Source organism: Taurulus bubalis (assembly GCF_910589615.1).
Source record: "Taurulus bubalis genome assembly, chromosome: 13".
Taxonomy (NCBI): Eukaryota; Metazoa; Chordata; class Actinopteri; order Perciformes; family Cottidae; genus Taurulus; species Taurulus bubalis.
Genome location: NC_136601.1, coordinates 2,401,612 through 2,472,651, shown reverse-complemented (window position 1 = coordinate 2,472,651; position 71,040 = coordinate 2,401,612). Strand labels below are relative to the sequence as shown.

The 71,040-nt window shown below is 42.5% G+C and overlaps 5 protein-coding genes across 8 annotated transcripts in view; 3 read left to right on the top strand and 2 right to left on the bottom strand.

Moving 5' to 3' along the window:
• Positions 1-11,792, bottom strand: part of slc36a1 (solute carrier family 36 member 1) — a gene marked incomplete at both ends in the record, with an annotated part of 24,940 nt that extends 13,148 nt beyond the window's left edge. The window contains 10 exons of the mRNA XM_079228443.1: positions 1,082-1,251; positions 3,152-3,318; positions 3,420-3,518; positions 4,880-5,107; positions 7,074-7,158; positions 7,726-7,815; positions 8,965-9,053; positions 9,952-10,042; positions 10,124-10,238; positions 11,756-11,792. Coding sequence (XP_079084569.1) covers positions 1,082-1,251; positions 3,152-3,318; positions 3,420-3,518; positions 4,880-5,107; positions 7,074-7,158; positions 7,726-7,815; positions 8,965-9,053; positions 9,952-10,042; positions 10,124-10,238; positions 11,756-11,792 — 1,171 coding nt within the window. The remainder of the gene's footprint in view (positions 1-1,081; positions 1,252-3,151; positions 3,319-3,419; positions 3,519-4,879; positions 5,108-7,073; positions 7,159-7,725; positions 7,816-8,964; positions 9,054-9,951; positions 10,043-10,123; positions 10,239-11,755) is intronic.
• Positions 11,793-14,906: 3,114 nt separating this feature from the next.
• atox1 (antioxidant 1 copper chaperone) lies at positions 14,907-17,319 on the top strand. 2 transcript variants are annotated; one of them, XM_079229023.1, is made up of 4 exons: positions 14,907-15,046; positions 15,835-15,910; positions 16,554-16,722; positions 17,222-17,319. In XM_079229023.1, exons 1-3 carry the CDS (start codon positions 15,041-15,043, stop codon positions 16,676-16,678), a joined length of 207 nt encoding a protein of 68 aa, XP_079085149.1. In that variant the 5' UTR covers positions 14,907-15,040; the 3' UTR covers positions 16,679-16,722; positions 17,222-17,319. The 2 variants fall into 2 exon arrangements, with proteins under 2 accessions (XP_079085149.1, XP_079085148.1); XM_079229022.1 differs by having other exon boundaries at positions 16,973-17,312.
• A 12,045-nt stretch (positions 17,320-29,364) lies between these two features.
• Positions 29,365-48,918, top strand: sparc (secreted protein, acidic, cysteine-rich (osteonectin)). The gene is made up of 10 exons (XM_079228585.1): positions 29,365-29,436; positions 38,242-38,307; positions 38,745-38,798; positions 40,570-40,666; positions 41,987-42,108; positions 42,226-42,346; positions 43,955-44,088; positions 44,380-44,528; positions 45,523-45,671; positions 48,522-48,918. Exons 2-10 carry the CDS (start codon positions 38,251-38,253, stop codon positions 48,548-48,550), a joined length of 912 nt encoding a protein of 303 aa, XP_079084711.1. The 5' UTR covers positions 29,365-29,436; positions 38,242-38,250; the 3' UTR covers positions 48,551-48,918.
• A 3,948-nt stretch (positions 48,919-52,866) lies between these two features.
• On the top strand, positions 52,867-60,654 carry g3bp1 (GTPase activating protein (SH3 domain) binding protein 1). Its single transcript, XM_079229088.1, has 12 exons — positions 52,867-52,900; positions 55,323-55,439; positions 55,519-55,600; positions 56,464-56,637; positions 56,717-56,807; positions 57,205-57,298; positions 57,708-57,957; positions 58,062-58,166; positions 58,412-58,529; positions 58,671-58,796; positions 59,247-59,356; positions 59,441-60,654. Exons 2-12 carry the CDS (start codon positions 55,345-55,347, stop codon positions 59,717-59,719), a joined length of 1,524 nt encoding a protein of 507 aa, XP_079085214.1. The 5' UTR covers positions 52,867-52,900; positions 55,323-55,344; the 3' UTR covers positions 59,720-60,654.
• Positions 60,655-68,619: 7,965 nt separating this feature from the next.
• The window catches only part of glra1 (glycine receptor, alpha 1), a gene marked incomplete at both ends in the record, with an annotated part of 112,720 nt that continues 110,299 nt past the window's right edge, over positions 68,620-71,040 (bottom strand). For all 3 annotated transcript variants that reach the window (XM_079228283.1, XM_079228284.1, XM_079228285.1), the window contains one exon: positions 68,620-68,907. In XM_079228283.1, the coding sequence (XP_079084409.1) occupies positions 68,620-68,907 (288 nt within the window). The remainder of the gene's footprint in view (positions 68,908-71,040) is intronic.

Genomic DNA, 71,040 nt, shown 5'->3' with positions numbered 1-71,040 from the left:
AGAAGAGATGAAGGGAAGAGAAGAAGAGAAGAGAAGAAGAGAAGAGAGGAAGAGAAGAGATGAAGGGAAGAGATGAAGGGAAGAGAAGAAGAGAAGAGAAGAAGAGAAGAGAGGAAGAGAAGAGAAGAAGGGAAGAGATGAAGGGAAGAGAAGAAGAGAAGAGAAGAAGAGAAGAGAGGAAGAGAAGAGAGGAAGGGAAGAGAGGAAGGGAAGAGATGAAGGGAAGAGAGGAAGGGAAGAGATGAAGGGAAGAGAGGAAGAGAAGAGAGGAAGAGGGTTAAGAGAGTGAAAGTAAAGGAACTGGCAGATTCTGGTGTCGCTCTTCAGGAAAAGATAAATAAAACAAAAAAGGCCTTCAGTCTCCTTTTCAGTCGGTCATCACAATGTTTATTTACAATCCGTTATGAGACTGATTCCCTAATCTCATAGACTTCTATACAACCAGAGGAGTCGCCCCCTGGTGGCCAGGAGAGAGAATGCAGCTTTAACACATGAAGCATAGACTTCTATACAACCAGAGGAGTCACCCCCTGGTGGTCAGGAGAGAGAATGCAGCTTTAACACATGAAGCATAGACTTCTATACAACCAGAGGAGTCGCCCCCTGGTGGCCAGGAGAGAGAATGCAGCTTTAACACATGAAGCATAGACTTCTATACAACCAGAGGAGTCACCCCCTGGTGGCCAGGAGAGAGAGTGCAGCTTTAACACATGAAGCATATACTTCTATACAACCAGAGGAGTCGCCCCCTGGTGGCCAGGAGAGAGTGCAGCTTTAACACATGAAGCATAGACTTCTATACAACCAGAGGAGTCGCCCCCTGGTGGCCAGGAGAGAGAGTGCAGCTTTAACACATGAAGCATAGACTTCTATACAACCAGAGGAGTCGCCCCCTGGTGGCCAGGAGAGAGAATGCAGCTTTAACACATGAAGCATAGACTTCTATACAACCAGAGGAGTCGCCCCCTGGTGGCCAGGAGAGAGAGTGCAGCTTTAACACATGAAGCATAGACTTCTATACAACCAGGGGAGTCGCCCCCTGGTGGCCAGGACAGAGGGTGCAGGTTGTGTGGTCACTCACAGGTGAAGACGACCAGCACGGTGCGCAGCAGCAGGTTGACCGGCGTCTCCCACCTCTGCGACACGCGGGCCAGAACCGGTGGGATGAGGATCTCTGCTGGAACGTAGAACTGCAGCGCGAAGGTGATGAAGATCCCGAAACAGTAGAGCAGCTTCACCGCCTGGTAGGTCCTGGAGGAGCAAACCGGACAAAATTAGTGCATAAAATAATAATAATATCTGTGCTAAAAAAAAATTAAACAAAATTGTGGCTAAAGGTAAATAAAAATATAAAGGGTTCAAATTCAGAAAACTAAATATTTGGTGAAAAGATATATTAACATAATTTTTCACTTTCACACAAGAGGTAAACATGTGAAATGTGACTAAATGAAGTGTTGTGTAGCAAAGTTACAGCTAAAAAAACTAAACATTAAAATCATACTTTTGCACTGAAAAGCAGGGAATCAAAAACCTTTCATGAAAAAACAAAACCAGCGTCAACACAAGGTTTCAATCTTCACGCTCAAGGTGCATCAATAAAAACATATTATATGAAAGGAGGAATCTATTGATCAGTTATTTATTTAGTGTTTAAGTGATTTGATTACAGCCTTTGAGGTTTCAACCCGAGTGAAAAGACAATCTACTCCACTAATTAGCAGCTTCAGTCGAGTCTGGTGTGTGTGTGTGTGTGTGTGTGTGTGTGTGTGTGTGTGTGTGTGTGTGTGTGTGTGTGTGTGTGTGTGTGTGTGTGTGTGTGTGTGTGTGTGTGTCATTAAACTTCCTCGTATTTTTGCCTACATTAAATATGTTTTTGTATTACAAGTATGCTTAAATATGCAGATGAGGCATTTTCTTATTAAATAAATACACATTTGCAAATATTTCCATTACATAAATCTTCAGATAACAGTGGGTAAAAAATAATAATTGGAAAAACCTTAGACTCCAATATGTCAACAAAATGAAACTGAGGGAATTCAGGATTTATCTTTGCGTCGCTCCATAAATCAGAAAATACTGAACAGAAAAAAAGCAATTTTCTCACATCTTTTTAGTACTAAAATGTTGCATAAATCAGACGGTGTAAAAGTTATGCAAAGTTCTCGTTTGTTGACATATTGAGGGGGGATTCTTTTATTTTTATATATATATATATATATATATATATATATATATATATATATCTTTGTATGACTGCAAAAACAACCATCAAAATAATCCATTTCCTCCATGTGTTTATGACTGAATGTTGCATAACTCAGGCTGTGAATGAACCCCTCAGTAGAAACCTTCAGAATATAGAGAGCAATGAAAGTGAGCCATAAATCTCCACTTCAGCAGCTCTGACATCCAAACCTTAGAGCCGGAGAACAAACGTCCTTTAAAGAGAAGTTCAGTTACTTTACACACATTGTGAAGTCAAAACATGAACTCATAGATGTCACCATCAAACTTCACTTCATTAAGAGGAGGATTTATTGTGTTACACGTTTTATGAAATGTTATGTTTAAATGAGGCTTTATGTAACGGTCACTTTTGGTGAATTTAGGAGAAATCTCAAGATGGCCACTAGATGGCGCCACTAGTCCACTTTTTTAAGTTTTTGTGTACGTGACGAGGAGCTTTCAGATCATCGACAAACTGGCCCCATTGCTTTAGTAAATATGTATATTATTCCATCATAAATGTGCTTCAGTTTCCACCAACTCTCTGAAGACTCATTTCCATAAAAAAAAAATATAAAAAAAAAGGGCTAATTTTGCACCAACGTCTGCATATTACATCATTTAAATAAGTGTGCAAACAGCCCAGGACATGGCAGCGCAGTCAAAAAGGTGCATTTCGCCCCTTGAGGCTGCTTTGAGAACTACACGATGCGTTTGTCTAATTTGTGCAGGTTTGTCGGTCGCAAAAGACACACAATCCTTTTTGTGAATTGAAAATCTAAAAGATGGCTTCTAGTCTCACATATAATGTAAATATATTGCCGCGCTCTAATGCCAACACCCAAGAAGCAGGTGCATTTCTGTAAACTATATATTTGCACCTTTATTAAATGTGCATGCATTTGAGGTGTTTGCTCACCAGCAGTTGGGCAGGTTGAGCGTGATGCTCCCTCCGATGTGCTCTCCAAAGCACATGTACCCGATGGTGCCCAGGCTGATGTAGAGGAAGGTGACGATGCTCATCCCCAAATACAGCACCGGGATGAACCTCTGAGGCCTCTGCATCTTGTTCTCCAGGGGGAGGACCTGCAGACACACACAAAACGGTCAATACGACAATAGACCAATGAACGGATCATTTATTATATATTAAATATACAGATATTAGCCCTAGCGTCATCACGTACCACTCCGATCCCTTCGAAGGCAAAGATGGCCGTCCCAAAGAAGAGCGGGTAGTCTTTAGCTCGGCCCACTTTGGGGAGGTCGATGGGGCTCTTGATGTTCTGCAGGGGAACGAGGAAGAGGAGAACGTCAACTCTACAAACTCATCTTATTCGAGTCCGAGGGTTTGTTGAACCGACTAAAACACATCTGATCCGCAGTCAAGAGGTCCGGTTGCGTTGCTTGCTGGTTAACATGCACATGACATCATCTTGTAAATAAAACAATCAGCATGTGATGAAGGTCTCTGATGAGCAGCGGAGACATAAACCGGCTGCGATAAACAAAAAGGGAACTGGTGTTACTGCGAAATAAAACTAAAGTGGGAGAATAAAAACTATAAACTTCCTCTCTTCTGCACACTGTGTGTGTGTGTGTGTGTGTGTGTGTGTGTGTGTGTAACCTCTTCATCGTAATTCAAACATATTTTATGTCGCTCTTGACGAAGGTCACAGCGATGAGCCTTAAAACCCAAAACCGTGACGAGTCGTGGGAAGAGAACCAATCTAACGCCAACGGAGTCTTTATTCTACGACCTCACATCATGACGGCTGATAGAAAAGAGTCATCCTCGTCTAGCGACACACACAAACACACACACACACACACACACACACACACACACACACACACACACCTAGAAGAAGAACATCTCACTTTGGATGACTGTCACATATTTTAGTCCCGTACATAATTACTTAAATAACTCTGCTTTCAAAAGTATAAAATAATCATCACTACTGTTGGTTGTGGAGTAAATAATAATAAATAATCTTCACAGGTGAGAAAAAAGAAAAACAAGTCTAATCTAAATTGTTTTCTCTCGTGTTGATGAACACATTTTGCTAGAATAATCTTTTTTCACCCGTGAAAAAAACAAACACAGAAAAAACACTTGTTTAAGAAACTTAGATTAATTAAAGATTATTCCCCCAGCTATTAAATCCCAAAAGAACACAATTAAACTTTCAGAGTTTGTTGATATAAGAAGCAGGGTTCACACACATTCTGACTTAATGATTTCATGACTTTAACCCAAATGTCCATGACAAACATTTAGTGAAGTCTGGGTGTAAACAGTAAAAAGTGAGTAAATGTAGTATTTAAACTAACAATGAGAACACAAAGCATACAGTAAACCTTAAATGACTCAAATGAATGAGACAATAGTTTGATTAAAATAATAAACATTTATATAGATGCCTGTATGTATGCCTGCTTATATTTTGAGTGTCTTTCTTTTAAAAGCATATTAATTATTTCAAACTCAGCGTAAATGAACGACATGAACACATGAATATAACACATTTACATGACTTTTACTAAACCTTTGGGATTTTATTTTTTTAAGGACTTTTCCAGGCCTGGAAATAACCATTTTAGAATTCCATGACTTTTCCAGAGGTGAAGAAACGTGGCTCACCGTCAGCGAGTAGAAGTAGATGAGCATCAGGCTGGCCGTCATCATCAGGTTGGCCACCAGGGACAGCGGCGCCAGGTAGCGCAGGTCGGGGGTGAACACCAGCAGCACGATGGCCGGCAGGAAGCACAGCATGTAGAGCCGAGAGTCGAAGCTCGGCACCAGAACCTGCGTCTGGTTGGTGTAGTTCATCTGGCAGCTGAAGGTCGTGGCGTTGGCGGCTTCGACCACCTGGGGAGAGAGGAAGAAAGAAGAGGAGGGAAGAGACGAGGAAGAAAGAAAGAGACGAGGAAGGAACATTATTCTGCTGAAATCTGGTGCCTGAAAATATTTTCATGAGGGACTTTCACATTTCTGTCAGTGTGAAGATGAAATAATAAGATTATGGGAACTGTCTCAAGTTAATGTTCCAAAATATAAATGTAATATCTCAAAACACAAACTTAGTATCTCAATATAATGAGCCGGTGTCTAGAAACACAAAGGCAGTGTTTTGAGACACTGATTTAGTCAATATAATGACTCATATAACGACTTGATATCTCAATATAATATCTCAATATAATGACTTGATATCTCAATATAATGACTTAATATAATGACTTGATAAGATATTCCTTTATTAGTCCTAGTGGGTAAATTGCAGGATTACAGCAGCAGTGCACACAAGAGACAAAGGAAATTAAAAAAATCAAGTAATATAAACAGTAATAAAAACAGTAATAAGAACGGTAAAGAAGAATACAGAAGCAAATATACAGACGGAATAAAAAGTATAAAAAGTACTTAAATGCATTATGTATTGCACCAGATGAATGTCGTCTCAATATAATGACTTAATATCTCAGAAAAAAAGAGAACATTTCCCAAAATAATGACTTTCTCTAAACAACGACTTGGTATCTAAAATAATTAGACGTTTTCAGATGTGAATATTTTCTAAATTATTTTATTAAAAAGAAAAAGATTATGAGAACTTTCAAGTTAATAATCCAAAATACGAATTTAATATCTCAATAAAATGAGCCAGTATCTCAAAACACCCCAAACTTCCCCAACATAATGACTTATCTTACTTAATGAGTATCCTAAAAGCCTTCATACGTCAATATCTTCAATCAATTATTTTGAGACAAACTCAATATTTCAAGATACGTCATTATTTTTAAAAGGTTTCTCATTATATTGACACAGGATCTTTCTTTTTTTTCATGCAAAGGGCAAAGTTCCTTTTTGTTCCCTTTTATGGGCAGAAAATAGTCTTCCATACTTACTCGCAATACTGTTGTGAGTACAAGTACATAAGTGGAATAGTATTCTTTGTATATGTATATTCCAAGTATTCTTTGGAAGGACACAAACTCTCCAAAAAAGTGTTGATGTTGCATTCCTGTACCAGAGGGAGGAAGGAGACCAACAGACAGCAGACAGACGTCACCACCTAGTGGTCAGGAACGGTACTACACCGATAACGTCTATCCAGGAACAGACGTCGCTTCAATGCTCAATTTTAAAGCCGAACCAAATACAAAGCACCAGATCTACTCAGACGGTACTTATCTCACACACACACACACACACACACACACACACACACACACACACACACACAGTCAGTGTGGGTAAACAGTAAAGTTCACGGCTCTCCAGCCACAACACGGGGTCAACGGCTGGCAATGAGCTCCAGATTCTCTACATTTTAAGTTTATAAAATTAGGATCCTCTGAATAGTTTGAGTCACAGAAGCACTAAAGTGCATAAAATGCATCTCATATTTAAAGACGTCGAAGATAAAGAGGTTTAAAAACTATTATAATGCATATTTTCTCATGCAAGTTCCTTTAATGTATTCTCTTAAAGCTGGTGCGCGTACATCCTGTTTGCTGTGGTGGACATCAGTCAACACTGAGAACATGCACAAGCAGCACATGCATGAGCGCTTACATAACTATGGGACCTGACACGCAACCTAGAAAATACCCTTCACGTGAGCGCAACAGTTTTTGTTCTTGGCTCATGTCAATAACTCAGATTTGTTCGGACGTTTAACAGCTGTGAAGGTCAAAGGTCAAGAGACAGTAGCCTGCAAGTTACGTCACACAACGCACTTCAAAAACAATCCAAACCATCCCTTTAGCTGTGTGTGTGTGTGTGTGTGTGTGTGTGTGTGTGTGTGTGTGTGTGTGTGTGTCAGGACCTGCTTGATGTTGTCACTGAGGAAGACAAAGTAGACGCAGCAGAAGCCGAGCTGTGTGATGATGAGAAACAAGTTCACAATCTGTCTGAGAGAAAGGAGAGAGAGAGAAGGCATGAACGCCAACACAGTAAATATTGAGCTACAAAGCTCTCATACGTGCATTTATCAGATGTTTTTAACGTCTCAATCGGCCGCACAATGACAATAAGTTACAGCAACGACTTTTCACTGTTTCAGGAGGAAGAGCCTCATCATCCCGTTAAAAGTTCAGTTTCTATTTTAAATGTGTTCCCTTGTTTGATGAGAGTACACAGAAAAGGAACAACACATTGAGTATGTAATCATGTGTAACTTCATGCTATTGATATGAAAAGTCATATTTTAAAAAATTGAGGTGTTCTCCCAAGTCACTGTCGAGTCATACTTATGGTTTATGTTCATATTTATTGTGGAATAGTGTCACGAACATGAAAAAAATGACTCATTGACTTTCAATAAAATGACTCTTATTGAAAGAGCCTTTGAGTCTGCATGGAAATCCCCATGAGGCCTTTAAAAAAAAGAAACTAGATCATTTACTAAAACATGGACATTACTGAACACAGTTTCATAGAAATAAACATGGTATTCTTTAAAAAATAAAAACACTTACTTTCCCCACTGCGAGTGTCTCCTGAGCCACGACACGTTCTCCATCCCGTACTGCATCGCCTCGCCGTAGCTCAGCGACGGCCGGTCCACCCTGGAGAACAAAAACAATAAATAAAAACAAACAAACAAACAAACAAACAAACCACATCTTTTAATTGACACCAACAACCTCTCCAACACAGATGTCATACGTTAATATTCAGATATCACGTGCATGCTCTGCAGTAACGACGTTCCCAACGATGCAGAACAAGCTACGTGTGTGTGTGTGTGTGTGTGTACAGTTACTGCCCATAGACTGTAAAAAGGAGGCTGACCAGTAAAACCGTGAGATAAGCTCGTCATTATGAAACGATATACTGATAAAAAGCCTTTACAGCTGATTTGCTGAACTCTGGGACTAAAGAGTAACGTAGCAAAGACGAGAGGTGAGAGCAAACACATATTTGAATGCTCAGTAAAAGCGCCCCGTGGCTCCTTCATGCTCATGAGAACCAGAGGAAGCGATGACTGACTCTGCAGAAGAGGAACGGGAAGAGCAGCGTCTCAGATCCATATCCGACTTTCACTTCTGTAAACGCTGCGTCTGGAGGCGCTTCATTCACGCGCCCCATCAGCTTAATCCCTCTGTGGGCGTGCATACCCCCGCATCAACAGGGCAAAGGACACACACACACACACGATCTGATAACGAGCGTGTTTAGTCACCTCACACACACACACACACACACACACACACACACACACACACACACACACACACACACACACCAGCTGTCAAACAGACTGGATCATAGACTTGAGGTTTATTGCCTCATTGCTTCTGTTAGATGATCTGATGGGTTTAAAAATTGGACCGGTGACATTTACTGCACCGCCGCTGACGGATGTGTGGGTGGAGGACTGGGAGCCCGCATGCTGTTGATTAAACAGTAGGAAAGGGTGGCGAGAGAGAGAGAGAGAGAGAGAGAGATAGACCTGTCAACCAAACGAGTCACTGTTGGCACAGCGGGCGGCCGAGCAAACAAAACGAAAACAAACGCAGAGAAAAGATCTCTGTAAACAAACGGATGCGTCTGCAGTTCACAGTAGAATATTAAGGCAACGTTGCATTTCACCTCTTCATCCATTACTAGAAGAACTACATCAATATATCCAGGAGCGAGGAGGGAAGACAAACTCCTGGAAGTCAGTGACCGACGGCAGAGATCCAGTGAGAACCAGTTGGTGTTGCACTTACTTTTCACTGAGGTGGTGGGAACACTTCACCAGCACCCTCATGCAGTGGACCGCTATGACGCCCATTACCAGCAGGCTGATGGGTCCCAGCTGGAGGGGGGGGGGGGGGGGGGAGGGGGAGAATATAGAGGCTCAATGTTAACACTGAAGGTTAAAGACTCAACATAAAAACCTAAATGCGTGACGGAAGACGCCCGACTCTTCCTCGAAAAAGACGGTCAAACTTTCGTCAAATGATCCGTACACGTTTATTCTGGGCATTACGGTAAGAGCCGACTTCAAAATAAAAGCGGCCTTACGGCGAACGGTAATTTCCCCCCAAATAAACTAAATTAATTCACATCTACTTCATGCAAACTTTTCCTTTAAAGCGCTCAACGCCCGCCTTTCAAGCATGTGAATAACTAGTCAAGTTTAATAATAAAGAATCCATTTCTAAAAGACCAAAATCCCAGCACAAAACCTCCAGTTTCACTTTAACTCTGATGTGGACTTTCAGAATAAAAGCCCTGTAAAACGTCATGCATGTACGAGCCGTGTTCCCTCTTCACGCTGGTGCATTGAATTATATTTTAGAGAAAATATGAAATAAAGATAAATATTGCATGCTAAAAATATCACTATAAAATCTCTAAGCCACATAGTGCAGCCCTACATGTCCAGATCTAACGTGTTGCTCTATGAGGAGAACAAAGGCTTTACATTGCAGGCGACTCATGTAGAGAATTGCAAACACGCGTTTACAAGTCGTGTGAAAACCCGAAGTGAAGTCCGTTCCTTCCGTTTCTAACCTCGTCTGTGGCGGCTCTGGATTGCGGCCGCGTTGATAACGGCTCGCAGATGAAACACTTCCTCTATCTCACCGGCCACAACATTTCCCTGCAGTGCAACATGTAAATGTCTCCCCGCCGCAAACCCTGAACACGTCTCTCAGCAGCTCCGGGGCGCTAACGCTCGCGTCATGTGACCAGATGAGACGCGTACTCACCACCAGGCCGGCGTTCTTGACGGCCAGCGGCAGCCCCAGCAGCCCCGTGCCGATGTTCCCCTTCAGCAGGTGGATGAGAGTCTGACAGAAACTGGGACAAACGGGTTGCATTCTGCATTAGAGCCGGGCGCCGCCTGCGCCGCCATTGCTGCAGACTTTAAATAATACTCACGAGGTTCCCTCCCGTCCTCCGATCCTCTCGTAGGACCGTTGGGGTCTGGCGGGTCCTGGAGGAGAGGGACAAAGCGCATCCATTTCTGATGGAATTTGGTCGGAAAACAAAGCACCTGCCGCGAAGGAGAGAGGGGCAAAGAAAAGAGGATGATGAGGATGATGAGGAGGGCCCTTTTTGTGGCGCCGCAGTGACAGCATGTGTTTACACATCCAACGGGGGTCAAAAACACTATATTCCTATTATAAACTTAAAAAATAAAATCAACAAAAACTGCATCTGTTAACAGCTTCTTTTTTCCACAACACTAACGGGACCAAAAAAAAAAAAAAGTGCAGAAAATCAATGTGTCGCAATTTATCAACCAATGACTAAAAATTGTGAAAAACAGATGAATGGAGAGTTGACTATATTACAGTTTTAATGCAAAGTATTTTTCCATATTAGCATAATTTCCCGCTGGCTAACGTGTATTGCGCCTATTTTGCCAACCTGGCATTAGAGAATAATCTACAAATGACAAGGTTATTGATTTCTGTACTTCCAAAAAAGAGCTCAAAACGAGTCTGAAGAGGTCAAAACCCCAGACGACACTTGGAGTGTCAGTGACGAATAGATTTGGCTAAAACAATAAAAAAAGAAAAAGACAAACATTGCAGATTTCTATGTAAAGATGAGAACGACAGCCAAAATAAACACACATTTTCTGACGGCAGTAAAACAATAATGTAAATCACACACAAGCGCAGACGCCCTGCAGCAAGTTTAAATACCCGACACACGCCACACACACACACACACACACACACAGCACTTCTTCACTTTCGTCTCGTGACGCCCGTCTAACTTATTTGAAACAGTCGGGACATATTTCAGTGAAGGAGGAGAACGAGTTCAACTCTGTGAGAACGACCAGAGAAGTGAAACTGAGGGGCTCTAAAAGCAGCGTTCATACACGTTTTGACCAATGCTTTTCAATGACTTTAAACCAAATGTCAAGACAAACATTTAGTGAAATCTGGGTGTAAACAGTAAAAAGTGAGTAAATGTAGTATTTAAACTAACAATGAGAATACAAAGCATACAGTAAACCTTAAATGATTTAAATGAATGAGACAATAGTTTGATTAAAAGAATAAACATTTATATAGATGCCTGCTTATATTTTGAGTCTTTCTTTTAAAAGCATATTCATTATTTCAAACTCAGTGTCATGAACAAAACACATTTACATGACTTTTCCTAAACTTTTGGGATTTTTTTTTCCAGGCCTGGAAATAACCATTTCAAAAATCCATGACTTTTCCAGGTTTTCCATGACTGTAAGAACCCTGAAAAGTCACAAAAAAAAAATTCCTCTGCCTTTTACTGGACTTCAAAGACACTATTTACACATTTTAATGAATCAGAATAAACTGTATTTAAACTATATGTAACGGCTGCATGTCATTGGTCCTCTCCTTTATCGCAGCGTGATGAATACGTCCGACTTCCTGACCGCCGGCCGAACCGAAAGAAAAAGGAAAAGCAGCTTTGATGAGTCGGCGTCTACCGGCCGGTTGGGATTACCCATAATCCCACTGCGTCTGCGTCCATGACCCCCAGAGCCAAGAAGACACTGAATGCAATTACCTTCAGCGCGGTTGTCCACGTCGCTGGAGGCCATCATGTTGGGTCGGGCGGTTTGGTGGACGTCGTCGTCGTCGTCGTCTCTCCCAGCCTCGCAGATCCTAACGGCGGGAGATCAGGAAGTCCAGCATCGACAGCTGCACGTTGCAAAAAACAGAGAGCGGTCAAAGCGTGACTCGGCAGCAGCTAATCGGTCTGCCGGTGACATCGTGAACTTCTCCAACAGAGAGGAACGCTTGACCCTTTTAAAAGAAGGCAGCGGGTAATGATTGTTCTCATTATTGATTATGTTCTCCGTCATCTTAAGCTCTCTCTCTCAGCTTTAGGCCGACAGAGCAACGCGTTGAACGCTCTTATAAATCACAGCGCTTGACCCCGGGGACACTTAGCTCCCGCGTTGCGCAAGAGCAGCGTAGCGCTCGTCACGTCCAACAGGTGAGAACATCTTCAGACGCCGCCGTCCAGCTGCCGATTCAATGCAACGAGAAAACGACAGAAGAGTTCAGACCGTCGCTGCAACTCTCTGACCACTTCCTGAAATCTTTCTCGTCAGAGCGTTACTGTTTATTGTCAACTCAGTCCAGAACAACTTCTGAAACTGGATCGTTTAAGAAAAGAGAACTTATAAGGTAGGATGCAAGACACCCGGCTAGCTTCTCGTTTCTTTAAAACGCCACACAGGGCAACTAAACGTGCTTTTATTTCTCCCGGCGCTTCCTCTCGTGGCTCGATGAGCTCGCAGCAGCAGATGATGTGAGACTTCCACAACGTTCCTGTGAAAAAGGAAATCATGAGCAAAGAGTTCTCACGATGTGCCGACACATGAGAAAGCAATAAGGTGTGCGATTTGTGACACCAGGACTTAAAACCTCAACAACAAACGCTATTAAGAAGTCATTTCTCAGTTCTTCACAGGACAACTACTAAGTTTCCTTCAAAAGAAAAAGAAAACCACGACTTCAGGGAACTGTCTCCCGTGTAATAAGTTAAATATTCTCATTATTTTGAGTCTTCACGTTTAACAGGGAGGAAATTCAAACAGGTTTTACTTGATTTGAGTAACGTATTGTAAGCTTTTACCAAAAGGCTGACACATGATCTGCTGGCCTGCTTTCACCATCAATTCAACTGGGAATCATTGATGCAATTATTTTCCTATCATATGGCAGAAACTGGGGGAAAATGCCCAACATTAACTCTTAATATTGTATTTTTGCTTATAGATTTGACCTTTTTTTCCTGTGGATTGACTAGTTTCTTGACTAATCCTTTCAGTTGTTAAGATTTGGGACCTATTTCTTACATGCATCCACACACTTTAAACCACTTTAAAAAAGGACACGAGTGTAGAAACAAATCCCTGGTGCAGTCCACAGGGTTTAAGGAGCGGTGTGTAGTACTGAGAGGGAACACTGAAGAAAGAGGGTGCACAGGTGCACTGATTGGGAAGTGATTTGTTTGTTTCCACACCTGCCATTTCCTAAAAATAAAACAGTGTTCTCTGCATTAGATGTAAAGTGTGCAGATATCCATTCCTACCAGCACCTTAAGTGAAGGTAAAGCGATGCTCATCCTGCATTTACCTCATCTCTGTCCCTCAGTGACAGGGAAGAAAGGTTTGGTTAAAGTTTGCTTCCTGGTGTGCTGTAACGAAAACAGCAGGTACAAATACCGTGTGAATGTATTATGTCAATAATAAAGCTGATTTGGATGCATTGTTTACTGATGGTGAACAAAACACACAAGCGTGTGTGTCCAGGGTGTGACACACAGACACACGCGTGTGTGTCTGTGTGTCACACCCTGGACACACACGGCTTGTCAGTAAACACATGTATATTATAATAATAATAATAATAATAATAATAATAATAATAATAAAAATAATAATCACACACACATATACATATATATATATATACCTAATTTGTTTTACCAGCGTTTTAGTTCGCTACACAACAACAACACTAGCAGTAAGCCGTTATTCATCACATCTTCATCGCGGCTCTCCGGGTCACACGACGCTAGCTGGCGTCCCGGTGCCATGTTTGTTTCCGGTAAAGGGGAATAAACAACAAACCTACCGTAAACCGTGTCTTCTCTCGCTCTCTTTCTCTCTCTTTCTGCGTCTGTGTCTGGCTCCTCCGGAGGATAAACGTCCTGTTATTCTCCGTCTGTGGTCATGTCGGTCATGGTCGCTAAACTGAACTGCTAACGCCGGAGTCGGCCGAGCTTTTTTCTTCTTCTGCGTCTGTCGTCCGAGTCGGAACGGCGGCTTGGTCACGTGACAAGAGGACGACGCGTCACGTCGCTCTGCGTTTCGACGTTATTTACGTGTTTTTTTTTTTTTTACGACGATCTTACAATTATATTTCTTTATAAAAACGGTATATTATCGTCGTAAAATATTAGACGTTTATTCCAGGTTCAATTCTGGAGCGGGAGATAAAAAAACTCTTAATCTTGTCGGGAAAACGGATGTACATCACATTGATTTAGACAATACAATAAAACATTTTTTAAAATTGCATTCTCGACTATCGACAAAAACTGATAAAAGTGATTTTATTTTATGGTGAAATCTGTATTCCGTGAAACATTTTTTTTTATTTCTCGGCTTTTATTTTGGAAAATTGCCTATTTGAATGCGTTTGATTTGTGTTCCAGGGCAGCCAGATTACTTTGAGTAGATTACTTTGAGGCCAGATTTAGAGTCTACGCAGTTTTTCTTTTTGGTTTGTTTCGTCTTGTAGTATAACTTCATCAAGCAACAAATAACATGTTTGCATGTTCTCCCTGTGTCAGCGTGGCTTCCTCCCACAGTCCACATACATATATATATATATATATATATATATATATATATATATATATATATATATATATATATATATATATATATTATATATATATATTATATATATATATATATATATATATATATATATATATACATTATACATATATTAACCTAACATGCCTGATCTAATTGGACTCTATCTAAATTGTCCCAATTTATATATATATATATATATATATATATATATATATATATATATATATATATATATATATATATATATATATATATATATATATATTATTAGAAAAGCTAAAAGCTATTTTTTTTCCTCAACCGGATATCCGGTTGCCCAGTCGCTCAGTGAGCGTCACGCAGCTGAGGTTGGTGGACGTCTGTGGAGGTTTTTGCAGCAACGTTTGCTTGTCAATCAGAGGCCGAAGTCCAGCGCTGCTCCGACAGTCTAGTTGCGCCACATCACCGCAGACATGACCGTAAGTTACGACCTGTTTGAGCTTTAAATGTGTCTTTAGTGGGACGGGAACTCGGCGCTTTTTAGCTGAATAGCATTCAAGCTAGCTGGCTATCAGAGCGCAGTAATAAGCGATGTAGTTATGATGCTGTCGACATTATATATGCATTAAATAGTTTCTCTCGGGTGAAATAGATCTGATCTCTCACAAAATACAATATTAAGTTATTGTTTATCAGGAGTTACATGCCACACCTGAACTGTTGATGCGATGAATATGATAATAAAGTAATCATTACTCCCCCAAACTGGAACACATTTTTATTTATTTATATTTATATATATTGTTATTTTATGTGTATCTATTTTTTGTATATATATTTGTTATTTATATATATATATGTATATACATTTATTTTATATATAATTTTGTATTTATATTTATTTATATTAATATTTATATATGTAGGTATATATATATATACATTTTGTATTATTTATTTATGTATATAATTGTAATGTGCATATATGTATTATTATTTATATATATATATATATATATATATATGTATATTTTTTTGTATATTTATGTTTTATATATTTATATATATGTATATATTTAGATTTTTATATATATACATTTTATTACTTAGATTTATCTTTTTTTAATTTAGATTTATTTATACATTTTTTATTATTATTGATATATGTATATATGTGTAATGTATATGTATGTATGTATTTTATATCAATTTGATTTATATTATTTTATTAGAAGTTGTTTATATATATTAATTTGTTCTGCACCAGAAGCACGAGTTCGAGGTGGCGATGACGTGTGAGGGATGCTCAGGGGCCGTGACCAGAATCCTCAACAAACTGGGAGGTGAGACTGACCTCTGACCTCTGGAATTACCATTAGTTGTTTCACTCTGAAAGCAGCTTGTGTTGGGTCTTATGCTGAGTCGCATTGCACATGCAAGAATATACGCATACATATTTTGTACAGCCTTCCCACTAGCTATATATATATATATATATATATATATATAACAACACCAGTGTGCAGCATTGGCTCCCCTCCTCTCTTGGTGGGTAATGTTACAAAAACAAGCAGAAGAAAGCTCTCCTGTCTCTTTTTAAAGCCGCTTGCATCACAACACCTCATGACTTCTTTGTCTCTGAATGTTGACTCAACCAACATGTCACCTGATGCAGAGGCCCTGTTTTCTTTTAGCAACTTATATTACGACGCGGCCGTTAAATTCTGTTCTGTCTCAGAGTCTGGAGTCTGGACTGTGACACCAACAAACATTACAACGTCAGAACGAAAGCATCTTATGCTGAATCTTATTCAGTTTGATTGTTTGTGGCGCTGCGAGTGAAGCCTCTTCTTCTTCTTCTTCTTCTTCTTCTTCTTCTTCTTCTTCTTCTTCTTCTTCTTCTTCTCCTTCTTCTCCACCTCTTCCTCCTCCTCCTCCTCCTCTGGATTGAAACAAAGAGCCTCTTTGTTCTCTCTCTCCTCTCAGACGTGAAGTTTGAGATCGACCTGCCGAACAAGCTGGTCTGGATCGAGTCCGACAGAGACGTGGAGTTTCTCACGGACACGCTGAAGAAATGCGGGAAGGAGGTGAAGTACAACGGCACCAAGTGAAGAATGAAGAGCCGGAGACGCCGCGGGGAGGAAGTGATAAAGAGGTGCGGTTATGATCACGATCTCATGAACTTCCTGTAAAGTGTTCTGTGTCCTTTTGGAAACAGGTTTGCCGATCTGCCAATCTGACGGCAATAAAAAAGATAACAAATTAGTGATTGATCTTTTTTAATTCATCTTATTAGTTCTGCAAATCACATTTATGTTCACCCTGATTTGATTTGTTGTAGAGTTACAGATATAATGGCGTAGGTCAGCTGACTTTCTCCATCTGCGTGTTTGTGTTTTCTTCAGGAAATCATTGCTGCTGATGCAAAGTGAAGATTTAAACTGAAATTGAAGTTTTTTTTACCCGTAAGGAAGATGATGGAGCCCAAGTTACCCCCCTCCTCCTCCCTTTAGATGCCAACAATCCCCTTGGGTTCAGATCCCCTCTTGTGTTGTGATTTACCGCCTTTGTGACGAACGCTAGCAAACGTCCTCCGACGCTATTAAAGTTTACATTCCGAGGCTTGTAACACTATTGTTTGTGTTGTCCTGCAGCTCGGCCTCTCAAGCAAACTCTGTCTTTTTGTGTTACTGAGAAGAAGATCCTCCTGCGTGCTGCCTTCATGTTCAGGGGAAATAAAGTCTCTTCTGCCTCACCATGTCTCCGGTTTCATTAAAGCTTCAGTCGATAATAAACAGATGTTTGTAGTCGAACAGCTGGAACATCTGCATGTTCATCTGAATACCAGATGAGAGAGCAGCTGCATGTTTCATCGTCTAGACATGAAACAGATAAAGGTCACGCAGCTCTAATGTGTGACATCAGCAGGGTTCATACAGTCATGGAATTTTAAAAGTTATTTCCAGGCCCAAATTCCCAAAAGTTTAGTAAAAGTCATGTAAATGTGTTATATTCATGTGTTCATGACGTTCATTTACGCTGAGTTTGAAATAATTAATATGCTTTTAAAAGAAAGACTCAGAATATAAGCAGGCATACATACAGGCATCTATATAAATGTTTATTCTTTTAATCAAACTATTGTCTCATTCATTTGAGTCATTTAAGGTTTACTGTATGCTTTGTATTCTATTGTTAGTCTAAATACTACATTTACTCACTTTTTACTGTTTACACACAGACTTCACTAAATGTTTGCTCATGGAGATTTGATTTAAAGTTATGGAAATGCATTCGTCAGGATGTGTATGAACCTGTTTATAAGGTTGCATTTTCAAGGTAACATTTTCCTCCCACATTAAGAGAAAGAAACCAAACAGTAGAATGAGATCATGAACTTTTAAGACAATATACTATATGTATAATGTATTTCTCTGTAACTGCGTTCTCTCCTCAGCTCATCACGTGACCAGGCTGCCCCTCCCTGTAACCTGCAGGAGGGAACATGGCAATAACTCAAAGAGCCACCAGGAGGCGCTGTGTGATCAAGATGTGTCCACTTCCGTGAGGTTATTTAATAGTTTATATTTTAAATGCTGCCTCTTTCAGCTTCAGGAAGAGCTCAAGTGAAGCCCAGAAGAAATAAGACTTATTTTTAATTCAGTTTACTCAGTCGTTCTTCATGCTGGAGCGCCTCACAAACAAACATGGCCGCCTCTGCAGGTGAGATGTCTGTAGGGATTCCTCCCAAATGAGTGTTTTTATATATCTGTTAAATTATGAAGTCTCACACGTGACCCAGGGAGAGAGACAACATGCACAAGGACTTAAATATATATGAAGGTATTTATGTGTTTATTTAAAGCTGCAATATCCAACTAATTTGAGGATAAAAATGATGTCAATGGGATAAAACTTGCAAAATCATGACGGGGTCCTTTATTGCTCAACCAGCTGAGCTCCCAGTAGACCACAAACACATATATAATAGTTATTTTGGATTCTTTACTCTTTTTTTATTACTGTTTTTACAGTTTATTTATGTTACTTGTTTATTTTTACGATGTGTCTCTTGTGTGCACTTTACCCGTCTGCTGCTGTAATCCTGCAAATGTCCCCAATAAAGGAATATATTATCTTATCTAATCTTATCTTATGATCGAGTGGAACCCTAAATCATCCAAATAGTTTGCATGTCAAAGCTCTTTATCTTAATGAGTCTTAATGAATGCGTGTGATGTTCACTGCGTGTGTTTTCCATGCACCAATAAGTCCGTCAGAGCGAATGAAGCCACCAAACATTTGTATTTAAGCTTCTGACGATTGTTATTTGTATGAACCTGTCTGTGCAGAAGCTTGTGAGAGATGAGGTTGATTCTCAGGAGCTCCCTAGGCGCATGGCGAATAATATTTATGGTAAAAAAATTGTGTGATATAGCAGAGAGGCGGACTGGAGGCGGACAGCAACGACACGACAAACTGCAGCTGCCTGATGAAGTGTAGAGCATTAGAGCGTTACGTATTATCATGACATCACAGGGCGGCCGCAGAAAGACGAGCCGGTCAGATTTATTCTCTCTGGAATGTGTAAAGCTTTATAGATCAGTATACTGTAAAGTCTCAGGTCTCAGGGGTCAAGAGGTCTCACTTAATGTCTTCTAATGATCTGTAAAAAGAGCCATAACACACTCAATCATCTGCATTAATGCAGCTGATGGAAAGGCCTTTTGATCGCCTCTCACAAATAAAATTTGTGAAGCTAATTGAATCATAATGCATCTCCATAAACAAGAGAAGAGGATGAGTGGTGCTCGCCCAGCCTGCCTGCAGGCGCTGCAGAGGGCAAAGAGGCCCACGCCGCCCAGCCTGAACAGAGACTCATTGTGGACGACACAAACCACACAGACAACAGGGATTCCTCATATTACACACACACACACACACACACACACACACACACACACACACAAAATGTCTCTCTTCAATGTGTCTGATGGATAATCCTTCTCTCATGGAAGAAGCAGTTTTCTGCTGATCAAAACAACGCTGAAAAAGTGTCGGCATATATATATATATATATATACAGCAAATACTTCCTCTGGCAAACACCGGCTGTTTGCTTCGTGCAGAGCTCATGTTGACCAGTCGGGGGTTCACACACTTGTTGTGCATGTTGAACTTTACTTAATGTCCTCAAGCGAGCGTTACACTTTTCCAAGTGCAATTGAGGAAGTTTTATTTAATTTGGACGTTTCTCGTGTCGCTTTTCAAATGCGAGACATGGAAATAATATCAAAACGAACACAAAGCCGGCTCCATGAATGAATGAAGGGTTCCCCCAGACCCTGACCACGCCCCCTTCCAACGACTCTGGGATGAAGTTCAACTCTCATCTATCATGTTCAGGTATATGGAGATCATGAGATCATGAGATCATGAGATCATGAGATCATGAGATCAGCTCTACTCTGACTGTATGAGGCTCAACTTATTAGCATATGAGCATATTAACATGTTTAAAACCCCTCACACACACACACACACACACACACACACACACACACACACACACACACACACACACACACACACACACACACACACACTGTCCTCAGCTGACCAGTAGCAGCTAATATATGAGTGTGTGTCCCATGGGGGTGGGGGTTCGTCAGGCCCGTCAGATCCTGTCCCGTGTGCCAAAACAAACGCACCCATCACCAGGAGGCTGCAGCCAGTCGGGGTAAAGAGCAAACAACCCGCCGGGCCGCGGCTTCCCGCCTCTCTGGGAGTCGCTGCTGTATATTTCCTCTCTGGTTGGCGGGACCTCATCGGGTGGAAATCAGAGTGAAAACATCCAGTTGCTCTCACACAACTTCTGTGCATGGAAATGTTGCGCAACCCAACTGGACTGATGCACACCGTCAACCTGTTTGTGCATTGCATATATTTATATTCTTTATTTGCACCTTATTGTAAACTTAGGTGTTTTACATTATGTGCTGCAACTGCTGCACAGCAATTTCCCTTTGATATATTATGTTTTATTTCATCTTATTATATCTTAAATGTAAAGTATGTGTTTGAGAAGGAGATGCTAAGCATTGCTCTTTGTAATGCTACATGTCAGAAAACAAAGCTGATGGATGGATAACATTTATTTTGAAACCTCTGACAAAAAAAAGAAAGTAGTTGACACCAGAATACACTTTTGTTGGATGAGAAATTCAGGGAAAACCTTAAGCATATCTTAAAAACAACAACAACAATGGTGGAACAATAAAGTATCTACAGAGCGGTGGATACCACTGACTCCTGTGAACATAAATGTAGCTGGGATGTGACGTGTTCTGCTGCAGGAAAGACACTCGGTTATGAATATGATATTCCACTTCGGCCTTAAATAAAATGCAGAAGAGCTTCGCCTGTTTCCATGTCGTTCATCCCGAGGTCACCAAACCACGCTCATCCTGATATGACCCATGAGCGTAAGCTGTCCCGTCACAACAGATGCAGCCGAAGAAACAACAACAACACGACGCCGTGTCGGTGTCTTTTTTTGGGGGTCTTTGTTTTGGCGAGTGCGAAGGCGATTCCAGTTTCTGATTTGCATTCCAAAAATTGAAAGAGGGCCCCGGATCTGGACCGGATCGCTCACAATGAGATCGGAATGTGATTATCTAGACACGGACTATCTGGAATTCCTGGCTATCGATTGCGATCTCGCCTTCGTTAGCCGCCTGCAAAGAGATGCATGTAATGTACAGGAAGAGACACGTCAAGCTTGAGAGAGAATACATAGATACATGCAGACATAGCAGCTCCTTAGAGCGTCACCATTCACCACGTTCACACATGCACCTGAACGTAGACACTGCACTGTGTGTGGTTTTATCTGCATTAAGAGAACTCTGCTGCAGCAGCCGGGATGACAGCGTTAGCGCTGTTAGTACAGTTAGCACCTTTAGCGCTGTTAGAACAGTTAGGACAGTTTGAACTGATAGTACAGTTAGCACTGTTAGCACTGTTAGGATAGTTAGCACAGTTAGGGCTGTTACTACACTTAGCACTGTTAGCGCTGTTAGGGGAGTTTGAACCGTTAGCTCTGTTAGGACAGTTAGCACAGTTAGCTGTGAGCCGCTCAGCATGTTGCGATCAAAATGCTCCCAATCTTGGATGCTGCACCTATAATCAGTAAAAAAAATTCTGAAGTGTTTTTTCTGCAGTTAATGTATTTATAGTCCCTCTGGTGCCACCTCACGGGCAAACTTTGTGTTTCTTGTCTCTGGTGGTAAAAACCCATAATTTAGCAATGTTTTTTCATCCCTCTTGTTTAAAGAACATGAACAAGTACAACACTCTGAACCCTGGACGTAATAAAAGCTTAAATTGACCAGAACAACAGAATGAATCTCTCACTTTTCCTTTAATTGTGCAATGAATGCCATTTATTTTATCTAAACCTTTGTCCTTTCTGCCGACTGAAGAGCATTAAAGGCTTTTAATGTGACGTAACATAACATGAAGGCTCTCTGTGTGATAAATGTGAAGCGACGCTACTTCTGCCAACTCACTCTCTGCTCTGCAGGACTGTGTTCTCCCTGAGAGACAAAGAGGAAATACAAGGGAAAGCACTTTTTACTGCACCGCCTGCAGTCCCAGCCTGTGTGTGTGTGTGTGTGTGTGTGTGTGTGTGTGTGTGTGTGTGTGTGTGTGTGTGTGTGTGTGTGTGTGTGTCAGAACACTGTGTCCGAGCTGCAGTTTACACGTCACCAAAGTGTCTGCAGCTGCTGCTTTGAGCTTCAGAGTTTCATCCTGTTTTCAACCTCACGCTGTCTGGCGGTAACATTCATATTTTCCAACATTCTTCCAGCTCTTCTCTGAACCTTCATGATGTTTACACTGAAACATACAGACGTCTCCTGCATCACTTCAAACTCTTTCTAGGAGCTGACATAGTCAGTATCTTTGGAGACTTTACGTTAAATAAAGAGTTTGTAATGTGAGGCCCATTATATGTTTAAACAGAAGCTAAAGACCCTGTAGCTTCACCTGTCAGGTGGGACCAGTAAAGTTGGCTTTTTCTACCTGTCAATCACCTTGTAGCCCCGCCCCTAAAGCCTCCCCTGCTTTATGGTCTGTTTGACTCTAAATGACCAAAATGTACTAAATGAACATCATGCTGTATTGAAGAAGACTTGAAACTAGAGATTGAGACATAAACTCATGTTTACAATGTTTACTGAGGGAATAAATCAAGAGAAGTAGAGTCATTAATATAGACTTCTATACAACCAGAGGAGTCGCCCCCTGGTGGTCAGGAGAGAGAACACAGCTTTAAAACATCAAGCATAAACTTCTATACAACCAGAGGAGTCTCCCCCTGGTGGTCAGACGTCTATACAACCAGAGGAGTCGCCCCCTGGTGGTCAGACTTCTATACAACCAGAGGAGTCGCCCCCTGGTGGTCAGACTTCTATACAACCAGAGGAGTCGCCCCCTGGTGGTCAGCAGAGAGAATGCAGCTTTAACACATGAAGCGTATACTTCTATACAACCAGAGGAGTCTCCCCCTGTTGGTCAGGAGAGATAAGGCAGGTTTAACACATGAAGCATAGACTTCTATACAACCAGAGGAGTCTCCCCCTGTTGGTTAGGAGAGAGGATGCAGGTTTAACACATGAAGCATAGACTTCTATACAACCAGAGGAGTCGTCCCCTGGTGGTCAGGAGAGATAAGGCAGGTTTAAGACACAGGGGAGTTGAACCGAAACTATTTCTTAAAGACCGAACCGCGCGCAGCAATAACACGTTCTGTCATCCATCACCTGGACAGATTTGTGTCTGACCTCGTATTTATTTTCGGACGACAACGCGTCCTTTTACAAATCCTCTCAAACCCCGAAGAGAAGGCAGTGAGCTCATCGTGGTTTTGTCTCTGTGTGGCGGCTCAGAGGAAAATCACAGACTTCCCTCCAACGCACAAACAGTTCAATGAACCGGCTGCATAGTTGAGATTAAAATTATACGCCTATTACAACCAAATTATAGGCTTTTCCACACTGTATTAATACATACATCACTACAAAATATTATCCTGCATAGTGGCAGAACTCTTATATTCTCTGTGTGATTGGAAAATCTACGTAACACAATTATAATGTTAATTCTTATGTATTTTTTTTACTATTATAATGCTACTGTGATGTTTATATCAACTAAACTAAACTTTGAGCGGTGGTTTAATTCATTTAATAAATGTGCTTATTTCTTTCTGTCATGCTGAAGAAAAGGTTATTTACTAAACACACATGTGTGTTGGTCACGTGACAGACGGACACAAGGTTAACAGTGAAGAAGTATAAGCATCACAACATGCAGCTAAAGCTTCTTCATCAACCTCACACATTTATTCTTTCACCTTTTACTTGTGCCGCGTTCCAATTGAAATGTCTGAAAAGTAATCTGAGTCAATGAATGCTCGTGCAAATCAGATTAAAAAAAACATATTTAAAGGACAATTTCAATAGACGTTTCTTAGTTTTATTGTCACAGAACTGTGTTAAACATCAGATAAAGGAGAAGGCTAAACCCAGCCAACTTCGTCTTTAATAATCAATTGAATTGGGACTTCTTCAAAACAAAAAACAAACAGAAAAAAGTACAACATTTTACCTTCTGTTAAAACCTTTTATTTGGATCTCATGATGCCTCTCCTTATTTAGTTTCATCCTTGACGGCGCTGTGAAGTTTTCTGTTTCTAATTTCATTTCTATTCAGTCAAACACGTCATTTACACCTTGAAGAATTTTCATTTGAGCAAAAAATAAATAAATAAAAGACCCACAATTTATTTTGGGTGCGTGTTTCTGCTGCTGTGTGTCGAGGAGGAGGAGGAGGAAGATGATGAGGAGGAAGAGGAGGAGGAGGAAGAGGCCCACTTTAACTGAAGGCAAAACATCAATCAACGTGAAGGCCTGCCCCGCTGCGTACAGTAGTAATCATTCCAGGAGCCGCTGAGACTTTATAGAGGAAATAGTGGTAAAAAAAGTGTCTTTGATGTTTGTTATGGGTTTAATTAATCCGTCTCTCCTGAAGGTTTACTGCGTGCTACCCATGCAGGTGAGCCTGCAGAGCAAAGGGGGAAGACATTCAAGTTAAATGAAGTAAAAACTGTTTTTAGATCATCCATCAAAAATATGTTATCCTGCTGTATCTCAAACCTCCAGTGAACGAGATCAGATTTAAAGACACGGTAAAGGTCAAAGCAGCTGTGACCTGTTGGTATCTAATACATTTATATATATATATTTATACATTTCCAGACTCAACATTTTTTACAATTTGACTGTAAAGCTACAAGCACTTGGCTAATTAGGGAATAAGGACCAGGTGTGCAGACAAGTATTGAGGAGGAGGAGGAAGAGGAGGAGGAGGAGGAGGAGGAAGAGGAGGAGGAGAGCTGGGGACAACTGGACAGACTCCTCTGGTTGTATAGAAGTATATTCTTCATGTGTTAAAGCTGCATTATTTCCCCTGACCACCAGGGGGTGACTCCTCTGGTTGTATAGAAGAATATGTTTCATGTATTAAAGCTGAATTCTCTCTCCTGACCACCAGGGGGTGACTCCTCTGGTTGTATAGAAGTCTATGCTTCATGTGTTAAAGCTGCATTCTCTCTACTGACCACCAGGGGTGACTCCTCTGGTTGTATAGAAGAATATGTTTCATGTGTTAAAGCTGAATTCTCTCTCCTGACCACAAGGGACAAATCCTCTGGTTGTATAGAAGTCTATTCTTCATGTGTTAAAGCTGCATTCTCTCTCCTGACCACCAGGGGGTGACTCCTCTGGTTGTATAGAAGTATATGATGTTGCTGTCGGCCTCCAGTCTGCTGTCTGAAATGTGCTTTATCATCCTAACCGTCATCACCAGAGTTGGAAGACTCACCATTTAAAGGTACTCCCAAAAAACAGAGGAAAGTTCTCTCTAGTTTTATCCGTCTCATAAGAACCAAAATATCTCTTTATTTTTGTTCTCAATACCCAACAGATCTGTGTTTTCCCTTCTCTTCTTGAGTGTGTGATGTGGCACAGAGAAAGTATTTATTATTTTTACACAGAGTTTAATTGCGTTGCTTGACGTGTATTCTGGTCGCTCACGTCTCAACACGTGAAGAGCAGCAAAACAAAAAATACATCAAGAGACACGTCAAGTCAAAGAGAGAGACAACTGCCACGTATGCAGAGAGAGAGAGAGAGGGGGGGGGGGGAGGGGGGGCAGTCAGAACAGGGTGTGAGAGGAGAGAGAGAGGGGAAATAAAAGAAGGGAGGCAGAAAAAAGTAAGGAAAGAGAGGGTGAATGTGGGAGGAGGAGGAGGAGAGAGAGTCTCACGCTTTAACGACACCTCCTCCTCTTCCTCCTTCTCCTCATCGTCGGCTGGACCGTGGTTTCCAGGCAGAATGGAAAACGCCACGTTGCATCGCAGCTCTCCCACCTCTCCCACCTCTCTCTCTCTCCCTCCTCTCTCCCCCTCCTCTCTCTCCCTCCCTCCCATCCAGCTGTTCCTCACATCAGCCCTGTGGGAACAGAGTGGGTTTGGAGCTCGGCGCTCCGTCTCTCAGCGGACGGCAGGTGTTTGGATGAGCTGAATGTTCCACAGGCTGCAGGTTCTCATGAGGACTGAGGGTTCTCATGAGGTCTGAGGGTTCTCATGAGGACTGAGGGTTCTAATGAGGTCTGAGGGTTCTCATGAGGACTGAGGGTTCTTTGGAGGACTGAGGGTTCTCATGAGGTCTGTTCTCATGAGGACTGAGGGTTCTAATGAGGACTGAGGGTTCTCATGAGGACTGAGGGTTCTAATGAGGTCTGAGGGTTCTCATGAGGACTGAGGGTTCTCATGAGGACTGAGGGTTCTAATGAGGACTGAGGGTTCTAATGAGGACTGAGGGTTCTCATGAGGACTGAGGGTTCTCATGAGGACTGAGGGTTCTAATGAGGACTGAGGGTTCTAATGAGGACTGAGGGTTCTCATGAGGACTGAGGGTTCTCATGAGGACTTAGGGTTCTCATGAGGACTTAGGGTTCTAATGAGGACTGAGGGTTCTCATGAGGACTTAGGGTTCTAATGAGGTCTGAGGGTTCTCATGAGGACTGAGGGTTCTCATGAGGACTGAGGGTTCTAATGAGGACTGAGGGTTCTCATGAGGACTGAGGGTTCTTTGGAGGACTGAGAGTTCTAATGAGGACTGAGAGTTCTAATGAGGACTGAGGGTTCTCATGAGGACTGTTCTCATGAGGACTGTTCTCATGAGGACTGTTCTCATGAGGACTGAGGGTTCTCATGAGGACTGAGGGTTCTAATGAGGACTGAGGGTTCTAATGAGGACTGTTCTCATGAGGACTGAGGGTTCTAATGAGGACTGTTCTCATGAGGACTGAGGGTTCTAATGAGGACTGAGGGTTCTTTGGAGGACTGAGAGTTCTAATGAGGACTGATGGTTCTCATGAGTACTGAGGGTTCTAATGAGGACTGATGGTTCTAATGAGGACTGAGGGTTCTAATGAGGACTGAGGGTTCTCAGGAGGCCTCAGAGCTGCTAGAGGTTCATGAGTTGCATAATACATTCTCCAGACTTCCTGCACCGTGTCCAGGAACATGAACCCTCTGTTGTGTCCTACATTCCACTTGAATGTGTGGAATACCTGATGGAGCTCCTCCTCCGTCACTCACAGCTTCACACAGTTTACTGGAAGCTGCTGTGAGGATCTTTGTTTGGGGCTATGAACCGGTCTCAGTCTGGTCCTGGTCCTCTGTGTGACCGGCAGCAGTAAGAGACCACCAGAGACCAACGTTGGCTGTTCAAGACCCAGAAGAGAACCAGGACTGAGAGGACCAGACTGTCAGACCCTGCTGCAGTAAAATTGGAGGTTTTCTAAAGGGACCCTGGTGCTCAGAGACACTACCGCTTTAGTCCACAGGGGGCGCCAGAAACACCTCTACATGAAGGTTCCTTGTAGTAGCTTTAAATTCTACTGCACCTACTGTTTAGCTGTGCTTCTTCCACTCGTTCCAACGCACGTAAATATATATATTTTCAAACTGTTGTTGTGTCATGAGCGCACAGAACGCAAAAATATTACACGGCGAAAAACGCCATGATTTGTTTTCGACACAATATACATTTCCTCAGCTTTTGCATCGATCACGGAGGCTCCAAAACCAAGAATGCAAACTTTATTGATCCTTTTGAACATCGACAAAAGCTGAAACAGTAGTGCAAAGTGCTGTTGATCCACTCCTTCTGCTCTGACCTTTCACAATAAAAGCCCTCGACAGATAAACTGAGGAGCACGTGGACCGTCAGCGTGTTTCCTCTGCTGAAGGAACCGTCCCAAACCGAGACACCGAATCCCCACCGGCTCCACGACCGCCGGCCGGCTGAGCTCGACCTCTGACCTCTGACCTCTGACAAAGCGGACACATAGAAGTGTGTCGGAGCGTGGAGAACGAGCACCAAAGGCTCCTTTAATTCGACCCCAGCGCCGCGCTCTCCTTCAAGTCACGTTCATGTTTGCACTCGTTCGCGTCCACAGGAAGCCGCGTGACGACCTCAAGGCGCAGACGTGTCGAGGAAAAGAGAAGCGAGGGCGCTGAGCTGAGTGTCCGAGTCGTGTTGATTTATTCAGTGTTTAACCAAGACCACAGCCTTTCCCTGACACTCATGAAAATAGTTTGGCTGCTTCAAGGAAAACCATAAATACTCTGTTCATGTTTTAGTTGGCCCAAGTATGGTCGGAAATAAATCTAAATATGTTTAATATTCCACACGTGTGTTTGATCCATAAACAATGTGAGTGTTTAAGAGTTACTGGTGTTACTGGTGAGGGATGGACTAAACACTGACTATTTACTGGGGACCATTTCATATCAGGTCACATGTAAACATCAAGAAAAAAACATGTTATAAATCCCTCCAAAAACATGTTAGGTATCAAATTAAACATAGAAATCATGGCTACAATAATATATAATCCCCATGTACAACCTCTAAACACAACTCAAACAATACATAGCATTAGGGGTTAAAGGGCGATTGCATCCAATCAGATAAATAGCGTATAAAATCTAATTAAACGTACGTAATTTAATATGTTGCCATTTATTGATCTCTAATTCCACCTTTAGATATTTATGTGCAATGCTTTGCTCGTGTGTCTCAGATTCAAGATGTCACTCTGCGAAGTCCGCCATTTTTAAAAGTCCGCCATTTTTTTAAAAGTGCGCCATGACGTTTGGACGTCAGCCGAAAGGCCTTTTAAAGTTATTTAAAGTTCATGCATTATAGTTTAAGACTTCTCTGTGGGTCTTTGCCTGAGACATTAATATTACATTATTTCACTGTATGCAGTTATAACATCAAACTACATGAAAAAACAATTTAAAGTGGGTGAATTACTAGTTTTTATGAGCAGAGGTTACTTCTCAGGGTTCTTTTATGAGACAAAACCTTCACATTCATCCAGTTTATAATATAAAACTATTAAAAAAGTGTTGAATCCTACGTTGCTTTCAGAAAGTTTTCCACAAGAACGTACCCGGTGCAAAGGAATATCTGTTTATGAACAAATAAGGAGGTTTGGACCTGAAAGGTGTGTGTTTTTCTCCGTGCAGCTCCTCATTACACACAGTGAGCAGAAGGGGAGCGATGGGAGGGTTTGAGAGAAAGGGAGGCGTGGCCTGTGGGTCCGGACTGGGACGTCCCACTGGAAACGTCTCCCGTGTGAAACCGCTGAGGCCGTTAGATCGTCCTGGTCCCGCTCACAGCTGACTTCTCTCCTGTGTCTCTGCTCTGCAAAAGCTCATAAAAAGGTAAGAGTGCTCACTGACTGCATGTTTATCGTCATGTGACTCATCTGTGTCTACATGGAGGGGCAGAAGTTAGTGGCAAACTTAGGTTTTAGGTCTTTTTGGGGGAAATCCTGCTGAAAACGTCCCTTTTTGTGTTGAGGCAGAAATCTGCTGAAGTTTATCTTTTAAATCGTTTTTTGCACATTTTTCTTTGTCAGTAAAATCTGCTGTTTCTGCAAATCTGATCCAAGAGAACCTCAAAGTTCAGACAGTTCCTGCAAACTAAAACTCAATCCACTATTGAGGAAACAAAAACAACAGATTGTCCAGCAGCGTTACAGGATTTACACTTTTACATGGCGCCTGGACGTCTGGTTTTAACAAGCCGGCTCCCGAGGCCTGGAACCAGAGAACAATCCCCTCAGTCAAACGCTCCTGCAGGTAAACACCGGGAGCAGGTGTTGTGTGCCACATCGGCAACAGGAGGAGGAAGAGGAGGAGGAGGAAGAGGGGGAGGGGGTGAAGCTCGGGGGAGGAAGGAGATGTTACATTCTAAACTTTATCTTCTTCTGAAGATATCGAATTAAACTTAAGATGCACAAACTGCCGCTCGGTCTTTTGTCTTTGGGGATCTCCCAGTTCTGTTCATGGATTCTGCAGATCACTGTGATCACTGTGAAAAAAAGAGTAACTGAGGAAAGAAGGAAAGAAAGAGAGGAAGGAGAAGGAGGAGGAGGAGGAGGAGGAGGAGGAGGAGGAAGAGGAGGAGGAGGAGGAAGGGTGGATGGGATTACAACAAAGCCCTCATGATACAGCAATGGGAGTCTTTCTCCGACAAATCTCTCCACATCCCCTCCCTCAGTTCTCTCTCTCTCTCCCTCTCTCTCTCTCTCTCTCTCTCTCTCTCTCTCCCTCCCTGTGATTACTCCCATGTAAAGGAATGCGGGTTGCCATGGCGATTGGTCACCAGCTGTTTAAACCGTTCGTCCCGACGCCTTCGAGTGTCGGGACGTCTCTCAGAGCAGAGAGTTTAGTCTCTCCAGCCGGAAGAGGAGAACTCTTCTTCATCTTCATCCTGCATCCTACAGCTTCCCTGTTGTTGTTGTTGTTGTTGTTGTTGTTGTTGTTGTTGTTGTTGTTGTTGTTTTTCCCAGTTTGATGCGTTGACAAGGCTTAAACCCGTCCAGCGCTAACGGGAGACCTGATCCCCAACGTGAGGCTCTGTGTTCTGGTTCACGGGTTGATTTGTGTTTTAGGCTCAGCTTGTCAGAGTTTATTTCTTAATCTTTTAAAAACCACATATTGAGCTATGATTTGGGTTAGAGAATGTTCACATATTGTGTATGATTTGGGTTAGAGAATGTTCACATATTGAGCTATGATGTGGGTTAGAGAATGTTCACATATTGAGCTATGATTTGGGTTAGAGAATGTTCACATATTGAGCTATGATTTGGGTTAGTGAATGTTCACATATTGAGCTATGATTTGGGTTAGTGAATGTTCACATATTGAGCTATGATTTGGGTTAGAGTTGGACCTTACAGCTGCATCATTTCAAAGAAATAATCATCCTGAAAGTGATTTTTTTATAGGCGGACCTGAAACCTTTTCATGTTTTCTTGTGTGTCATCTTCATTTACTCTTAACCAGTAACATATAGACTGATATTTACACTTCTGAACAAAATCTCACATGTGTACCTTTTATTATAACACCAACATTATTCAAACAGCCCTAGTGGTTGCAGAGATACACCCTTTTTAGTTTGGGGTTTGTGTTTGTACATTATGTTCCTGGTGTTCTTCATGTTTGTGTCTTTGATAACACGACAAAGAGCAGATCCATCAGCCGGTGTTGAAAACTGACAGATAGATAGATAGATAGATAGATAGATAGATAGATAGATAGATAGATAGATAGATAGATAGATAGATAGATACTTTATTCTATCTATGAGGCATGAAAAGAGTAATTTAAAGGCATTTAAAGTCCCTTTCCCCTAAAGAACACAAGTCGTACATAATGTTCCTTCACTGATCGCGTCTCTGCAGAAACACTCAAAATATGAGCCAACAAGATGATGTGTGACATCACAACGAGCTCGGCAGCCAATCACAGTCCTCGATACAAATGACACACGGGTGGAACTTTTTCAAGTGTCCACAGTTTAGTTGTATTGGCATATTTTTCCAATATATTAATATTTGGAGCAAATGTTCTGCGTCTTCGCTCGACCCAGCCCTTTGTGATCGATGTCACGTGATGCTCCCGTTCAGCAGGACGACCTGTTCGTTTCTGGTTATTTGCAGTTTTGCATCTTTGCATCTTTGCATCTTTTGTTTCTACAAGTTCTTCTTCCTCGTGTTCGCCACACCTGTCCAGGAGGAAGAGTCTGCGTCGGTGTGAGACCGGAGCAGACAGAGCGCCTCCCGCCGCTGATTGTTGAGGTGGCAGGTCTGGAGGGAAGTGGGAGGAGGAGGAGGAGGAGGAGGAGGAGGAGGAGGAGGAGGAGGAGGAGGAGGAAGGGTTGCAGCCGAGGATGCTGGGAAAATAGCAGGCCAGCTTGGCAGTAAAGCTCTAATCCCCCGACAGGGAGTGAGGGCTCGGCGTGGAGGAGAAGAATCTGCAGTTTGACGTCAGCAGAGAGAAAGAAAGAGATCGAGGAGAGAAAAACTGTTAAAAAATGAAATACTAAAGCAGAAAGAGACGGGATGACAGAGGTGTGAGTCAACAGAGAAGGTGGAAAGAGAGAGAGAGAGTGAAAGGACGAGAGACACATCTCAGTGGCTTCAGGTCTTTCAGTTTGGTGAGAAACTCTTTAGTTTTATTTATTTATTTATTATTTAGTTCTTTATCTCAAGCCAACGTTGTAAAAGACCTCCGCTCATGGGATCAGTGGTTCAAGTGCAACAAATCCACATTTTATAACATTTATTCATATATTTCTTTTACACACTGACTTGCTGACCACACAGAGCCGATGACCCCTGACCTCTCACGGTGAGCTTGCAACAAAAAGACAGAGACGGATGAGACAACAATCACACGTATAGCAGGAATGTGTAAACACACAGAGAAGAAAGCAAAGTGCAATTTAAAGCCACATTTTTCTGCTTTAAATTCACAAGTCAAGTCCAGCGACTAAGAAGCGATAGTGTTAGGCTTTTATTTTGAAAAGACAATATAATATTCCTGTCATAAAGCAGAGGCTCAGAGCAAACGGCTCGTGGCCTAAAGATTCGGCGACAGCAAAAGAAGAGTCCTGAAGGAGAAGAGGTCAAGAGGTCAAGTGACTCAGGTTGCCTTATCCGGACTCGTCTTTCTTCATGATCGCTCCTCCTCTCTTTGCTCTTCGTGCTCCTGACTGATCTCTGAAAACTGCTCTTTGTCCGGGCAGCGTAACGGGGTTTCCCCCCGACCTCTCCAGGGGGATTAAATATGTCAGGTGTCTTATTGCTTTGTAGATCAATTACTCCTCGATTGTTACCTTGAGCTCTTGAGGAAAACTGTTTTACGAACATCCCCCAGCTGAAGGAGGACTAGTGGACGCCTCGTCTCCTTTAGACTCTTTTTAGGAAACGTTAAAGCTCCTAAACTCACCAGAGGGGCGTTCACTGACATATCGTATATCAGAGAATGAAAGGGTTAAATCGCTTAAACACAGACCTGATTTCAGACATTTAACCCCAAAAAAGAATTCTGGTTTTTAGGACTTATTTCTGCAGAAATCTATTTTAAGTTTTTGCAAAAAATGCATGTTGCTAAATGGATGTTTTGATATAGTTTTGTCCTTTTCACTTTTTCTTCGAGTCAAAAGTTTGAGAAAAAGTTTGTTTTTCCTTCCAGAATTGGAGGTAACACAAAGTGAGTTTACTCAACATGTGAAGTATGTGAAGTATTCTTGAAGGCGATAAGCTTCCTGGATAATAACTCCATCTCTGTAAGGGAGGTTCCTGTATCTTCTTGGAGTCTCATTCCTTGCTTCAAATCTGATGAAAAATTGAAGTTTTTCATCAGATTTTGGACGTGTTGCAGATGGAGACAAACGAAGTCTGCATTTGACAAACCTCACATCTGGAGGGCATTTCAATAACTTCAAGCATCCTCTCATAATAATAATAATAATAAAACCCTCTCTGCCTCCAGAGCTCAGTACAGACAGAGGAAATCACTGTTCCTCCTCAGAGCCCTGCTGCATATTTGCATGCCGGTGTTGTTTGTCTGCTCTGTTTGCCGGCAGGCGGCCGGCTGCCGGTTGTTTTTCCAGCTTTCCAAGACCCGGCGTTTTGTCACCGAGGAGCAGGAGGGAGAATTCCTCTTTAAAGGCCATCCGAAAAAAGCGAGCGGCTCCAGCAGGTTGCTGTTACCTAACCAGCCTCCCAGGTTAAATACCCGTTGGAGGAGAAAAGAGGAACTCCTTCATGAGCCGGAAGTTTCCCTTCCAGCCTCGGCGCCGGTTTGAGCAGCTTTCCAAATAAAATAATGAGTTGTTCTGCTGTGCGGCCTCCTCTTGGTGGACATGACACGCTCTCTCTCCCAGACACGCTACTCACACGTGTGCGTCAGAAAGTTTTTTTACCCAAACGTCCCGTCAGCAGAACGCCTCGTTCTCTTTTTTCTTCGCGCTCTCTTTCTGCAGTACAGAGCCGGGTCCTTGTGCGCCGGCCGCGTGGAGACGTCAGCGTCCGCGTCCTCTGCCAGCGCTGCTGTGATTTTCCACATTACGACTTCTCATCTCTGAGACCTTTCGGGGGAACAGTGGTCACCTTTGTGAAAGTCCTGCCGCTTCCATTGACAGGTGGAACAAAACGTGTGCCGAGTCACGTCTGTGCATCCGAACCCTGCAGGTCTGGGACGGAGATGGTCAACAGAACTTAAAAAAATAACATAAATAAATCAAATAAAACACTTAGAAAAAGTGGAAGTATGACAACAGAACCTGTACCCTTCAAAATAAAAGGCTACATTCATATTTTTGCAAAAACACACTGATGCATTGAGGGAATGTGTCTCTGTTGGGATCGTGACACAAAACGTCAACGTGTGATTTTGACAATATTCAAATATTCTATGATTTAAATTTAAAAAAAAAAGATGTTACGATTAAAACAGAATCTCTTTGTCTTTGGAAACAGGAATAATCCACATGAGCGTTTAACGTTCATAAATGCGTCTCGTTTCTGCAAACAAGACTTGTTAAGCACCTTGGTCCCTATATAGGGTGAGGCAGACCTGAAACTTCTACTTTTGCGGTGTTTAAATCTTTATTTACTCTTAACCAGTAACATATATACTAATATTTACACATCTGAACAAAATCTCACATGGGTTGCCTTGATTATAACACCAAAAGTATTCAAACAGCCCTAGTGGTTGCAGAGATACACCATTTTTAGTTTGGGTATGACATTTCGAGCAGAATCCTAAAAAATACCTCGGTCTTTAAAGTCCTGTGTCGCTTTGTTGTTGTTGTTGTTTCCATTCACGGCGTTAACCACATGTCTCAGACGGGAGCGTTTCCTCAGGAGCGAGCGGTTCAGTGTTCTGGAGGCAGCGCCGGATGAAGACGTGTAGGAACTCGCTCTGGAGGAGGAACGCTCCGCCTCACTCATCTGCTCGTTCTAAAGACGCACTTTCTCTGTTTGGACGTCGACAGCAGAAGAAGAAACTTCGCCCGCGGGCTAAAAACTGTCAAAACGTGTCAACACTTGTGGCCGAATGCAAGCTTTACCCTTTTTCTCTGCATCTGTCCAAACACGCCGTCCTATTCAGGCGCTCCGTCTTCACCAGCCAAAGACAAACCACCCAACCCCAAAACCCCAAAACGTTCCCTCAAGGCGTGGAATTCATCTCTGCCTCTTCCTCCTGTGTCTGAGCCTATAGCTGCTGCACAGGATGCCAGAAGTTTCATGTTCATTACATTTCAGAACAAACTCAGAACAACAAGAATCAAGAAAGTACAATTTCTTCAAGAAAGTCAAACTACAAAGTGCTATAAAGTGCTACTAAGTGCTACTTTCCTTATTCACGGTATAGTTGAAAGAGTTTTTAGTTTGTGGTTGAAGATGTAGAGATGGATGTCCACCACTGAGGAGCTCATTCCACCATTGAGGAGCCAGGACACAAACAGTCGTGGCTTTGTTGAGTGTTTAGCTCTCAGTGACGGCGCTACAACTCGATTGGCTGAAGCCGAGAGAATGAGCCGGAAAGTTCAACGAGAAGACGTATTGATTCATTGTTATCCGAGGTGCAAGGACTCCAACTGTTTCAACCGGCTCTGTGTTTATAAATCCTGCTATCCCCGCTGGAGGAGAAGCTCAACAGCATCACGAGATGCAGACTTCTTCATATCAGATGCAAAACAACGTGGAGGACCTTTGATCGTCCCGGTCGAGACACTTTTACTTCACCTCGACCAGACAAAACCTCCTTTGATGTCGGGGAGGACGGAGATCCTCTTCTGGATGTCTGGGGTTCAAACAGCTGACTTTATGGAGATAAGCAATGGAGGACGAGGGAGGAAGAGCGACGTCACGGAACAAAGAAGCCCTCATTGAGATGGAGGAGGAGGAGGAGGAGGAGGAGGAGGAGACCCCACAATGGACGCTCAGACATCAGATGGAGAGGAGAGATGAGGCCGATACGGGACTCGTCTCTTTTATGCTAAAACCAAAGGAGTGTTTCCCATGTGACCAGATGAAGAAGAGCCGAGTGTGTAAACTTAACAAAAGATGAGCTTTTGTGTAAAAGAAGAGAAAGATTACACTGAGCACATCCTCGATAATGAACTAAACTTATTAAGACGGACTAGATGTTCGCTGCATTCTCACATGAAACCACCCGAAAGACTTAAACAAGCATGTTTACATCTGCAAACAGCTCAAATGATGGCATTGGTCTCACAAAGACAAAACACAGTTCTGCCCGGGCTCTAATTGATTATAATGTCATTTAAAAAACATATTTTGTGTACTTGTTTCAATGATGGACACAAAGGAAAGGACCATACACCAGCAGGTAGAGCTTGCATCGATAAGTAGCATACAAACAGCCTTTTTTAGGAGTTCAGCTTGGCTCCGCCCCTTTTCCTCCCTCCATATTCACACATCAGGTTGCATAACTGTAAGTGTGTGTGTTTGTAAAGCTCCTGTGCTCTCGCTCTGGTTCACGCTCCAGATGAGACGTTTGCCTCAAACAGCCGGAGGGAACAAAGAGGACAGTGAGGCTTCTTGTTCGGGGGCTGCAGGGCGTCCATTAGTCTGAGAGTCGTGTTGCTCGGTGTGTTACTCGTTGTGTTACTCGTTGTGTTACACGTTGTGTTACTCGTTGTGTTACTCGTTGTGTTACTCGTTGTGTTACTCGTTGTGTTACGTGTTGTGTTACTCGTTGTGTTACTCGTTGTGTTACTCGTTGTGTTACACGTTGTGTTACTCGTTGTGTTACTCGTTGTGTTACACGTTGTGTTACTCGTTGTGTTGCTCGTTGTGTTGCACGTTGTGTTACTCGTTGTGTTACTCGTTGTGTTACTCGTTGTGTTACTCGTTGTGTTACACGTTGTGTTACTCGTTGTGTTACTCGTTGTGTTACTCGTTGTGTTACACGTTGTGTTACTCGTTGTGTTACTCGTTGTGTTACTCGTTGTGTTACTCGTTGTGTTACTCGTTGTGTTACACGTTGTGTTACACGTTGTGTTACTCGTTGTGTTACTCGTTGTGTTACACGTTGTGTTACTCGTCGTGTTACGTGTTGTGTTACTCGTTGTGTTACACGTTGTGTTACTCGTTGTGTTACGTGTTGTGTTACTCGTTGTGTTACTCGTTGTGTTACACGTTGTATTACTCGTTGTGTTACGTGTTGTGTTACTCGTGTTACTCGTTGTGTTGCATGTTGTGTTACTCGTTGTGTTACAAGTTGTGTTACACGTTGTGTTACTCGTCGTGTTACGTGTTGTGTTACTCGTTGTGTTACACGTTGTGTTACTCGTTGTGTTACGTGTTGTGTTACTCGTTGTGTTACTCGTTGTGTTACATGTTGTATTACTCGTTGTGTTACGTGTTGTGTTACTCGTGTTACTCGTTGTGTTGCATGTTGTGTTACTCGTTGTGTTACACGTTGTGTGCAGATGCTTCAGCTCGTCTTCTTTTCATTGATTCCTGTTATTATCAAATATTGATTATTCTCTTTTTATCGTAGTACATAAATATGAATTGTAATATTGTATTTTCAGCAGATTGGCCCAGACAGACAATGTTGTGTTGTTTGAGGTGTTTTGTGTTCTTTTTTGGTGCCAAAACTTTTAATATTTTCGCCATAGACAAGTTGAACATTGTCTGTTTTATGCAGGCTTTGATTTTTTTGTTTGTCTTAGTATTTTCTGATTGGTCGTTGTGAGTAGAAGGGGCGTCTTCCAAACTACATGCATTCTTATGCCGTGCAATACTACAACACAATACTACTTCTACTAATTCATTTGCAAATTTAAAAGCAAGTAAATCAGAAGTCAGATGCACTTTCAATCCCAAACAGTTTTAAAAACATCTATATTTAGCATCTCGGAGTTCCTCAGGGAACCTTCTGAGGACCCCTTTGCAAACTAAACACTCAATTATTTCACCTTTTAAAGACAATATTTCAGATTTCAGATTGTGTAAAACGTGCCGCACCCAAAGAATATTGTATGCCGCTTTGTTTTGGAGTTGAATAAAAACACAGCAAAGCAAACGGAACCAGATCAAAGTCATGTGACTTCGTAATAGTTTGTTTGAACGAGACGAGACAGGATTTAAATAACGAGACACTTTGTCCGTCTCTTTGTCTCCACAGACTTTGAAGATGAGGATGTGGATCGTCTTCCTCCTGTGCCTGGCTGGCCACGCCATGGCCGCTCCTGTAAGTGATGCTGTGTGTGTGTGTGTGTGTGTGTGTGTGTGTGTGTGTGTGTGTGTGTCTTTATGAGCATGTTCCTCTTTTTGTTGGCTTTCCTGAGCGTCGTCTCCTTTCTCCTTTCCTCTGTGATTATCAGTTCACGTGTGAGTTTCCCTTTGTGTTTTCCTGTGCAGTTCCTGTGCGTGTGTGTGTGTGTGTGTGTGTGTGTGTGTGTGTGTGTGCGTGTGTGTGTTCTTGCTCTCATGTGCACGAAAGTGTGTCCGTGTGGGTGAGGTCATTGTCTGCTTCTGACTCTTTGCTTCAGCCATGTTTTTTTTTTTTTTTCACAAAAATGTGTTCACTTGCAAAGTAATAATGTTTAATGTGTGTGTGTGTTTGTGTGTGTGTGTGTGTGTGTGTGTGTGTGTGTGTGTGTGTGTGTGTGTGCGTGTGTGTCCCAGACTGAGGAGGTGCCCATCGAGGAAGAGCTGGTAACCGAGGAGATGGTTGTTGAGGTCAGTCCAGATGTTTTTGATTTTCTCCTCAGAAGCTGAAATTATAAAAACTAAACGACTGAAACATGAAACTTCCCTCGGTGGATTTCTTACACAAGGACAATTATTTATTGTTTTGCATAAGCAGCCGAAAGATTCCGTTCAAAATATGCAGATGAGGTCGTGATCTTCTCTAACATAACAAATAGCACAGCTGTGTTATGTTTATAGAGGCGGAGTCCCGCCTCCTTCCGGTGTCTCTCATTGGAAGTTACTTGGAGAAAAGAAATACGGACCCTTTTGAAATGTGCCATGAACTGCACACATAATGTGTGTCAATTTAAAAAAAAATGCATTTTTGCACGTGAAGAAAGTTTCAGTTTTGTCTCATCCGGTGCAATGTTTTTTTGTTTTTTTTTGCACGTCAATATGTTTTATTCACATTTTCAAATGTGTCAAAGGTTCAGACTGGAACTTCCTTCACGTGCACAATTATCTTTTCAAATAAAGAAAAATCTCTAATTCATGGCACAATTCAAACAGAGCCAAAATAATGACAAGTCTCTTAACTTCTGTTTTGTTTTTCAAAACAAAGTCCCATGTTGTTGCCCCAGAAGGGGGCGGGGCTTCGCATGTTTTGGGGAAACTCGACCCAAATACATTGACTCCGTCTGAGTCGGACTTGGCAGCCGAGACGCTTCCTGAGCAGCTGCTGGAGAGAGGATCCGTCTGGGAGGTTCAGGGCTTTAGAGACGGGGGACTAGTGGGAATAAAACTGAACCGACTGGAATCAATGATGATGCATTGATTTTAATCACAGAGGCCTTTAGTTATCCGTCCTCCAGGAGACACGAAGCCTCCATGTTTGACAAGTTGGGAAAAGTCACGTCTGCTTTTGAGTTTTTTTCTTTCTTGTTTCATTCAAAGAAATCCAAAACCCTGTTCATTTCCTTCAGATCTTTCTTGTTTTTTTGTGCCTTTTTATTTAGAGAAAAACTGCTGATTTTCATCAATATTATGCAAATGAAGAAGTGAAAATCAGCAGTTTTTTTCTGAATAAAAAGGCACGAAAAAACAAGAAAGAACTGAAGGAAGTCAACAGGATTTTGTTCTGCACTGGGACTCGTTTTTTGGGATCGCGTCCAGATGGAAACAATCTGAGCAGATCTAAAGTTGAACAAAGATCTTGTAGACATTTCCATGAACTCCAAACACTAAACTCATCAGTTATACCTCTGAAGCTTCTGACAAATCTTTTCCAACAAACAAAGATGGATGAAAACACGAAATCCTCCTCTTGGATTGTTGTTGCCTTAACGGGAGAAGCAAACCCAAGGCATTGGAAAAGAGACGCAATGCAACACGAAACCTCTAAACTGTTCCAAACCGTCTGCGTGTGAACGTTTTATCCGTTTCCTGCTCCAGCTGTCCAGCGCTCCCACAGCTCCCACAGCTCCCAGCACTCCCACAGCTGGTAATTGTCGTGACAGGAAGCCGTTACGTTCCTCTCGGCTCCACCGCATGCGGACCCAGCTGCTTGTTGTTGTTGGATAAAGACTCTGTTTGGCCCTCGGGGGAGGAACCTCCTCCAGGAGCTTAGAGGAAAACCAGGAGCATTTAGGCGGTTTGACTTGCAGAAATAAAACCCGTAGAGCGAACGCACGGAAATCACGTGAAGGTTCTCGCCTCAGGAAGCCGTCGCTTCTCTCTGCGCTCTAATGGCTCCGTGTTAGAATTCCTCGTAAAGCTTCAAGCGGCTCACGGCCCGACCTTTGACCTCTGCTGTCCCCAGGAGCCCGAGGTGGGGGCCAACCCGGTGCAGATCGAGATCGGAGAGTTCGACGAGGCCATCGACGTCGTCGAGGAGGAGGAGGAAGTTTTCACTGAGAGTAAGTTCCCAAAAGCACACGGACACTTTGGATGACTTTGCATGGACTTGCAGTAAAGTTTTGAGTATTAAATTAGAATCATAATTTCCATTCAGTTGTGTGGAAAGAAAAACAAGATAATTAACTGTTTTGTTTATTCATTTTATGAGCGAGTACAAAATAAAATAAAATCGGTATAAAGGTGTAAACACCAGGCTCGTGAGGTAAAGGTGAAAGATACGTGGATTTAAAGTCACGTGACCTCGTCGGTCCTGAGGCCGAGACGCCCTCCGTGACTCCAGGTGCTGCGTTTAGTGAAGACCTCAGGATGGCAAATCAAACATCCCATAATAACACACCGGCTGTAATTACAGGTTCCGGCTGCTTTAAGTAGCGGCTCGGCCCGGCGGCAGGAAGCCGTCTGCGCGCCGCGGGCCGAGGTTTAGCTCCGCCTCCTTCACGGCTTTAAAAGTAGCAAATACCACAAGTTGAGTAAAAGTACAAAATGTAATGTTAAATAAAAGTACTCCATTCAGAGTGTACATGTATTGCATTTATACAATGGAGGGGAATGGAATTTAATTTATGATGCAAACATTGAGAAATACATACTTATTTTTTAAATAAACAACGTCCTTTTTCAAAAGTCTTTAAATCTGATGACTTTTAGGAAAATATGCTTTTGTTGTATTTTGTGTGAACTGAGCTAACTAACACCCAACATGTTGCAACATCACATTAATGCTAAAATAGTCAGAGAAATATAACAAGATAAAAAGAGAAGGAGAATAATTGTATACTACGTTTAGTAAACAAGGTGGAAATATAAAAAAAAAGAATTAAAAAAAAAAAAGTTTTTAACCAATTGTGGCTCAAATACTGTAACTTCAAGCTTGTGTCTTTATGTCTCTAAACCTGCTTCCTTAAAGAAACAATTATTATAATTATTATTAATAAATGTCATATTTTGGTACTACAATGCCCACTTTTGAAGAGGTAAAGGTTTGAGGTCTGTGGGCCCAACAATATAATTGAATTGTTGAAGAAAAAACTCTTTTATTTTGTATTTAAACACAATATAAAGTAGTGTCTTTCCTTAACGTGTTCGTACAGACACTAAAACACAGCTCCGCTCCGTCCAGCAGTTTGATTTGCATTCTTTCAGCATTTTCAGGGTTGTAATTTAATTTGTATCCAAACAAGCAGCGATAAAACACAGGCACAAACTTGCTTGATAATCCTCCACCAGATGAGCGACTTCATTGGCGTTGTCTTCTGGCAGAACCGCTGGACGGTGGAGTCACTTCCTGAGAAGTAACGTATGTTTTGTGTCCCGCCCAGATCCCTGCCTGAACCACCACTGCAAGAAGGGCAAAGTGTGTGAGGTGGACGACGCCAACACCCCCATGTGTGTGTGCCAGGACGCCACCACCTGCCCGGCCGCCGAGGGAGACTTCGAGCACGTGAGTTTATTCTTTAAACTGTAAAATCCGCATTTATCCGGCGGCTGTGAACTGTGACCCTCAGACCGGGCCGTGATGATCATGGGACGACTCACCCGTCTGCGTCTCCCCTCTCAGGTTTGCGGCACCGACAACAAGACCTTCGACACCTCTTGCCACTTCTTCGCCACCAAGTGCGCCCTGGAGGGAACCAAGAAGGGCCACAAGCTGCACCTGGACTACATCGGACCCTGCAAACGTGAGCGGCCCCTCTCTGGTCCAGAGAAGTTATAGATATAGAAGTCTATGCTTCATGTGTTGAAGCTGCATTCTCTCTCCTGACCACCAGGGGGCGACTCCTCTGGTTGTATAGAAGTCTATGCTTCATGTATTAAAGCTGCATTCTCTCTCCTGACCACCAGAGGGCGACTCCTCTGGTTGTATAGAAGTCTATTCGTCATGTGTTAAAGCTGCATTCTCTCTACTCACCAGCAGGGGGCGACTCCTCTGTTTGTATAGAAGTCTATGCTTCATGTGTTAAAGCTGCATTATCTCTCCTCACCACCAGGGGATGACTCCTCTGGTTGTGTAGAAGTATATGATTCATGTGTTAAAGCTACATTCTCTCTCCTGACTACCAGGGGGCGACTCCTCTGGTTGTATAGAAGTATATACTTCATGTGTTAAAGCTACATTCTCTCTAGTGACCAGCAGGGGTGACTCCTCTGGTTGTATAGAAGTCTATATAAATGGCTCTACTTCTCTCTTGATTTATTCCCTCAGTAAACATTGTAAACATGAGTTTATGTCTCAGTGCCTAGTTTAAAGTCTTCTTCTATACAGCCCGATGTTAAAGAGTCGCTCCACCTTCTCGTGCCACGATTGCAAAATAACCTTTAGGACGGTTCTGGCTGTTATGAGTCATCGAGTAAATTACTCTTCAGAGATTATTTTTCCGTCACACTGGACACACCCGCCTCACAGCTGTGGGGGAAAAATACCTCTTTAATCCACTGAGACAGAAAAATATGCTTCTCAGTTTTGCACTTAAGATTTAAACAAGTTTGGATTTGTCGGAGAATGTGACCAACGCAGACATTAAACAAGGACTATATTTAAAATACATATAAAGACAGATGCCAGTCAAATCTTAACCATACAGATTAAGTGCTACTCCACAAATACACAAATAAAATGCATCAAAGTTTTTCAAGAAGTTTTTGAAGGTGGATAGAATACGAGAACTCTTAAAAAAAATATCATTATTTCCAGTATTGAGGATAAATACACGTCATCCTTGATTCACTCTATTTTTAACATTAGCTGGAAGTTTATCTCATTATCTCAAGTTGCAGTTCATGGACGTTGTCCTCTGTGATTTTCTTCAGGAGGGTTTAGCTTAGCTTAGTTTAGCTCGTGTGCTAAGAAGCTAAGAAGCTTCAGCTCAGCGCTCTGTGCTCTGAAGGCTCAGATTGTGTCATGTCTGGGCCTGAAGGCTGCATTTCTTCCACTGTTTAAACACACACACACACACACACACACACACGCTTAGTTTGAGGAAATGAGTCACGGCTGAAAGGCTCAAATGGAGATCACGGTGCTGTTCAGTACTATTAATATCATCAGGAGAGAGAATGCAGCTTTAACACATGAAACATATACTTCTATACAACCAGAGGAGTAACCCCTGGTGGCCAGGAGAGAGAATGCAGCTTTAACACATGAAACATATACTTCTATACAACCAGAGGAGTAACCCCTGCTGGTCAGTGGAGAGAATGCAGTTGTAACACATGAAGCTTCACTCGGCCTACAATGACCTTTCAAAGTTGAGCTCTGAATCCCACGTGGTGTTTCCTGCCCTCAGACATCGAGGCCTGCCTGGACAGCGAGCTGAGCGAGTTCCCCCTCCGCATGAGGGACTGGCTGAAGAACGTCCTGGTGACTCTGTACGAGCGCGACGAGGACAACAACCTGCTGAACGAGAAGCAGAAGCTCAGGGTGAGAACTCGAGTTAAAATCAAAGGAATATGGATGTAATAATGCACGGGACTACTGTTTTTTTTCTTCTTCTATGACGTGGAAGTGGAGCAACAGTGTAAAATGTGATTTTTAAACATTAAATGCTGGTTAAAAGACAATGCAATTTTATGAACTATCCAATGCAGAACACTTTGCATTATCAAGTCCTCGTGACATTTTAAATGAACCTTAATGTACTGTATTCTCAGCTGTGAGAGGATATCGTGGGTGGAGGGCTCGTCATAATTAAAGGTGCTTGTGACGTTTCAGGTGAAGAAGATCTTTGAGAACGAGAAGAGGCTGCAGGCCGGCGAACACTCTCTGGACCTGCTGGCTCACGACTTCGAGAAGAACTACAACATGTACATCTTCCCCGTGCACTGGCAGTTCGGCCAGCTGGACCAGCACCCCGTCGACGGGTACGTACCGAGGGAGGGGGAGAGGAGAGGGAGGAGGCCGGGCCACTCGTAGGCGGCTAGTCAGTCAGTCTCCAGTCGCTTAGTCAGTTTTTATGCTTCTTTATTTCAAGTCAAATAGCTCATTTATGAGAAATTTATGAACGTATTTCTGGAAAAACACAAGATTTAAATGGTGCTTTAAACGATTTTTTTAGCTGACGAAGGATTTCTTTGGTCTTTGGTCACATTGGAAAAAGATTCTGCGAGTCAGCACACGGTGAACTATAATCACCGCGTAGCTCAGGCGGCGCTGGAGCTCGAGGCCGCTTGGGTTCCCGCCACAGCTTCCTGATGGATCCCACAGCTTCCTGATGGATCCCACAGCCGGCGCTCGCTCGCTTCTGAGCCGCTCCCTTAAAGGACTCTTAATGCACCACCATGCTTTAGGTCTTAACCTCTTCTTAAAAGGTGCACTGTTAGTCTGTGGGTTGTTGTTACGTCACCGAACAATCCTTTTTTTTTATTCTGGAACTCTCGAGGAGTCCTTTTTGATCCACCTTGGTCATACTCGTGCTGGATGTTCATAGTTACGATCAAAATATCTTTAATATCTAGAAAAGAAGGAGTTTATAAAATCATATTTTCTGTGAAAGCAGACAGGATGTGGATGAATCTGCACAAACAAAGTACCTTCCTGATCCTTCATGAGACAAACGTCGCTCTTCCTGTTTTCTTGTATTACAAATACATTTTCTCACGATTTCAAAAATTTCGTCGAACATACACCAGAGAGGAGGTGAAGTGCGCAAAGAAATCTCGGCGAGCCGCGGCCATTTTGTATTCTGCAGTTGGAGGAAGTTTAACTTTTTAGCGGCCGAAATCAGAAATCAGAAACCAGTCCAGAAAGAAAGGTCTGCAGAAAGATGTAATACATGTGGTGACAATGAGACAACTACAACGTAAACACAGTGATGGATGTAAATGTGTAGTAAGAGTGTATTTATTTGTAATCCAGGTACCTGACCCACACGGAGATCTCCCCCCTGCGCGCCCCCCTCATTCCCATGGAGCATTGCACCAACCGCTTCTTCGAGCAGTGCGACGCCGACAACGACAAATACATCGCCCTGGAGGAGTGGGCCAACTGCTTCGGCCTCAAGGAGCGTGAGTATACGCCTAAGTATTTACATGAGTATTTACATGAGTACCTACAGCATCCACCTTAGTATCTATAGTATCCACCTTAGTATCCACCTGAGTATTTATAGTATACGCCTTAGTATTTACATGAGTATTTACATGAGTATCTATAGTATCCACCTGAGTATCCACCTTAGTATCCACCTTAGTATCCACATGAGTATCTATAGTATCCACCTGAGTATCCACCTGAGTATCTATAGTATCCACCTTAGTATCTATAGTATCCACCTGAGTATCCACCTTAGTATCCACCTTAGTATCCACCTGAGTATCCACCTTAGTATCCACCTGAGTATCCACCTTAGTATCCACCTTAGTATCCACATGAGTATCTATAGTATCCACCTTAGTATCCACCTTAGTATCTATAGTATCCACCTTAGTATCCACCTTAGTATCCACCTGAGTATCCACCTTAGTATCCACCTGAGTATCTATAGTATCCACCTGAGTATCCACCTGAGTATCTATAGTATCCACCTTAGTATCTATAGTATCCACCTGAGTATCCACCTTAGTATCCACCTTAGTATCCACCTGAGTATCCACCTTAGTATCCACCTGAGTATCCACCTTAGTATCCACCTTAGTATCCACATGAGTATCTATAGTATCCACCTTAGTATCCACCTTAGTATCTATAGTATCCACCTTAGTATCCACCTTAGTATCCACCTGAGTATCCACCTTAGTATCCACCTGAGTATCTATAGTATCCACCTGAGTATCCACCTGAGTATCTATAGTATCCACCTTAGTATCTATAGTATCCACCTGAGTATCCACCTTAGAATCCACCTTAGTATCTATAGTATCCACCTTAGTATCCACCTGAGTATCTATAGTATCCACCTTAGTATCCACCTTAGTATCTATAGTATCCACCTTAGTATCTATAGTATCCACCTTAGTATCTATAGTATCCACCTTAGTATCCACCTTAGTATCTATAGTATCCACCTTAGTATCTATAGTATCCACCTTAGTATCCACCTTAGTATCCACCTGAGTATTTATAGTATCCACCTTAGTATCCACCTGAGTATTTATAGTATCCACCTGAGTATCTATAGTATCCACCTTAGTATCCACCTTAGTATCTATAGTATCCATCTTACTATCCACCTTAGTTTCCACCTGAGTATTTATAGTATCCACCTGAGTATCTATAGTATCCACCTTAGTATCCTCCTGAGTATCTATAGTATCCACCTTAGTATCCACCTGAGTATCTATAGTATCCACCTTAGTATCCTCCTGAGTATCTATAGTATCCACCTTAGTATCCACCTGAGTATCTATAGTATCCACCTTAGTATCCTCCTTAGTATCTATAGTATCCACCTGAGTATCTATAGTATCCACCTTAGTATCCACCTGAGTATCTATAGTATCCACCTTAGTATCCACCTTAGTATCTATAGTATCCACCTGAGTATCTATAGTATCCACCTTAGTATCCACCTGAGTATATATAGTATCCACCTGAGTATCTATAGTATCCACCTGAGTATCTATAGTATCCACCTTAGTATCCACCTGAGTATCTATAGTATCCACCTTAGTATCCTCCTTAGTATCTATAGTATCCACCTGAGTATCTATAGTATCCACCTTAGTATCCACCTGAGTATCTATAGTATCCACCTTAGTATCCACCTTAGTATCTATAGTATCCACCTGAGTATCTATAGTATCCACCTTAGTATCCACCTGAGTATATATAGTATCCACCTGAGTATCTATAGTATCCACCTGAGTATCTATAGTATCCACCTTAGTATCCACCTGAGTATCTATAGTATCCACCTTAGTATCCTCCTTAGTATCTATAGTATCCACCTGAGTATCTATAGTATCCACCTTAGTATCCACCTGAGTATCTATAGTATCCACCTTAGTATCCACCTTAGTATCTATAGTATCCACCTGAGTATCTATAGTATCCACCTTAGTATCCACCTGAGTATCTATAGTATCCACCTGAGTATCTATAGTATCCACCTGAGTATCTATAGTATCCACCGCACGCGTGAAGATTAACATAATCAGTGGTTTAACCATAAATATGAACCTCTTTAAAAAAAAAAAAAAAAATTCTAATTTTGTTTTGTAGAATCACAATGCTTACAGTCAAAGTCAATGACGCACTGTAATACCAACAGTTATGATGCAACTTGTATATTTTTTCACCTTCCTGAGAAAAGCGTGACATATTTCCAGCAGCTTTAGGGAAGTCTATAAATATAATAAATAAATATAATATAACATAAAACAGAGAAAAGCAACACATTCTCACATTTGAGAAGAGTTGGTCCCATAAAAAAAAAAAATTAAATTAAAAAATCTTTATTATTTTGTTGATATATTTTTTTTTTACTAAATCATTTATTTAGTCTAGAAATATCTTAAAAGTTCTGTCTAAAACTATAAAAGAGATAAAAACAAAACATTCTCACTTTTAAAAATAGTATTTAAAATGAATTAATAAGTATTATAATATAGAATATTTGTGTATATTTATTATTTACAATTAAAAAAAATATTATTCTTTTACACTCTCGTAAATATCAAATGTATAATGTTCCCATGCTTGAATACTCATTTTAATTGTCATTACAATAAGTTATATATAGTGCAGAGCATACAACATTATTGTTAAAACCTGTCAATCTACATGACCCCACTTCTGCACTTCTTCTGAGCTTTTGTGCTTCTGAATTCATCCCTAAATATTGTTCATGCTTTAATGAAGTTATTGAAACATGAATTGCAGTAAACGTGCTGACGGTGTGTGTTTCTGTGTTGCAGAGGATGTGGACAACGACCTCATCATCTAACGTCTGACTCCTGGTCGCTTCTAACGGGACGAGGTGCTGATCCATAAGTTAATGAAAGAAAAGAAATCACAGTAATGGTGCTAATTGCAAATTATTTTTTATTTAGTTTTGAATTAATGACCTTTCCTGCCTATACCACTAAAACAAAATATTAGAAAAGAGAAATGTGCACAGTCTGTACTAACATCTCTGAATTCTCTTGTCTGTTGAACAAAAACACCCAGTAAAGAAAACTAAAGACCTCTGATGTAAATGTATGTTGTTGACAATATTATATATGTGTTATGGATTTGTTCAGGGCTTCAATTGGAGATCAAAAATTAAGACAAAACTGTTAAGTGGAAAATAAAGTTTCTAAATAAATGCTCCCTCTGCTTGCTTTCTACAAAACAAACGGTTAGTTTGTGCGCTCTTTTAGTGGTGGACTCTTTTTATTTTATATATTGTGTGTTTGTTTTTTTTTGCTTCAAGAGTTGTTCATTTTTATTTTCCACGCGTGTCCCAGACATGACACGCGTGTACTGACATATGAACCAATAAAGAGGATGTGTGTGGGCATCTTTTAACCAGGGGGAAGTCTCGCAGGCTGAGAGTGTTTTCCTCCTAATCAACATGTTTCAGCGCAGCGCCGGAACTCTTCCCATGAATAAAAGACTCTGAAAAGATCTCTGCATGCATTCATATCTTTCTAACGTCTCACTCTGAGCGTCACCTTCTCATCTCTTCTGGAGAAGCTCATCGGTCACATGGTCGGACCGCCGGTCTCTGTGCAGTGAGATGTGCTTCATTGGTCAGAACTCAAACTTAATCTCAAACCTAAATTCTTGGTAAGTGTTCAGTTTTTTCCAGTCAGCTACCTGGAAATGCACAACGGTCTCCATACATAGACTTTGAATCGTGCTGAGATCTCGCCATCTTGGATTACGGCCGTAAACGTGTGGTGTCGACTTCTATACAACCAGAGGAGTCGACCCCTGGTGGTCAGGAGAGAGAATGCAGCTCAAACACAGGAAGCATAGACTTCTATACAACCAGAGGAATCGCCCCTTGGTGGTCAGGAGAGAGAATGCAGCTCTAACACAGGAAGCATAGACTTCTATACAACCAGAGGAGTCACCCCCTGGTGGTCAGGAGAGAGAATGCAGCTCTAACACAGGAAGCATAGACTTCTATACAACCAGAGGAGTCGCCCCTTGGTGGTCAGGAGAGAGAATGCAGCTCTAACACAGGAAGCATAGACTTCTATACAACCAGAGGAGTCACCCCCTGGTGGTCAGGAGAGAGAATGCAGCTCTAACACAGGAAGCATATACTTCTATACAACCAGAGGAGTCACCCCCTGGTGGTCAGGAGAGAGAATGCAGCTCTAACACAGGAAGCATAGACTTCTATACAACCAGAGGAGTCGCCCCTTGGTGGTCAGGAGAGAGAATGCAGCTCTAACACAGGAAGCATAGACTTCTATACAACCAGAGGAGTCACCCCCTGGTGGTCAGGAGAGAGAATGCAGCTCTAACACAGGAAGCATAGACTTCTATACAACCAGAGGAGTCACCCCCTGGTGGTCAGGAGAGAGAATGCAGCTCTAACACAGGAAGCATAGACTTCTATACAACCAGAGGAGTCGCCCCTTGGTGGTCAGGAGAGAGAATGCAGCTCTAACACAGGAAGCATAGACTTCTATACAACCAGAGTCTCCCCTGGTTTCACTCGGCAGAATCAGTCAATCCCCATAAATCTCTTTGTTAAAATGAACAACTTTACAGAATCAATAATCATGTTAACCGTCCCCGCTTGTCATTGACAAATGATTAGTGAGCTGTTGGTGTTTCTTTCCTGTGAGAAAGTGTAATCAGGCAGTGAGTGAAAGCGTCTGTGTGGATGTGCTGTAAGAACACCATAAAACGCTGTTAATAATAAGCTGCTATTGGTAAACATAAAGTGCACACATGTATTTAGATTCTGTTTGTTGAATATTTTAACTTTGTGGCTTTAGCTACGACCTATAGCCCAAACAACAAGGCCATAAACAATACGAGGCCAACAACAACAACACAACAACAACATTTGGGTCAAAGAAGCACTGACTAGACTTCACAACATGCCTCCATGGCCTGAGTTACATGAAGTGTTGGAGGCTCCGAGCTGCTCGCGGTCCCCTGGGAGACGAGCACCCTGTTACCATCCCCACCCGCTCATCCAGACTCCGGTGTCAAGAATGTGAAACAACAGGCGGGGCCACAGAGGCCCCTCCTCCCCTCTGCCCACACCCACCCTGAGGCCACAGAGGCCCCTCCTCCTCTCTGCCCACACCCAAGCTGAGGCCACAGAGGCCCCTCCTCCCCCCGGTCCCTCTCCCCCACCCTGAGGCTCAGAGGCCCCTCCTCCCCCCGGTCCCTCTCCCCCACCCTGAGGCCACAGAGGCCCCTCCTCCCCTCTGCCCACACCCACCCTGAGGCCACAGAGGCCCCTCCTCCCCCCGGTCCCTCTCCCCCACCCTGAGGCTCAGAGGCCCCTCCTCCCCCCGGTCCCTCTCCCCCACCCTGAGGCCACAGAGGCGGGTGCTAAGTCTTTTTTCTGCTTCTTTTCTGGGAAATGTCGCTGCAACCTTTTATAAAAATTAACCTCAAACACACACACCGGACTTTGCTCCAGCTTGTTTCACCTGCTCATCTAAAAAAAAAAATAAGTGCATGATTTTATATATATATATATATATATGCATGTATGTAAAAAACAACTTATTATGAACACATTTCTTGTTTCCTGAGTGGAATAAGCAGCAAGATATTGCAAATTTCTTGGAAAAGCAAACCTACAAACGTTTGCATTTGTAGAGTAAAACACTAAGAGTCTATGCACACAGATGTTTATTCTCAAAACTCATAACAGTATCAGAACAATGGCTTTAAAGATGATATGAACAGTTATCATATGGTCCTGTATCGTAAACTCAACATCAACATCAACAGCCCTTGCACCGCTTGTGTTGTTTAGTCACTGTAAATACTTATATACACTTTATATACACTGCACATACTTTGCATTTTTGCACTTTCTGTATTGTTTATTTCCTAAATTAATACGCTCTGTTGTTGTATATATTCAGTATTTTGCATTCCTGATATTTTTGTGTGTCTTTTTTGTGTCTTCTATGTAAGTTGCTTGCTACTGTGAAAACACTAATTTCCCCTTAGGGATAAACAAAGTTTACATCTATCTATCTATCTATCTATCTATCTAAAATACAGCATATTGTAATACATGTACAATGTACAGTCCCTCAAAAACTGTCCTCCATTGTTGTACACATCAGCAAACCTGAATCCCATGTATAGACTTCACTAGTATTAGGTTGCAGGTGTTTTAACAGGTGCATTATTCATGCATCAGATGCTTTAAGGTCATTTACATGTTTTTGGAAACATGCAACATTAAACCGCAGTATCAACTGCAATGATGTGGACTTTTAAGGAACGTTTTTACACCGTCATGTGTCTGTCAGAGTGCGTATCGGCTCATGGAACCAAAAAACACAACGCACCGACACACAGGTGAAGATAACAAGCTTCATATTGTTAAATAACACAACCAGGTGGTCGGTCTGAACAGGTGAACACACCTGGCACTGCATTATATAAAGACAGAACGGACACGTGCAGGTTTATGTAACGCATGACCAATCAGGTGTGCAGGTAGTCATGTGATGTAAATGGCGGGAAAAGTGGTAACTGCAGTTAGGGGGAGAAATAGTGTGCGACACACAAAATAGGGAAACAGAGCAGGTAACTGAAAGCATGTTTAGGAGTTGTTTGAGGTCAATTGTGACCAACACAACCTCTGAGATGCGGAGTTTGTCCCATTTGAGACGTTACACCAATGAAACGGCACTATATTTGATGAGTCACCCGCTGTAATTAAATAAAAAGCAAAGTTTTGTCGCCCCTAAGCGGGGAAGAGGCTCCGGTGCACCGCCTTAGCTGCTGCGAAGCTCCAACAAACAAACAACCGGCACGCCCCGGCCGACTAAACCATCGCACCTCCCGGCCGCTACTGTGACGCGATTGGCCTGGTCGAGAAACCCAAGGCGCCGACACAGCGCTTCGGGATTGGCTGAGATTTTAAGAAGCCCCTCCCCTCTCCCTCTGTAGCGCTAAAACTATTGGCGGAGGAGTCGCACGGCTTCAATCTCATTGGCCAGAGGCCTCGTAAGAGGCGGGATGTCAGGTTTGGTTGCGGAGCTGAAACCGGTAACCGAGCACTCAAGCACGTTGCGAAGCTGCCGAGGTGATTCAAAGAAATCACTCCGTTTTCTAAATCGACGATTTATTTTTGATAGTCGACCCACAGGTGAGTTGATACTTATTTCACAAACAATCACGTATTCCTGTTACAAACAACAAATCGCAAACGGGGTTTCCCTGTGTCGTGGTCGGTAGATTAACTGGTGGGTCGCTTTTTTTTTTTTTCACGGCTCCGTCTACATCCTGGTGAGGACGTTAATAGCCGGTAGCGCGGCGGTTATGTTGTAAATTAAATAATACGTGTGGCGGTGATGGACTTTAAAGCGCCGGCAGGTGATGAAGTAGTTACAGCTGTGTTGAAACGTCGGGGTATAGCCATCGACATCCCGGGTCCGGTTTTCACTTAGGCCTTCCAGGATGTACCCACCGCCCATGTGGAGCCCACTCCAAGCTCCCATCCAGTCGTGACTCCCTCCCTTCGCGTCCTCTCTCCTTCATAATCTTGTTTTTTTGGGGGGAGGTTCTTCTCCACAATCTTCCCACCGGTCCTCCCGCAGGTTTCCCCCCCGGTATGAGCCCGTTAACCGGGTTAACTTGCCCATCACCGGCTGCTCAGAGTAGCCGGTAAGACACGTGTTGGGGCCTTTTGTCTGCCATGCCATGCTTTGCACTTTCTACACAAGCTGCTCTCTGCAGCCATGCCCTTATATGCACTTCATCTCTTCAAATGCACGTGGATGCATTCTAGCTCCTAACTCCCACCTCTCTCTGACCTGAGGGCCCAGCACACCTGCAGCTCTTTGGGGCTACTCCTCACAGGTGATTGGCTTAATAAGCCGGATCTGTGTGTGTGTGGAGGCGGTTTGCCAGAACAGATGGCTGGGTTGTGTGGACAGGTGTGGCAGGCAGTCTGGTGGCTGGTTTTAGCCTCCTTACCATTGATTACACTCCACTTTTAGACCATTACTGTTTGTTCTGCAGTGTTTCAGAGCTAAGTCGGCTGCTGTTCAGTCACATGTACATCAGGGAAAACTCACTAAAGCTCTAAATCTGCAGCTGTGATACTTATTTACACCGTAAAGATCTCCAGGTTGAAGAATACAACATCTTTGTGCCCGGAAAGATTTGCACCCTCGATTCACAAAGTGAGATTGTAGCTTTTGGGTCTTTTTTATTGGATCGTTGACGGGATAAAGAACATCACCATCCTTTTATGTTTTAGTCGTTATTCCTTAGTATGAAGATCAGCTAGCAGGGACTTGAAACTTGTGTCTGCAAGCCATCAAACCCGACAGGCGCATGTGCAAACATTCACATAGGTGGAGGCTTGCTTTTACGGCACAGTCGCATTACCACGTAAAATAATAAATGTACAGGAAACTAAAGAATGTGGGTGTGTTGGGGCGAGCGTCAAAGTGAAAATCGCCATTAACCACCCGTCCCCGATCAAGGCATTGCATCTGAATACACGGGTATATTTAGTGTTTAGGTAGAGTCCACATAGGAGGGTGGGGGTCAGTGGCAGGAACAAAATGTCCTCCATAAAGATGTGTGTCCAGTGCATCGTTATGGGCAAAACTTTTTATGGCAATATCGTGACCACGATTTACCGTTAATTGTGCAGTCGTCCACCGGCTCACGTGGACGGACGCGTCGCCTCGAGCCAGAAGCCACCCGCTTTAATTTGTGGACTCTCTCCAGTGACTGACTCTGGATCAGCCGGAGTTGAAGGTTAACCGGCACCTGAAATAAAACCGCATCCCGAATGATCCAGTCCACGTTTGAAGGTCAAATGGGACCCGACTTGTAAAAGGAAACGAAGCCGCTGGTTATTTGAGTCCACGCCCTCGATTTTAAACAAACAAAAGCATGGAGAGTGCTTTTTCTAAATGTGCATTAAGGTTAATTTGAGCAGAGGAAATGACATTAAAGTGCAGCGGCTTCATCCACTCGGTATGGAAACAAACCGCCGGGTTTGTTCCTGAGCGGCCGGTTCCTCGTCTCTGTGCCCAGATGCTCGTCGGGCTCCGTCAGCTTCGCAGATCAAGACTCACTTCTTCTCGCCGCTGGCGTTTTATTCAGAAGAATAAATTAAAATGTGCGCGGGCTCCAGTCGGCGGATGATTCATCATCACACAAATGTAGTGTTTTTATCGGCTCTGTGTGTGTGTGTGTGTGTGTGTGTGTGTGTGTGATATCTGGGAGCAAAGGCACAAAACGCCGCCTGACATCAGGGCTCAAGACTTAACTTTCAAAAGCCCAAGAAATGCTAATGCCAACATGGCCGCCGTCCAGCTGCTTACAGCAGCAGACTAACGTCACGGCAGCCAGCGGTCATTCTAACTATGAAGTGATCAGTTCATCTTTTGGTCGAATATCAGAAAATAATAAATTCTCATTTACAATGTGCCAGAACGTCACAACGTTAAACATTTCAGGAGCTGAAAGCTGATTTCTTCCTTCATGAATGACTCAAACATCACGTTTTTCTGTTTAACCGTCACTCTTCTTCTTCTTCTTCCTCGCAGAGACTTCCAGCTGACCAAAGAAATGGTGATGGAGAAGCCAAGTGCCCAGCTGGTCGGGCGAGAGTTTGTCCGACAGTATTACACGCTGCTGAACCAGGCGCCCGACTACCTGCACAGGTGAGACCCTCACCTGCGGGTCAGAGGTCACTGAACCCTCGGCATATAAACTAAACTAACAACCCGTCTCTTCTTTCAGGTTCTATGGGAAGAACTCGTCCTACGTTCACGGCGGCCTGGACAACAACGGCAAGCCGGTGGAGGCGGTTTACGGACAATCTGTAAGCGGTGCAGCAGATAAAAGCTTTTTCCTCCGTAGTTTCCACCGAGCGGCTCTTCACTCCCACGCTCAAACTCTGAGGGTCGAGGTCGTCTGTCTGCCAGCAAGAGCCTTAAAAGGCCGTTATGAAGAGATGAGGATATTCTTTTTATTTACAAAACTGTCTAACTTCTGTTGCAGTTTCCTTTTTAGACTTTAAATGAGAAACCCTTTGTAAGAATGTAGAGCTGAAAGCGTGCTCTGTATATATTTATATTATATCCACGATATGAGACCAGATATCGTCTGAGATTTAGAATATTATAAGATGACATCAGTGAACTCATCAGACTGTTCTAATATTAGTCATTAAGTCCACTTTACGGATGTTTATTCAGCCAAGATCTCATGTTTTATTGAAACGCCAATACTCAAAACGTTGTATTTGGTCCAAAATCTTGTGTATTTTTTTATTTTCGTCATATTGCCCAGCACTAAAATATAGTGAACAGTAGTGTGACTAGAATATAAATGTTTTCTTTATTAAATGTGCAGCAGCTCGTCAGTCAGAAACTTAAAAAGCCTCCAAATTCTGTGTTGGGAAGAAAAACACTCGTATAAATCATCATCACAGCAGCTAGAAGAAGAAAAGCCATGGTTTAATATTCCAATATCACGTCTAACGCTGTGCAGAACAAAGAAGTCTGGACTTTTTTAAACGGGTATAAAATGGTTTTAGTCAGAGCAGCAAGTTTTCTTAAAGTCTGGAGACATTATTTGGTTCCTCTGAATAACATTTACAATAAAAGCAAATCAAACGGAGCAGAAGCATTAAAGAAGAATAAAGTTCCAGTGAGATTTTTTTTATTTTTTATTTTTTTGCAGGAGATCCACAAGCGGGTGATGGCTCTGAGTTTCCGTGACTGCCACACCAAGATCCGGCACGTGGACGCCCACGCCACCCTGACGGAGGGCGTGGTGGTGCAGGTGATGGGCGAGCTGTCCAACAACATGCAGCCCATGAGGAAGTTCATGCAGACCTTCGTGCTGGCGCCCGAGGTCCGTAGCCCCGCCCCTTCCGTAGCCCCGCCCCTTCCGATGAAGACGTTTTTAATGCTCCGTGTCTTTCCTCCTTCAGGGCACCGTTGCAAACAAATTCTACGTCCACAACGACGTGTTCCGCTACCAGGACGAGGTGTTCGGGGACTCTGACTCGGAGCCTCCAGAAGGTGAGCTTCTGGACCGTCTGATGTTTGTTATTCACGACGTTGCGGGATTCTCCTTCATTCTCTGGAGCAGTGATTTTCAACCTTTCTTGAGCCGCGTATGTATGCTAGGTCATTATTGCGCTACCTACTGGCATGGAAGAGTATTTCATTACTAGACTTCCACTATATTGCAGGCACAGACGCTCAACAATGGAATACAACGACTAAATCATATTGTTTTTGGACCGATTAAGTGACATTGGACATTTTCCCACGGCTCACTGGTTGAAAATCAGCGCTCTAAAGAGTGAAGCTCGCCAGCTTCCTCGTGACCAGTGTGGCTTTTCTCTGTTTCGAGCGGCTTAAAGTAAAAGTGGATCTTTATTTGTCGTCCTGAACACGTTAGTTGTGTTTTCAGAGTCTGAGGACGAGGTGGAGGAGATCGAGGAGAGGGTTCCCTCCCCTGACGTGGCGCAGGAGGAGTCCGCCTCCTTCTACGACCCGACGCCCTGGTATGTCGTGAACGCTTCACCTGCTTTTATGTTTTATACATCATGTCAATGTTCTTTAAGTCTGTAACTCTGAGCCTCAAGCTCAACATCTCCACCTGTGGCCTTGACTCTAAAAGTCCAGCTCCTCTATGGAAACGCCTCCATGACTCAAACGGTCTTTGTGCAAAATAACAGTTGGAATGCCAGAAGTCATCTAAGTGTTTTTTTAATGAATTGGAAAACACTGGAATATATATCCAACATGTTTTTATGTTACCAATGTTGGAAAAAAAATGGCTTCATAGATGCTTTGAGGAGCTCAGAATATTTTTTTCCTGGCTAGATTTTAAATGAGAAAGGTGTCTTGGAGTTCAGAGGTTAAAGTCTCCGTCGTTGAGCAGCACGATTAACCGCCTCGCACCGTCTTTAGTTCAGAGCCGACGGCTCCTGGTGACGACGACGAGGAGGAGGAGGAAGAGGCAGCGAGTCCAGAGCCGGAGGTCGAGTTGAAGGAGGTCGACGTTGTGGAGCTGAAGCCGGAGACGACGGCGGCGGCGGAGACGCAGGCGGAAACAAACGCGTCCGACGACCAGAAAGAGAAAAGCGCCGCCGGCGCCCCCAACGCAGAACCCACCGCCGCGCCCGCAGAACCCACGCCCGCCGCGCCAGAGGAAAACCGGGTAGGTCTGAGCCAGCGGAACCAGAACCTCACCGCTGTCGTCTTTGAAGGCTGGATCTCTGGTCGTCCGGCAGCTCTAAGTGTCTCCGTTGTTTCTCCTCGCAGCCGTTCTCCTGGGCGTCCGTCACCAGTAAGAACCTCCCTCCCAGTGGGGCCGTCCCAGTCTCAGGAATCCCCCCACACGTCGTCAAAGCCGCTCCCGCAGCACCGGTAGGTTTGCAACACAAATCACCTCTCCGTCAAACTTTAGAAGGTAACATCTGGTGTTTCCTGATCTTAAGGCCTCTAGTCGCTCTCCAAAAACCAGAGTCTTCTTTTGGAAACGTTCCCAGAGACACTAGCTTCCTCCTTTTACGATGATGAATCCCAGCTGTTGTTGTTATAAAAGTTATATATAAAGTCGTGACCTCGGCTCGTTCCTCTCTTCTTGCTAAATAAAGTGTGTTGACTTTCAGCCCAGAGCCGAGGTGAAGTCAGAGTCCCAGACAGCAACACAGAGGCCGCAGAGGGACCAGAGGCCGAGGGAACAGAGGCCTGGAGGTCCGCCGCCGGTGCACAGAGGACCCAGACCAGGTACACACACACACACACACACACACACACACACACACACACACACACACACACACACACACACACACACGTTAATAGAGGCCTTCAGAAACGGTCTCAAACATGACACCATGCTAAGCGTCCCTCTCCGTTGTCTTTCAGTTCGGGAGGGCGAGCAGGGCGAGACCGAGGGTCGCCGGGTCGTCCGGTACCCCGACGCCCAGCAGCTCTTTGTGGGGAACGTCCCTCACGACGTGGACAAGACGGAGCTCAAGGAGTTCTTTGAGCGTGAGTTGTGTTTTTTATTTTATTTAGTGCTCAAAAACAGGAGGTTCTTACGGTCATGGAATTTTAAAATGGTTACTTCCAGAACCTGGAAAAGTCCTTGAAAAAATAAAATCCCCAAAGTTTAGTAAAAGTCATGTAAATGTGTTATATTCATGTGTTCATGTCGTTCATTTACGCTTGAAATAATGAATATGCTTTTAAAAGAAAATATAAGCAGGCATACATACAGGCATCTATATAATGTTTATTCTTTTAATCAAACTATTGTCTCATTCATTTGTGTCATTTAAGGTTTACTGTATGCTTTGTGTTCTCATTGTTAGTTTAAATACTACATTTACTCACTTTTTACTGTTTACACCCAGATTTCACTAAATGTTTGTAATGGAAAAGCGTGTGTGTGTGTGTGTGTGTGTGTGTGCACCCTGTTAACCGATCCGTCTCCTCCAGAGTACGGCACAGTCCTGGAGCTGAGGATCAACAGCGGAGGGAAGCTTCCAAACTTTGGCTTCGTGGTGTTCGACGACTCTGAACCGGTCCAGAAGATCCTCAGCAACCGGGTGAGACGGCCGCTGCAGTTTGTATATTTGAGAAGAAAATAAAGTTTTCACAAACAAAAAGTAACTTTTTATTTTTTATTCCAGCCCATCAAGTTCAGAGGCGACGTCCGGCTGAACGTGGAGGAGAAGAAGACCCGGTCGGCCCGCGAGGGCGACAGGCGGGACATCCGGCCCCGCGGTCCAGGAGGCCCCGGCGGGCCCCGGGAGAGAATAGGAGGCGGAGGTGGAGGAGGAAGCGGCGGCGGAGGAGGAGGACCCCGAGGCCCCCCCACCCGCGGAGGCATGGCACAGAAACCCAGCTTCGGCTCCGGGCGGGGCGCCGCGCCCAGCGAGGGCCGCTACGCCCCCCAGCAGCGCCAGTGAGGAACGTCTGGCTCCCAACACACCAGTTAGATAACAGAGTGGTTCTTTTATTGTTATTTCTCGTCCCTTTTTGTTGTTTTTTTGTTTTTACCGCAGCAGGAACCAATTAGACAAACGTTAAATATAACAGAAACCTTTTCTTTACGCTGCAGAACGAGTAGGATACAAGTCACACACACACACACACACACTCACTCGTGTCCTGGTTCCTGACCCGGTTCCTCCTCGTTCTCTCTCCTAAACGTGGGCGTTCTACTATCTGGGGGTTTCTGAGGGTAACTGACGCAGGTTTGGTTGAGAGCGTTCACGTCAGATCGCCGCCAGTCTCTCCATGCATCTCATGAAGATGGCCGCCTCCTCTTCCTCCTCCTCCTCTTCCTCCACCTGCTGCTGTTTGTTTCCCTCTGAGGAATCCAGAATGTCACTCCTTTTTTATTTGTTTTTTTTAAACCCATCTCTTCCTCCACCAACACATGTATTAACTGGACGTTTTATTATTTTCTGGCTCATTTTTGTTTATTTTTTTTCCCGCTGAACTTTGAATTTATTAAGAAACAAAAGTCAAAACACGCAAACACATGACAAAAAAAGAAGGGGTAAATACTACTTGAATTGGGGATTAAAAACCCAGAGGCTAGGTTTTTTTTTTTTCGCGTTCTCTCTCCCTGTTTCTTAAAGGAACGTGTACTTTACTGCTTGGGCAATCCTGTGTATTGCTGCCACCGTTGTATCTGGCGATGGGTCTGTCTTATCTTTTTATTCTACCAGGTCAAGAGCTGAACTGTAGTGTTTTTATTTGAGTACTGTGGGCTTAACGTGTGGATCTGAACGGAGCATGTATCAAATCCTGTCGGGCTTCTGCTACCAATGCACTTCATTCATCATGTTTAAAGAAATGAGCTCACCTGCCGATGAGAGAACTAAATTAAAAGTGATTTACTGTTTTAAACCTGCTGGTCTGAGTTTGATCTTTTTAACTGATGAGATCTCTTTATAGGATGGAGCATGAAGGAGAAACACTTATAACATATTATGTGTAAGGTTTGACTACTGTATCAAACTTCTTATTCCAGTACATTTTAAATGATTTCTTACCCATATTTTATGAGTAATTTCTGGGTTATTTCTAACTTTTTCCCACTTGTTATACTTTTATATATTTTTAAAGTAACTGACATTTTCATAATATTCATTACATTTTCACTCAGTCTTTACAATTTAATATATGTTTTTTTTATACATTTGGAGGTTTTTAAACTCATTAACATAAGTGTGATATTTAGGTCGTGTCTATATGGGAGCCTGATGAATTACTCAGTTTTAATATTTTCTACAAATAAATACTTTATATGTACCGTTATGGCAAAACTACATTCTCCTAAATTATCATGTAACAAGTCATCATGTTTCACATGTTTTTCCAGTTTATTTGTATTTCTTATGTGCAGCTCTTTCTTTACTGAAGTCATGGATCCTGCTGACCTGTACTGGTTTTACTGGGACGCTCGAAGAGAACAGGCATCAAGTAAATGTTGCATGTTTGTTAAAGACCCTTAAATTAGTAAAATACAGTTAAATAGAGAAGATGCAGAAAATAAGGATTAGCAACAAAAACAACCAAATGAAACATTGTAACTCTTAAACACGTTGCTGAATATTAAACTAATGAAACATTGTAACACATTGCTGAATATTAAACTAATAAAACATTGTAACACGTTGCTGAATATTAAACTAATGAAACATTGTAACTCTTAAACACGTTGCTGAATATTAAACTAATGAAACATTGTAACTCTTAAACACGTTGCTGAATATTAAACTAATGAAACATTGTAACTCTTAAACACGTTGCTGAATATTAAACTAATGAAACATTGTAACACATTGCTGAATATTAAACTAATGAAACATTGTAACACGTTGCTGAATATTAAACTAATGAAACATTGTAACACGTTGCTGAATATTAAACTAATGAAACATTGTAACACATTGCTGAATATTAAACTAATGAAACAGTGTAACACGTTGCTGAATATTAAACTAATGAAACATTGTAACACGTTGCTGAATATTAAACTAATGAAACATTGTAACACATTGCTGAATATTAAACTAATGAAACATTGTAACTCCTAAACACGTTGCTGAATATTAAACTAATGAAACATTGTAACACGTTGCTGAATATTAAACTAATGAAACATTGTAACACGTTGCTGAATATTAAGGAACTAGTTAAAACAGGAGGGTTGGTGTCAAGTTGGTCGTCCAGAACCGCTGCAGCGATAATTAACATGTTTTATTACTGATATCAAAACACACAGTATGGACACTTTACTTCCTTACTTTAAACATTTAAAATATGAATTATTTCAACAGATTAAAGGAGCAGTAGTAGAGATTAGATACCAGATTATGGTCATTTAGAGTCAAACAGACCATAAAGCAGGGGATGCTTTAGGGGCGGGGCTACAAGGTGATTGACAGGTTGACACCACGGTTGGTGTCCGGTCCCGGAGTTGTCCGTGTTTTAGAACTGTTTTCACTTTAAACTCCAGTCTAAAGCAACAGGCAGCAGTAGGCAGCCGGACTGGAGTGCCGTGGTCACTTCTCTTCTTCCAGTTAAAACCCCGGCAGCAGCCTCCGTATCAATTGCAACCTCTGAATGTTTCTCCTGCTGATACCAGAGTAAAGTGCACCGCAGGAAATAAAAGCATTAATGACTCTCTCTCTCTCTCTCGGTCTGCAGGTGAAAGGAATTACCTGATTTGTCGGAGCTGAGTAAACGCAGGACGGCATCACTTTGGTCACACAAGTTTCGTGCCGTTCATTATTAGAAACGGTTCCCAGAGAGGAGATCATTGACGCCCAGTGGAGGTAGAACTGGGTATCATCCGCGTAGCAATGAACCTCGATATTGTGTCGACGTATGACGTGTCACAGAGGTCACATGTGTCCGGTAAACAGGAGGGGACCCACTATAGACCCCTGGGGGACGCCACAGAAAGAGAGGAGGAAACCCACAAACCGAGACGTCCACTTTCTTCTCCAGTTGGATTTCTCTCAGACTTTTCCTCAGCTCTGTACGACTAACATATCCGTATATTACTTCATCATCCACCGGAAAAACTCCCGCCATTTCTGTGAAAACGTACGAGGTCGTGAGTCACACGAGAAGGTGGCGACTTATGGAATTATTGAAGCCTGAACTCACATTTTTTTCCCTTTCTCTTTCACTGTTGTTGTTCCATTATCAAGTTTGCAGCTGTGAGCTTGACGTGTGCATTCAGGTGTGTGTGTGTGTGTGTGTGTGTGTGTGTGTGTGTGTGTGTGTGTGTGTTCCTCCACTCCACTGGGGTTCTGCCTTGAATTTTCCCTTGAACTCAGGATGAACTGAGGAGTGTGTCGGTGCGACGATAATCACACTCAGTCTTAAAGAAACAGGCCTTGAACCCATAACCCTCAGGGTCTTGAAACAAGGCCTTGAACCCAGAACCCTCAGGGTCTTAAAACGAGTCCTTGAACCCAGAACCCTCAGGGTCTTAAAATGAGGCCTTGAACCCAGAACCCTCAGGGTCTTAAAACGAGGCCTTGAACCCAGAACCCTCAGGGTCTTAAAACAAGTCCTTGAACCCAGAACCCTCAGGGTCTTAAAACAAGTCCTTGAACCCAGAACCCTCAGGGTCTTAAAACAAGGCCTTGAACCCAGAACCCTCAGGGGCTTGAAACAAGTCCTTGAACCCATAACCATCAGGGTCTTGAAACAAGTCCTTGAACCCAGAACCCTCAGGGGCTTAAAACCAGTCCTTGAACCCAGAACCCTCAGGGGCTTAAAACAAGTCCTTGAACCCAGAACCCTCAGGGGCTTAAAACCAGTCCTTGAACCCAGAACCCTCAGGGGCTTAAAACCAGTCCTTGAACCCAGAACCCTCAGGGGCTTAAAACAAGTCCTTGGACCCAGAACCCTCAGGGTCTTGAAACCAGTCCTTGAACCCAGAACCCTCAGGGGCTTAAAACCAGTCCTTGAACCCAGAACCCTCAGGGTCTTGAAACAAGTCCTTGAACCCAGAACCCTCAGGGGCTTAAAACCAGTCCTTGAACCCAGAACCCTCAGGGGCTTAAAACAAGTCCTTGGACCCAGAACCCTCAGGGTCTTAAAACGAGGCCTTGAACCCAGAACCCTCAGGGTCTTAAAACAAAAACGCTGGTTTATATGTTGTGTTTTTATTCAAGCAGCGTCCATCAGGCAATAAAGACACCCGACAGCGAGGATATATTTGCAATTTTTAATAAGTTTTTCTTGAATGATTACACAGATCCTTGAGTCGAGTAACAGAAAGCAGAAGATTCCAACTCCAACAACCTTGACAATGTTCAAAAACAGGTAAAGAGATTTTTGTTCAGAAAACCTTTAATCGTTAATAGAATTAGTAGTATGACATATTTCAATAAATATTTAGATATATACAGATACAGCAGAAACGGTACATTCTTTTTTTTTCTCTTCAAATTGCTTCACTTTTTATTTTTTTGTACAAGCCAAAATATCTGCCATTGTATTTATATTCATGCAAAATATTGTTTCTCAGATTAATGAAAAATAAAAAGGATTTGCTGAACTTTTCTTTTTTTTGTGTTTTTTTTGTTTTGTTTCATCCTGCTTTGATGTGCACTCTCAGATTATAAAGCATCGCAATGAGCTTCGTAAAAGTTTTTCGCAAAAAATGAAAACGGGGGGGTGCACTTTGTGCCGATACACGATAGAAGCGAGTAAAGCAAAAAAAAAATTAAGGCCATTCCAACTTGTGCAAAGGAAATAAATAAATATAATAATCATAATAATAACAATGTTTCCTTTAGTTCACAGCAGTTCAGAAGTCACTGTATTTCTCCTTCTCCCTCAGGGCATCGGATTGTACAATACATACAATAAAATACAAGAGAATCCAACGAAAAGAGTCATTATTAATCATCGACAAATCAAACCATGCTACTTTAAAATCCAGTTTCGGAAACCTAAGGATTTATAAACGTCTTCTTTCTTTGTTCAAGTCCGCCTGCATCACGTCTGCGTGACGCAATATAAACCCGGTTATATATCTCTGGCGTTAAGAACCCTCCCTCCCCAACCCGCACATAACAATGTTTAATACAATGGTGTGAGGCGATGACGATGACACACACACAACACCCACGCCTGAGGAAAAGGGTTAGAATCCTGTGAAGATGGCAGCTGAATGGATGCATGATATGCTCGTTAGGTCCTCGTTTATTCTTTTTTTCAGTTGCATGTTCAACCCCCATATGGCACGAGAAGATATCTAGAAAATGGACGTTGGCAAAGAGGCTGGTGGACAGATGGCGATTGGTTCCAGCGAGTCTGTGGACGGTTTGGGCCGCGATCAGAGAGAAGGGACTCGACGCGCCGCCGCTCCACGTCTGCAACGCTGAATGTCAACTCCATCTTTGTGTGCGTCTCGTTCAGCAGACGTTTATTTTGGCATTTACATTTGACATTTTCTTTTTTTCGTACTCTTGTTGTTTTCTAACGGAGCCCGTAAACACGTGAGATAAGGAAAAAAACACCTTTTGGGACTTTGTTGGCTTTGTAGGATCATGAATTCTGGACGGAGAACACGTCTTGTGCTCCATACAGTAAATTAATCGTCTTTGCTTTAAAGTGCTGCAGAATAAATGAATGAAGACGAAGCGGATGCTGCTTCTCAGATAACTCAAAGGTAAAACTCCGGCGTGTTTGGGTCCACGACGCCAATCGGAAACCAAACACGTCGCTAACGGGACGCGTGCAGCCTCCATTTTATTGTTGTTGTTGTTTTTTGGTGCCGCTCGGCATGACAACAATGCAAATGTAAAACCCTTTAGCAGGATGACACACCGTTTAGTTGCTTAATGACCAAACTGTTGGTTTTGTTGCCCAAACCGGAGAATAGGTTGTCGGTTCTAATCACGATATGTTTACTAATTGGTAAATCTAACTTATCGTTTTGTGGCGAAAAGTTAAAAATAACTACAAAATAAAGCATCCTGGGTAATCGTGGCCTTGAGAGCTTTTCCGTCCCTATAACCTGGTGAATTAAATGCATATTTATTGCATTGCTCTGTGGCACGTCCACTTTAAAGTTGAAACAGAAGAAGGATGTGTGAGCATAGCCCTTCGGATCCGTCTAACACTCCGGAATAACTCAATTCATGAAAGATATTAAGATATTAAATGTTGGATTTCATCTCTTTTAAACAAACGTTTTTTTTGTCCCATCGGATCCAAGAAGTCTCGATGTGCAAGTTTTACTTGTAAAAAAAGTAAAAACTTTGTAAGTAGAAATGGGATATGGGTGAATTATCAAATGAAAATAACCTTTTTGGAGAAAGAAAAAGGGAAATACAAGGATGTAGAGGGAAAATGCATGAATGTTTCATATCAAAATATGCCTTTATATATATTATAATTGTATTTATATATCTGAAGTTAATCTGGCAAACCTGCGTCTGGCAATCATTAAAATAGACAAACTGAATACATCACATCCCGCAACAAATCTTGAACTTTTGCCCCCAAAACAACAGCAGAAGGCAACGATAAGAACAACAAACACAAGCAATATTTAAAAAAAATGAAATAATAAATAAAAAACATCTTTGGTTTTGCTTCAAAACCAAGTTGGACCGGGGCTTAAATATTTTGACAATGGAGGAATTCTCCACGTTGTTCCTGCGTGACGTACCTTTATTGTGAAATTCGATTTTAATTTCACAATAAAGGTCCAGCAGATTGATATATTTTAACCTCTGGACTCCCGGTTGCAGTGAAGTGGTTCATTAAAGGAAAAGGTCCACAGCTTTGTAAAAATATAATGAATGAATTTAAACTCTGATCATTTTGAGTTTTGACTTTGCTACAAAATTGGAAAATGCATCTTTCTGCCCCCCTTTTTTTGATAAAATAATAATAAAAAAACGATGCAGAAGTGACAACATGAACCAGGAAACCAACCGTTGGTGCAGAAAAAAGACTTTTATCCATTTTCTGTCCCCGTTCTGAGCTGATTTAATAAACAGATTTAATAAGCAGTAATCTGCAGGCATTGGGTTCCAGTCCCTGCACAGGTTGCCACTTCACCACCGTGTTTTCATCACTTCATCTTCATCCATTCTGTCCACATTCACGAGGACTGTTTAGCAGTTAGCGGTGGGATGAATGAGCCAGATTGCGTCGCTTGAAAAAAAATCATAATTGCATATACTAATTATTGCATAGAGAAGCCTGGCGCAAAGAAGAAGAAAAAAAACCCAGATAAATCATCAAACAAACCAAAATGATCAAATCCCGTCCAACATGGCTGCGGCAAAAATAAATCCGGTTCAACACTCGGTGTAGATGCAACTTTTCCACAAGCGATGGCGTGCTCAGCAACAGTTGGTGCGCGTGTGAATGAGATGGAAATACAGTTAATTAAGGTATAACAGGTGCTATAATCTGTATAGTTTACTACATATGTCCTCTCAGCTGGGGGGGAGGGTGGGGCGTCACATTAAGGCGGGGTCAAAGCAAGGAAGCACTAATAAGATGTAAACGTATCTGTGGTCCGGCCGCTCCAGCAAACCGACCCCTCGGGACGGGGGTTACAAAAAATAACCCCCGAAGACCCGAAGGTGGAGGAGGACGCCGCTCGACTGCGACGAGAAACCGGTCTGGAGCTGCAGAGGAGCTGCAGAGGAGCTGCAGAGGAGCTGCAGAGGAGCTGCAGAGGAGCTGCAGAGGAGCTGCACAGCCACAAGCGACATGTTTACTTGGCACGTATTTAAAGATCCCAAAAGCAAAAAACAACAAAATGCAAACATGAAGTAACTGAAAGGACAGGCAGAGGAACACGACGACCACAGACAAATGACATGTTCCGTCTCCAAAATCTTCAGCACTGCTCGCTCAGTGTTTCTTTTTTTTTTCATTCTTATTTTTCTTTTTGTATCCTTGTCCGGCGGCAGCAGCGAACCTCGAGTGTCTCTGCAGGTCGAGGGTTCGTGGCGTTGGCGGCGTTGGCGGCGGCGGAGGAAAAGCGCTGAGGAGTGCTCGCGATACACGTTTGAAGCAAATCTAGATATATAGAATGCATGATCCTTGCATCACTTTATTTAATGGAAGCACCAATCTGCCTTCCTTCCTTTTTTGGGGGGTGTGGGCGGGAGTGCGGGAGGGAGGGGGGGAAAACGCTCATTTCAAGATGGCCGTCTTTCAGACAAAGTTCTTTCCTCCCTCCGTTCATGATAAATATCTGAATATAATACAACGCTGTATGCTTCTCGCACATCCCCCACCCCTGTCCCGTCACTTTTTTTAAAATCTCATATATAATTATATATCTGTCTCCACGCAAAAATAAATAAATAATCAAACCCTAAAATCGAACGCCCTTTTTGCGAGACTCTCTTCTTCTTGCAGTCCGTCGTCCACACAGTTTTTTTCGGGCGCGTCTGCAAAAAGTCTGCGTTTACTTTTGACGTTTTTTCATCTTTTTCATTAATATATTGCCACATTCATATATCATGCATTTTACTGCATCGCTATTGCACTGGTCCGGATTATTCGGGGTGGGTGTAAAGAGCCAGAATGAGTTGGGGATTATTTTTTTGGGGGGAGTAGGAGAGGAGAATAAAGGGAACAAGGAAGCAATAAATATCTCAAATACTGTCTAGTGGGGAGGCGAGGGAGCGACTTCACCTCGCCCAGAAGAGGAAGAGGATCAAGGAAAGGAGGCGTTGTTAACGTGAAAAAAGGAGGGGGGCAATGATATCTCTGGTTTCCTTCTCTCGTTCTGTTTCTCTGCATTCTCCTCCTCTTCCTCCTCCTCCTCTTCCTCCTCCTCCGCTCCTCTCGACTACTGCTTGTGGATGTCCTCGCTGCGGATGATCTTGTAAGTGATCCAGTAGAAAATGTTAAAAAAGAGGAAGACGAGCGGGAAGGCCACGCGGGACACCGTGTCGATGCGCTTGGCCCGGCCGATGAACAGCTTCTTCATCTCGTCGATGGTCCTCTCGGGCGCCGCCGACGAGGCCGGGGCGTTGTTGTTGTTGCCCTTGATGGCCATGCCGTCTTTGGCCTGCAGGCACGCCGGGCCCATGCCGTAGCCGGGGAAGCTGAAGCGGCCCTCGCCGGTCTCGTCCTCCTGCAACACAGACCAAGACTCAGGCTGAGCAACCAGAGACAGTGGGAGTTCTGTGGGAGTGTGTGTGTGTGTGTGTGTGTGTGTGTGTGTGTGTGTGTGTGTATGTGTGTGTGTGTGTGTGTGTGTGTGTGTGTGCGTCAGAGGTCAGTCAATAACGAAAGACATTGAAACTAACAACTAACAACTAAACTACTCAGTTAGGTTTAAACAACTAAACAACTTAGTTAGGTTGAGACAACTAAACTACTCAGTTAGGTTTAAACAACTAAACTATTTAGTTAGGTTGAGACAACTAAACTACTCAGTTAGGTTTAAACAACTAAACTATTTAGTTAGGTTGAGACAACTAAACTACTCAGTTAGGTTTAAACAACTAAACTACTAGTTAGGTTGAGACAACTAAACTACTCAGTTAGGTTTAAACAACTAAACTATTTAGTTAGGTTGAGACAACTAAACTACTCAGTTAGGTTTAAACAACTAAACTATTTAGTTAGGTTGAGACAACTAAACTACTCAGTTAGGTTTAAACAACTAAACTACTAGTTAGGTTGAGACAACTAAACTACTCAGTTAGGTTTAAACAACTAAACTATTTAGTTAGGTTGAGACAACTAAACTACTCAGTTAGGTTTAAACAACTAAACAACTTAGTTAGGTTGAGACAACTAAACTACTCAGTTAGGTTTAAACAACTAAACTATTTAGTTAGGTTGAGACAACTAAACTACTCAGTTAGGTTTAAACAACTAAACTATTTAGTTAGGTTGAGACAACTAAACTACTCAGTTAGGTTTAAACAACTAAACTACTAGTTAGGTTGAGACAACTAAACTACTCAGTTAGGTTTAAACAACTAAACTACTTAGTTAGGTTGAGGCAACTAAACTACTTAGTTAGGTTGAGACAACTAAACTACTAGTTAGGTTGAGACAACTAAACTACTCAGTTAAGTTTAGACAACTAAACTACTCAGTTAGGTTGAGACAACTAAACTACTCAGTTAGGTTGAGGCAACTAAACTACTTAGTTAGGTTGAGACAACTAAACTATTTAGTTAGGTTGAGACAACTAAACTACTAGTTAGGCTGAGACAACTAAACTACTCAGTTAGGTTGAGACAACTAAACTACTCAGTTAGGTTTAAACAACTAAACTACTTAGTTAGGCTGAGACAACTAAACTATTTAGTTAGGTTGAGACAACTAAACTACCCAGTTAGGTTTAAACAACTAAACTACTTAGTTAGGTTTAAACACCTAAACTATTTAGTTAGGTTGAGACAACTAAACTACTCAGTTAGGTTTAAACAACTAAACTACTTAGTTAGGTTGAGACAACGAAACTACTAGTTAGGTTTAAACAACTAAGCTACTAGTTAGGTTTAAACAACTAAAATACTGGTTAGGTTGAGACAACTAAACTACTCAGTTAGGTTTAATAACTAAACTACTTAGTTAGGTTGAGACAACTAAAGTACTAGTTAAGTTGAGACAACTAAACTACTTAGTCAGGTTGAGACAACTAAACTACTAGTTAGGTTTAATAACTAAACTACTTAGTTAGGTTGAGACAACTAAACTACTCAGTTAGGTTGAGACAACTAAACTACTAGTTAAGTTGAGACAATTAAACTACTTAGTCAGGTTGAGACAACTAAACTACTAGTTAGGTTGAGACAACTAAACTACTAGTTAAGTTGAGACAACTAAACTACTAGTTAAGTTGAGACAACTAAACTACTTAGTCAGGTTGAGACAACTAAACTACTAGTTAGGTTTAATAACTAAACTACTCAGTTAGGTTGAGGCAACTAAACTACTTAGTTAAGTTGAGACGATATACATATAGTTCTGCTTTTCAGTCTCTATCATGTCACTGTTTTCTGATTTAAGTTCAAATGTTCCATCTTTTACTTCGACTATCAGACACCTGAATCTTTTTCTGACAGAATTTTTTTTGTTTTTTGCCCCCATGAAAGAGCCAAAATACACAATAAAGAAAGTTAAAGATGAATTTGACTAATAGCTTTTCATTATTATTATTTAAAATGTAGATGTCAGGATCATATCTGTACCGTTCAGTTCTTACGGACAAAATCTACAGCCCTGATTTAGACAAATCTGTCCTGTG

Excerpts from the sequence above, each read along its gene's own strand:
- atox1 (XM_079229023.1), top strand. Across the intron at positions 15,911-16,553 it reads AATCCTCAACAAACTGGGAG|ACGTGAAGTTTGAGATCGAC; the intron begins GTGAGACTGACC and ends CTCTCCTCTCAG.
- sparc (XM_079228585.1), top strand. The coding sequence starts at position 38,251 with ATGAGGATGTGGATCGTCTTCCTCCTGTGCCTGGCTGGCCACGCCATG. Across the intron at positions 40,667-41,986 it reads GGAGGAAGTTTTCACTGAGA|ATCCCTGCCTGAACCACCAC; the intron begins GTAAGTTCCCAA and ends TGTCCCGCCCAG. Across the intron at positions 44,089-44,379 it reads ACGAGAAGCAGAAGCTCAGG|GTGAAGAAGATCTTTGAGAA; the intron begins GTGAGAACTCGA and ends GTGACGTTTCAG.
- g3bp1 (XM_079229088.1), top strand. The coding sequence starts at position 55,345 with ATGGTGATGGAGAAGCCAAGTGCCCAGCTGGTCGGGCGAGAGTTTGTC. Across the intron at positions 55,601-56,463 it reads AGGCGGTTTACGGACAATCT|GAGATCCACAAGCGGGTGAT; the intron begins GTAAGCGGTGCA and ends ATTTTTTTGCAG. Across the intron at positions 57,299-57,707 it reads TTCTACGACCCGACGCCCTG|TTCAGAGCCGACGGCTCCTG; the intron begins GTATGTCGTGAA and ends CACCGTCTTTAG.